The sequence below is a fragment of the Hyaena hyaena genome, unplaced genomic scaffold (genome assembly GCF_003009895.1).
Source record: "Hyaena hyaena isolate Hyena2069 unplaced genomic scaffold, ASM300989v1 scaffold_131, whole genome shotgun sequence".
Classification (NCBI taxonomy): Eukaryota; Metazoa; Chordata; class Mammalia; order Carnivora; family Hyaenidae; genus Hyaena; species Hyaena hyaena.
In genome coordinates this window covers 2,392,623-2,454,311 of record NW_024080761.1, presented here as the reverse complement: position 1 = coordinate 2,454,311, position 61,689 = coordinate 2,392,623, and the positions used below count along the sequence as shown (strand labels likewise).

Sequence of the window (61,689 nt, the reverse complement as noted above, 5' to 3'; positions counted from 1 at the left end):
GGGCTCTATCTATGCTGACAGCTCAGAGCCTGGAGCCTGCTAAGGATTCTGTGTCTCCCTCTCTCTCTTCTCCTCCCCTGCTCTCTCTCTCTCTCTCAAAAATAAATAAACATTAAAAAAAAAAAAAGAATCCAGAAACAGACCCATGTATATCAGAATTTGTTAAATGCTAACTAGAATTTCAAATCAGATGGAAACAAACAAATAATGGGGTTAGAACATTTGCTTTTTCATTTGAGGAAACTATTATGTTAGATTTTTATCCCATACCATTTACAAGGATGAATTTCAGATGAATTTTCAAAACCCTAAAGATATGAAACATTTTTAAATGTTCAAATATTTTTTTTAATGTTTTATTTATTTCTGAGAGAGAGAGAGACACAGTGTAAGCAGGAGAAGGTCAGAGAGAGAGGGAAACACAGAATCCGAAGCAGGCTCCAGGCTCTGAGCTAGCTGTCAGCACAGAGCCCGATGTGGGACTCGAACCCACAAACCGTGAGATCATGACCTGAGCTAAAGTCGGACACTTAACCGACTGAGACATCCAGGTGCCCCTTAAGTGTTTAAAACTTAAAACAATATATTTTTTGACGTTGGGGTAGGAAACTTTTAAGTAAGACAAAGGGATAAACTAAGACATAAAGGTAAAGACTGATCAAATCAACATTTTAAAATTCTGTTTGACAAAAGGAAAACAAGAAAGACTGAGAGATGAAAGATTTCCAACACATAATACAAAGAATTAGAACCCAGTGTCTCCCCCTCTCTCTCCCCTCCCATGCTCGTGCTCTGTCTCGCAATAATAAATAAACATTGAAAAAAAGGAAAAAAGGAAAAGACATGCAAAGGTGTTTGGCCTCAACTAGTAATACTGAGATTTAAAATAAATTTAAATTTAATTTAAGCAAGAAGGTACCATTTTGCACACATATCAAACATGTATGCCCTGTGACCTAGGACTTCTATTTCTAGATTTAGTTCCAAGAGATAGTCATCTACTTTCACATAGAGGTACAGAGGCCTAGTTACTACAGCATGAATTAGGCACCATTCATGTGTCAGTCACTGTACTAAATGTGGGGACAGAGTAGTGAAAAGATAGACAAAATCTCTGTCCTTGGGAACCTGACATTCTACTGGAGAAGATAGACTGTAAACAAAGTAAATAAATGAAGTAGTATATTAGGAGGCGGTAAATGCAAAGCCATCTACTTTCCAGGCTCTGAGAGCTGGATGGCAATGACAGGAGGAAGTCAGGGGCTGGACAGAGACAAATGTGGCCGCCCACTTTCAGCAGGCACGTTGCCCAACTTCAAGGGACCTGCAGGGCCACGGAGTAGCCAGGCCCAGGTTGGGGTGGAGGTAAAGGTAGCTCGTTTTCCATTAGGAGAGCAGGGGCATCAGAGCTGTGCGGCGACCAGGGCCTATCAGGCAGAAGGTGCTCAGTGGGTGAGTGAGCGAAGGAGGCGATGCCTGCAGGCCAGGATGTGTGTGAGAACTTCCCAAGTCGTTCCAAGGGCTGAGCCTGACCCAAGGGATTCATCTCCTGTCATTCCTTCTGCATTGATTACATTCTAGGCCAAGTCTCAAGTTCCCATTCTTCATGAATGGCAGACCACAAGGTCTGAAATTGCCAAAGCAGCATTTTAGAGCTGAAAGGAAGCAGGCACATCTGGCCCACTCTGTCCACAATTTCACCATCACTGTTTTGGCTTTCTCCATGCAAAGGGGTGTTTTTTTAAGGAAGGTAGTTCAGGGACATTTGGACAAAGACCTGCAGAAGGTGAAGGGCAGGCCATCTGGATATCTGAAGGAAGAGCATAGCAGGCGTGTTTTAGAAATAGCTAGGAAGTCAGGCTGGCTGAATCAACTGGACAAGGAAGAGAATGTCAAGAGATATTCTGGCAGGCGGACTGGGCTGTTGTGAAGACTTTGATTTTTACTCTGAATGAGGTGGGAGGCCTGGGAGAGTTTTGAGCATTGATTAGCTCTCTGCTTCTAATGGGATAATTCTGGCTACTGTGCTGAAAACAGAGGGAAGGAGAACAGGAATGGAAAAAGGGAAATCAATTAGTAGGCTGTTGCATTGTAGTTGTGAGAAATTGGAAACCACCTAAATGTCCATAAGTAGGAAGGCATTTTAATGAACTGTCTATAGAATGGGGGTACTTAGCATCAGTTCAAAGAGAGTTCAATTGATCCGGACTGACAGGCCAGTATCTTTGAGACACATTTTTGGTTAAAAAAACAAATTGCTGATTGATACGAATTCATTATGAAGCCGTTATGGGTTTTTAATTTTTTTTTTAAGTAAACTCTGTCCCTAACACGGAGCTCAGATTCATGACCCCAAGATCAAGAGGCACATGCTCCACAGACTGAGCCAGCCAGGGCCCCCCTGAAACCATTATGTTTTTTAAAAATATGCAAATACAGAGAACAACCTGGAGGTTGTAGACGGGAGGTGGGTGCGGGGATGGGCTAAATGGGTGATGGGCATTAAGGAGGGCACTTGTTGGCAGGAGCACTGGGTATTCTATGTAAGTGATAAATCACTGGGTTCTACTCCTGAAACCAATACTACCCTGTATGCTAACTAACTTGAATTTAAATGTAAAAATATGCAAATCAATGCTCCGCTTTTTCTGTGCATGTGTGTAAATAATGAGATCTAGCACTTATCTGGCATTTACCATATACCAGGCACTGTTTGAAGTACTTTATACATATGAACTTATTTCATCCTAATGATAACTCTATGAGGTAGGTAATGTCCTCATTTCCACCGTATAGACTGAGGAAATTGAGACTCAGAAACGGTAGACAGCTTCTCTAAGGTCACACAATTTGAATGTGACAGGGTCAGAATTTGAACACAGGAAGTCCCACTCCAGAGGCCAAACCCTTAACCATTGCCCTACATTGCCTCTTCTAAACACAGATGTATGGGCCGCCTGGGCGGCTCAGTCGGTTGAACGTCTGACTATACAGCTCAGGTCATAACCTTGCTGTTTGCGAGTTCGAGCTCCACAGAGGGCTCTCTGCTGTCAGCACTGAGCCTGCTTCGGATCCTCTGTCTCCCTCTCTCTCTGCCCCTCCCCTGCTTATTCTCTCTCTCTCTCTCTCAAAAATAAATAAAAATAAAAATAAATTAAACACAGATGTATATATGACAGAAAGGTATGAAAGAATTCATGACAAACTGACAAATGTGGGAACCTCAGAGGGAAGGAACTAAACTGGATTGTGGACAGAAAGGCTAGATAGATAATGTGGGTTTTATCTTTGCTTTAGAAAAGAATGTAGCCATGTATTATTTGTGTGATTTTAATTTATTGTTTTTTATAATGGAAGTCTGATAGGGCCGAGAAGTCTGCAAAGGAGAGAAGAGGAGGAGGAGGAGTCCGTGGGGTAGAAAGTTATCCAGGCTCTTCAAACTCTTGTTTTTTGAAAGAGAGAAAGAAAGAACCAGCTTCTACCCTTGCCCCTTCCAAATCTGCTCCTTCATTCTGTCTCCCAGTCCCTTCAATATCTAACTAGTGGTCACCAAGCCAATAATCTGTATTTACTTTCCAGCTCAATGGAGGCCTCCTACTTGATGGAGAATAGACACCAGCCAGGTATTGGCTCTGGGTGCTGACTAACTCTCAAACACTCCAGGCAGGATAGCTACAGTCACCCAAGAACACTTGCCTGGAGAAAGTTGCAAGTGTGAGCCCTTGGTGACCGCCATCAAAAGGGTCCCTGAAGAAGAGGGCACCACTCTGTCTTCCATATCTCCCATCCACCCAAGCAAAGGGAGCTCTGCAAGCGTCTCCTGGTCTCTTTCTTCATGGCTGATGTGGAATTCTTTTTGGGGACGGATTATAGAGATCTTAGGAAACTGCGGTTAAAAACAACAGACTATAGGAAACAACCCAAATGTCCACCAACTGATGAATGGATCCATAAGAGGTGGTAGGTAAATCCATACAATGGAGTGGTATTTTTTAACAAAATCGATTAAGTACTGATACATACTACAACATAGATGAACTTGAAACATACAAATAAAAGAAGCCAGACTCAAAAGGACAAATATTGTGTGACTCCATTTATAAGAAATTTCCTGAAGAAGCAAATCCATAAAGACAGAGAGTAGATTGATGGTTGCTAGTGCTGGGGGTGGGGAAGATGGAGGAGCCGCCGATGCAAGGGTTTCTTTTCAGTAAACTCATGTAAAATCAGTGGTAGTCAGGTTCAAGTGGGGCCTTTGTCTTTTGGGAGGAAGAAAGAGAATCCCTTGAAATTCCATCTTCTGCATTTGTAGTGGCCACTGGCTCGGTACATAGGCCAGGTACTTTAGTATTTGAAATCTTTTCTAAATTTTAGTTTTTAAATTACAAAAACTAAAACATGCTTATGACAGAGTGGAGGGTATATATAAGGTGCTGTACATCCAAGACTTCACTTAATCTCTGAGACAGCTTGCCAGGTAGGCACAATTATATCCAGTTTCCAGATGGAAAGAAACAGAGGCTCAAGAGAGGTGACATAAACTGCCCAAGGTCACCTGGCAGGGTCAAGATTTGCAGCCAGATCCATCTGGGTTCATAAACACACATGAAGAGGGGTGCCTGGGTGGCTCAGTCAGTTAAGCGTCTGACTTTGGCTCAGGTCATGATCTCACAGTTCGTGGGTTCGAGCCCCACGTCGGACTTTGTGCTGACAGCTAGCTCAGAGCCTGGAGCCTGCTTCAGATTGTGTCTCTCTCTCTCTGACCCTCCCCTGCTCACGCTGCCTCTCTCTCTCAGAAATAAATAAAACGTTAAAAAAAATTTTTAAATAAACACACATGAAGTAAAAGTGAAAAAGTCCTTTGCCTCCTACTCCCCTCCATCACCAATCCCTCTCCTTCAGTTAAAAAGCTAGTATTAAAAATGAGTGTATCTTTCAGAGATCTTTTCATAAAAATAGCAAATCCTCATATCTATATCCATACATGCTCATGTTTATGTATTTATATATGTGTGTTTATATATTTTAATTTCTCATTTTAAAAGTAATGCTTTCTTATTTCTAATATTTGGAAAATACAGAAAATAATGAAGAAACAAAAAATAGCTAAAGCACAGCCTTTAGAGGCAACATTTCCACTACTAGCATTTTAGTGTATTTCCTTCCAATTCTTTTTTTCTAGTTTATTTTTTACAGATTTTCTTAAAATTTTTATTTATTTATTTTGAGAGAGAAACAGACTGTGCAAGCAGGGGTGGGGCAGAGAGAGAGGGAGAGAGAATACCAGCACAGGGACTGACCTGAGCAGAAATCAAAAGTCAAATACTTAACTGACTGAGCCACCCAAGCATCCTATCCTTCCAGTCTTTTTAAAATTGATTGTATTAGATGAGGCACCTCAGTGGCTCAGTTTGTGAGTTTGAGCCCTGCATCAGGCTCTGTGCTGACAGCTCAGAGCCTGGAGCCTGCTTCAGATTCTGTGTCTCCCTCTTTCTCTGTCCCTCCCCACTTGTGCTCTGTCTCTCTCTCTCTCTCTCAAAAGTAAATAAAAACATTTAAAATTTTTAATTGATTGTATTAGATATTGAGTAGATACAAATATATATATATGTAAAATGTATGGATATGTAAAAAATGAGGCAACAAATTGTGTGTGTCTGTGTGTGTGTGTGTGCACGTGCAATTCAATTTAATAAGAACATTTCCATTATCTTTCAAACTTTGCATTATATCTGATTCCCCAGTTCATCCTGAGCCCACCTCTGTTAATGTGCAATGGTCATCTTGAATTTTGTGTTTATTATTCCTTTACATTTTTTAAATAATTTTTGCCACACAGGTATATATCCCGGTATTAGTCATCCACAGCTACAGTACAGCTTAAAATTACAATTATCTTCATACAGTTTCTGACGGTCAGAAATTCAGCATAACAGAGGGGTTCTGGCTCAGGGTCTCAAATGAGGTTGTAGTGAAGCTGTTGGCTACAATCATCCGGAGGCTGGGGCGGGAGGATCTTCACATGCCTGTTGGCAGGAAGTTTCAGTTCCTCACCTCACATGGGCCTCTCTGCAGGGCTGCTCACAACATGGCAGCGGGCTCCCCCCAGAGTGAGTGACTAGAGAGAGAGAGATAACCTAGTCTTGGAGGTGACACACCATCCCCTCTGCCTTTTGCCATCAGTAGCAAAGACTTGCTCTGATATATTGTGGGAGGGGACCCCACACGAGTATGAACACCAGGAGGAGGGGATCTTTGGGGGCCATCTTGGATGAGGCTGGCAACCACAAACCCTCCATGGTATGTAGATTAGTTGTTCCTGTTTTCAAACTATGTATAAGTGGAATCACACTTCATTATTCTCTTACAATTTTTTTCATGCAACATGTTTCTAAGATTCTTTCATGCTGTATGTAACTAAATCCACTTATTTTCTGTTTGTATCATATTACTATGTATATACCTATTACTATTTGTTTAACCACATTGCTATAATGGACACTTGAGTAGTTCCACATTTTTGCCATTATAAGTGGTACTGCTATAAACACTCCTTAAAAAAAACTTTTTTTAAATTCTCTCTATACCCAACATGGGGCTCAGACTCAGGACCTTGTGATCAAGAGTCACATGCTCCTCCAACCGAGCCAACCAGGCACCCCTGATCCCAAAAACATTCTTATACCTGAAGCAGTACATATGCAAGGGTTATTTTAGAGCATATATCAAAGAAAAGAAGTGTTTGGCATCATCAATTCTAGGTAATAATCCATTTTTCCCCCAAATTATTCCATATTCTTGGAACTTGATTTTATCAGATTTTCTCATTTTTGCCAGTCTAGTGGGTATGAAATGGCATCTCACTGAGGTCTTGATTTTCATTTTCCTTGATAACTAGTGAGGTTGAGCATCTTTTCAGATTTATTGACCACTCTGTTTCCATTTCCCTTTAGCATCTGTGTAAGGATTTTGTCTGTATCACATTGATTTCCTAACCTTTCTCCTATGCATGGTATTTAGAGTTGAGATTGTGTCACACATCTAATTTTGTGTACTTAAAATTTTTTTTAATGTTTTATTTACTTTTTAAATTTTTTTAATGTTTTATTTATTTTTGAGACAGAGATAGAGACAGCGTGAGCAGGAGAGGATCAGAGAGAGAGGGAGACACAGAATCCGAAGCAGGCTCCAGGCTCTGAGCTAGCTGTCAGCACAGAGCCCGACGCGGGGCTCAAACCCACGAACCATGAGATCATGACCTGAGCCGAAGTAGGACGCTTAACCGACTGAGCCACCCAGGCAACCCATGTTTTATTTATTTTTGAGAAACAGAGGGCACAAGCAGGGGAGGGACACAAAGAGAAGGGGACAGAAGATCTGAAGCGGGCTATGCGCTGAGAGTAGCAAGCCCCATGCGGGGCACAAACTCACAAACTGCAAGATCATGACCTGAGGTGAAGTTGGACATTCAACCGAGTGAGCCACCCAGGAGTCCCTAATTTTGTGTACTTTTCTTTTCTTTTTTTTTTAATGTTTTATTTATTTCTGAGGTGGGGGACAGCATGAGCAGGGGAGGGTTAGAGAGAGAGGGAGACAAAGAATCCGAAGCAGACTCCAGGCTCTGAGCTAGCTGTCAGCACAGAGCCCAAAGCGGGACGTGAACCCACGAACTGTGAGATCATGACCTGAGCTGAAGTTGGATGCTTAAACCGACTGAGCCACCTAGGCATCCCATGTGTGTACTTTTATTATTTTCACTTAACATTACACCACAAGCATTTCCTCATCATCTAAATCTCAGCAAACATATTTTTAAAAACATGTTTTCCAGGGCGCCTCAGTGGCTTGGTGGCTTAAGTGTGTGACTCTGGCTGAGGTTATGATTTCACAGTTCCTGGGTTCGAGTCCTACGTCTGGCTCTGTGCTGACAGCTCAGAGCCTGGAGCCTGAAGCCAGCTAAGGATTCTGTATCTCCTCTCTGTCCCTCCCCAACTCATGCTCTGTCTCTCTCTGTCTCAAAAATAAACGTTAATAAAACAGTGTTTTCCCATTGAAACAATATAGTCAGATAATACAGAAAAGCATTAAAAAACAAAAACAAAAAACAAAAAAAAAGAGAAAATCACCCATAATTTGACTACTCAGCAATAACTACCTTTTGCACTCTGGTATAATTCCTTCTTCTACATTTTGTGTGTAATGCGTATTTTTTTTTAAATATTTTTATTTATTTCTAGGAGAGAGAGAGAGACAGTGTGAGCAGGGGAGGGTCAGAGAGAGAGAGAGTCACAGACTGAAACAGGCTCCAGGCTCTGAGCTGGCAGTCAGCACAGAGCCCGACGCGGGGCTTGAACCCACGAACCGCGAGATCATGACCTAAGCGAAAGTCGGACGCTTAACCGACTAAGCCACCCAGGCGCCCCTAATGCGTATTTTTAAAAATCACAAGTTTTGTAATTTTTAAGTGTTATGTTTGGAGCATTTTTCCACTACATTAAATATTCCTCAGTTACAATTTTAATGTGGGAATTTAACCCATGCAAACCATCACCCTATTTATTGCCCATTTTAGTTTTAATTTTTCCTTCCTCTGTTATAAATAACCTTGCACAAACATCTCTGTGGATAAATCTTTGGATGCATTTCACTTCTTAAATTCAATTGCAATCAAAGACCATTTCTCAATGATCTTCCCAGCCTGGTGTTTAAGGCTTTTGGTAAATATTGCAAAATTCCCTTCCCAAAAGACTCTATCCATCTTTCCAAAATATAAATCTCTTCATATCCTTTCTGTTCAAAGAACCTGGCTGGCTCCTCTGGTCTGTAAGCAGTGTCCCAAACATGCAAATACACATTACATTCAGTCTCCACTACCACCACTCCCCTCCCAGCCATCCCAATTTATTTCTAGAACATACCATGGATTCTCAGGTTAGACCTCCATGCCTTTGCTCAGGCAGTGCCCGCCACCTAAAATACCCCTTACCTCCGTTCTCTTCCAGGCAAACCTGTTCTCCCTTTAAGGACCAGTTCAATAAAGCCCGTGTCTCTGGGCAGGGTTGATCTGCCCTCTGCTGGACCCCCAAAGCACATTATAGACTTCCCATTATGATAATTTTCATATTGAACTAATTGTGACACTTGAGGTTTCAAAAAGGAAATCAGATCATATCCTGCCGCAGTTTAAAACTCTCCCATTGAACATAATAGAAAGTTCAGAAACTGGCCCCAATACACTTGGAAATGTAGATTATGATCATAAAGACATATCAAACGAGTTGGGAAAAGATGATAGTAGTGGGGTAACTGGGTAGTTATTTGGAAAAAAAATTGTGGCTTCCTGCCTCACAGCCCATACCAAAGTGACTTTCTGACGGCACAGATTGAAATATAAAATATGAAGCTAGGTGAAAACTAGATGAATACAGAGAATTTTTTTTCTAATATTGAATTGTAGAAGGTCTTCCTAAGAATGACATAGAACTGGAAGCCACAAAGGAAAAGACTGATAAATTAAAATACATACAAAATAAAAGTGTGTCCATGGTAATCAATAAACTGGAAAAATATTTACATCTTAGATGTAGAAAAAAAGGATAAAAATTCCTATAAATCAACAAGAAAATGCTCAATGGAAAGGCCAACTGAAAAAAAGGGCAAATGAAATGAACAGAGAATGCACCAGAACAAATTCCCCCCAGAAAAAGACTTGTCACTATGAAAAATTGCTCAACTTCACTCTTTGTCAAAAGAAAGAAACAAAGAAAGAAAGAAAAGGAAAAAAAGAAAAAAAAGAAAAGTGCCACTTCATTTTTATCTGACTGGCAATACACTGCAGTTCAGGATGTGAGGAAGATGACACTCTAATATTTCACTGATGGGAAAGGACAAGCTGGTACAACTGCTGTAGACAGAACGTTGCCAATATCCATTAAAACAAAACAAAAACAAGTTCATATACTCACTTGTAGGTATTCCACTTCCAGGAATGTACCTAACATAAACTCCCACACATGCAAAATAATGAATGGACAAGTTATAGTATTCTTTGTAATAAGAAAGGAATGGAAACAACTCAAATGTACCCACATAGAATATTAGGCAAGCAAATGAAGGTACATCTTTATAAAGTTGTGTGTTGATTTTTAAAATTGAGGTAGACCCGAAAACATAGAGCTCAGCCTTAAGCACAAGATGAAGAAGTGTTTATAGCAAGCTAGCATTTGTGTAAAAAATCTGTGCACATAACTTGCTTGTGAATACGGTGAACAGCTCTGAAAGACTACAGAAGAAATAATGGATGTGGGGGGAACTGTGGATTGGAAAGCATAGGTGGGAAGATGACTTATTTTTCTCATTCTATGCTCTCTGTACTGTTTTTATTTTTTTAAAGTTTTTTTTTTTTTTTAGTTTATTTATTTTAAGAGAGAGAGAGGGAGGGGCAGAGAGAAAGGGATAGAGAGAATCCCAAGCAGGCTCTGCGCTGTTAGCACAGAGCTCGACACGGGGCTCGATCCCGCAAACCATGAGATCGCGACCTGAGCTGAAACCAAGAGTTGGATGCTTGACTAACTGAGCCACCCAGGAGCCCTTTGTATATTTTTAATATTCATTGTTCCTGTATACCCGATTTTAATTAATTAATTTAACATAAAACACCTTACAATGTTTAGAGTCAAGTCTAATTCACTTCCATGGTCAACTTTCCAACCTCCTGCCAGCCACATTTCCCCTCCCAAAACATGCTTCTCTGGTTTCTGGAACATGTTCTTCCTGCCTCAGAACATTCTGCATTAAGCTGTTTCCTCTGCCGAGGTTGCTATTCTCTAGGTTCTTACCATGGGTCAGCGTTTTCTTATATTTTAAGTCTTGGGTTCTATGTCTCTTTTCCAAGGGGCCACCCCTGGCCACCCTACACAAACAATGGTTGAATAAATGCCTCTCTCACTGGGCTGGAAGGGCAGGGTTTACATCCCTGGTACCTTGAGTACCCAGTCTAAAGCAGCACACTCCCTTCACTCTATGACAATACCCTGATTTACTTCTTTCATAGCACTCGTCACGATCTGAAATTTCTTCGTTTGTGTATTTTCTTAGTTGTTTACGGTCTCCAGATCAAGGGTTTGAGTCTTCGTGAAAGCCGGGACCAAGTCTTGTCTTGTTTCTACCTTCGGCAACCCAAATAATAAACGTTTATTGAATACATTTATGCAGCATATACTATGGACCACACACGGTGCTACAGATTTTACAAATAACTCTTTCAATCCTCACAATAACAATGAGGGAGGTTGTTTTTAGCCATTTTACAGTTAAGGAGATTGAGGCACAGAGCCGTTGAATAACTTGCCCGACTGACAGAGATGGAAACCCAGACACGAGGTTCTTAGTTACAACGCGACGCTTTTTAGATATATAAACTCACGGGTGGATGACACTGACTAAATGAACGAACGCACGAAAATGTGAATATAAACGTTGATTTTCTTTTTGTTTTTTGCGTCTCCAGATTCCCCAGATCTGCCGCAAGGGGGCGCTCCCTCCCAGGTCTTGACGACAGTCCTCAGGGCGCGCACTCCTTTTGCGTCTCGGGCTCGCGCGCGCTGCCGCGGCACCGGAAGTGACTGAGCTTGCAAGTTCCCCCGGTCTCTTCAGGGGAAACTGAGGCCGGCTCGTTCGGAAGAGACAGCGTGAGCCGTCAGCCAGGTAGGCCGGCCCAGGTCCGCAGCGCGGAACTTGGCCACGAAGAGCCCTAGCGTCTGGAAACTACCTGGCCGATGAAGGGGGGACGTGGCCCCCCACGGCTCGCGGGGCTCGCAGGTGAGAGCACCGCCTCCCCTATGCGTGGCAGGCGCCGCGCCCAATGGGAGCCCTCGCCGTCCCGCTTCCGTGCCGACAGGCCTCGCTGATTGGCTACGCCGGAGCGGGCCGCCGGGGGCGAGACCCCTCCTTCTTGAAAGGGCTAGGGGGAGCCCCTGAGGGAGAGCAGTTGCCTGGCAACGGGGCGGTGGCCCGGCGGGTACCCGGCCTAGCGCGCGGGAGAAGCCGCCAGGCCGCAGCCCACCGGCCCCGGGCTCCGGAGAGGTGCAGCCCCCGGCCCCCAAGCCCTCCCGGGGGCGCCAGGAAGCCACCTTGGGCCTGTCCTCAGGAAAACGTGGTCTCAGCTGGGGGGCGGGGGGGGGACTTCGAGCAGGCCTCAGTCCCTCTCCCTGACCCGAGGAGAGGCCCGGAGCCTCACCCTCACCCCGTCTTTGTGCAGGGCGCCGGCGGCCATTGTGTCCGTGCGGGGAATGGAGGACCCGGCAATCCCCCACCGCCGCCGCCACGTCCAGGGCCTTTGGGGAATTCAAAGAAAATCAGCGGTGTTTCTGGGGGGTCCCCGGCCGTCAGCCTCCCGGAAAGGCCCGGGGATGGCCTTTCCGAAGTCAGACCGCAGATCCGAGGCAGTTTCCCCCTCCTTCTGTCCCTTCTCGAAACCTTGAACCCCATTGAGAAGTCCCTTCAGGGTTTCGGAAGCCTTACCCCGGGCTGGTACTTAAATAGAAACGGCGACAACAACAAAAAACCTAAACCCCACACCAGCCACCTCCGGGAGAGTTCTCCTGGCTCCCAGTAGGAGGCGGAGAGCCAAGGGGCGTGCAAGAGCGAGGGGGCTGGGCTCCCGGGTGGCAGGAGGCCGCTGCCGAGTGGCCGCCCTCGATCCGGGCGATGGAGGAGGAAGCGAGCGAGGGGGCCGGTTCCTGAGCTTCGTAATTCCTGTGTCGCCTTTTGGGCTCCCAGCCTGCGGGGTCGCATGATCCCTCCGGCCGGAGCTCCTTTTTTTGCCAGCCGCCGTGAGGCCGGCTGAGTTACCGGCATCCCGGCTGCCACCTCGTCGCCCGACCTATGTTACAAAAGATCTTCCGGGGGTTGCACCTGCCTGCGGTCGCCTGAGAAGGATTTGAATGTAGGTGGTGCGGGGGTGGGGATGGGGGGCACACTGCCCGTGCGGGTGACTTTCTGAGGAAGGCATTTCGGAGAAAAGGGGGTGGCTGGGGTAAAAAAAAAAAAAAAAAAAAAAAAGCTTGTGCGATGATTCAGAAAGAGCCCACTGGTGCTGGTGCTTTCAATTTGACTTCATTGAAGTCTCCTGGAAGCCAGACCCAGACCTTCCTAAGAGCCACAAAGAAACCATTTCTGGTACCTCCAGGGGGCAATGGGATATTGTAGGGTAAATGGCATGCATATTAATTTTTTTTTTTCCTGAAGCTCTTTCTCTTCCATCAGAACCTCATCTTGGCTTTGGATCCCAGAAGAGAACCACTGAGCAGAGACCAGACTCAGTGAGTGAGCAGGTGTTTTGGACAATGGACTGGTCGAGCCCATCCCTATTATAAAAATGTCTCAGAGCAACCGGGAGCTGGTGGTTGACTTTCTCTCCTACAAGCTTTCCCAGAAAGGATACAGCTGGAGTCAGTTTAGCGATGTGGAAGAGAACAGAACTGAGGCCCCAGAAGGGACTGAATCGGAGATGGAGACCCCCAGTGCCGTCAATGGCAACCCGTCCTGGCACTTGGCGGACAGCCCTGCGGTGAATGGAGCCACTGGCCACAGCAGCAGCTTGGACGCCCGGGAGGTGATCCCCATGGCAGCGGTGAAGCAAGCGCTGAGGGAGGCCGGGGATGAGTTTGAACTGAGGTACCGGCGGGCATTCAGCGACCTGACGTCCCAGCTTCACATCACCCCAGGGACGGCATATCAGAGCTTCGAGCAGGTAGTGAACGAACTCTTCCGGGATGGGGTGAACTGGGGTCGCATCGTGGCCTTTTTCTCCTTCGGTGGGGCACTGTGCGTGGAGAGCGTGGACAAAGAGATGCAGGTACTGGTGAGTCGGATCGCAACTTGGATGGCCACTTACCTGAACGACCACCTAGAGCCTTGGATCCAGGAGAACGGCGGCTGGGTAAGGACCACGCCCCTTGTGTGTCCCTTTCCCTTGGCTTCTGGTCACAGAGATCCCTAACAGCTTCTCCCCTGCTTCTTGTTCCGTGGTGCGGGGTGATTCTCGGAGCTACTGTTTGTTAAGGAGATGTGACTGGTCTCCTTGCACCGCAAGAGGTTGGCCGTTCTCAAATACCGATGACCTAGTTCTTGAAGGACTAGGCAGCTCTCATTCCGGTCACCCTCGTGGCCCCACTCTTTCATACTTGGGTTCCCATTTCTCAGCAGAAGAAAACAGCCTGTGTGTTTATGGGGCCCCACATCTTTGCGAGTGGGAAGTCAGTCCAGTGCTCCCCTCAAATGGGTCATCACAGAAAGGGCCGATGAGCATAATGCCTGGGAGCCCCTCCATTCTCAACTCCCCCCAGGATGTCAGTCCTGTCCCGGGCTTCCCTCCCACACATCAAGTTCCCTTTATTTCAGAGTTTGCGCACATGTTCCTCTCCTCTGAGAACAGGGCACGGCCAGGCAGAAGTTCCCACTGGCTGGGATGGCTGAGGATTGTCAGATTTGAGGGCAGTGTAGGCAGTGCCAGTGGGCTGGCCGTGTTTGTGCTGCAGCCCTGTGTCCCTTTGCTCCAAAGCGTGTAACTTTCTGCATGGTTGGCCTTTTTGTGGAGCCCTTGCTGTGTCACGCATTAAGCCTGGGGACTTTGCACCTCGCTGCCCAGGGTCGGTTGGGGAGCCCCAGCTGTTCTGCCTGTTGCTTTCCGGCCAGGGCCCCAGGGCCCTTCGTGGCGCCCCGTGTGCCGGCAAAGCACGCACCCGGTCTTTGGGACGTTGAGAGTCAGTGACAGCCTTCGGGAACAAACTGACCTAGGCTTGAGCGCCAAACCCGGTCACTTCACCGGCATTGTGACCTTGGACAGGCCACTTTACCTTGAGCCTCAGTTTCTTCCACTAAAAAAATGCGCTGAGCCCTCTTTGCGTTGCAGCATATTGTAAATCTTGGAGCTGATGTGAGCAGCGACTGGCACCAGCAAGTTTCTGGAGCAGTTGTTACTGGTTCCAGATGCACTTTCTGGGCCCTGGAGTCATGCCTCATTCGTTTCTCAGGGAGGGAGAATCTCTTGCCCATCACCATGTCAGGAGGAGATCGTGGTGAGAGGTTCCTTGCCAGTGGTCATTGGAGGCAATTTTTGCTCTTCCACAGTGAGATCAGTCCTAATTTCCTTGCTTATCCTCCTGCGTAGGGGAGGTGCAGGGCTTATGAGAGGTATTTGGTCCCCTCAGGATACTCAGAAAAATTGAGCAGGCTTTGGGAAACAGGTCATCGGTTGAAGGAGCTGAGGTGGAAGGGGCCACGCACAGGAGACTCTGGAATGTCAAGCATGCAAATTATCCATAGGCTGGGCCTAGGGCGTGGCACCTTCAGTTTACCTCGGAGCAGGAGACCTCCTGGTCTGCCCTGGAACCCTTCCCCCTGTCTTATTTCCCATCTCTTTGCAACTTCATTAACTCTTCCTGCCGCTGGTTCCTGTAAAATACAAAGGGGTCAAGTCAGTAGAGGTCAGATGACTGGGGTGGGGTTGAGGGGAGGTAAAGGTGCAGGGCTCACCAGCCAAGGCTGACCAGACTTGAAAGCCATTCTGTAAATGAACTCCCTGGGGGGATAAATGATTAAATAGTTCCTGTTGGTTTGTGTGATGACCTCGCCTATTCCCTCCTGCTTTGATTCTCTTTGGGGGCAAATATTTGTTCAGCTGATTCCAGGAGGGATGGGATTCCAGCGCTTTAGACACACCCTCTGAGGCATCTCCTAGTAGACTTGGGCCTTATGCCCACCTTGTCCTATGTTGTGTCTTTGGCCAGTGGTGCTAATACCAGGTGGGCTGTTGCCAGCTGTTAACAAAAGGCAGTTTGGGAGAGGTGCCTGTTCCGTGGGCCAGCCTCTGAGGAGGGCTTCGTGGGTCAGAGACCTGCCAGTCGCCCGGTATTGTACATGGAGAGAGGTTTCAGACACAGCAGCATGGGGCAAGTTCGTCGGATGGCCCCTCGATTGAAATTACATCTTCTGTCTCTTTGCTCAAAGATTTTCAGAGCCCGTTAGATAACATACCATATGCTACTTCCTCTTGGTGGACAGAGGGCTTTGTGTGCAGAAGAGCAAGTTATGTCAGCACCATGTCTGGGCACACATGCTCTCTGAGGCCAGGAGGTAAAGAACATTCGACTGGGGATCCTATGGGTAGAAGCTAGTCGCCCATCCTGTTTGAGCTGCACAGACTGGCTACAGGCATCTCAAAACCTTCCTGGGAGCTCTGGTGAATCCAGGAGTGTAGGACTTACGGGCCATTACCACCTTGGGGTTGGCTCTAAATTTAGCATCCCTACAGGAGAGGTGAAGAAAACGAACCTTTGTGGAGTACATCTTGTTTGAGACATCGTGTTGAGTCTGTCATTTATGCAACCAAAATTTATTGAGCAGCTACCATGAAGCAGGCCCTGTGCTAGGTGCTGACCATAAGCTGCACACGATATCTTCCCTCATGGAAATGACCTGCTATTTCACCCACACAATAACTTTCCAAGGCAGGTGGGTTTATTCCCAGTTTACCTGTGAAACTCCTTGAGAGCTAAATGACTGGCTCCAGGTATCTCTCAACCAGTTAAGTGACTGAGTGAGAATTTATACCTAGGTCAGCCTGACTCCAGAGCTTGAAGCCTTTTCCATCTGTATCAGGCTGCCCTAGGTACTGTAAGAAAGTGACCCAGCCATCCTGGCACAGAAAGCCAGAGATACGGTAAGGCCAAACCAAACATGCCTGTGGAGGGACTCAGCCTGGTCGGCGACGCTGACACTGTTCAGGTAGCTGCGGGTAGAACAGTGCCTTTGTTGGCAGTAGCAGGTTCCCAAAGGCTGTGTGTAGCCTGATTCTGGCACTGGTAAAACTCAAGTGGGCATCAAGGTTTTGCCCAGCCAGAGTGACCTTCTTGTTAGTGTTTTCATTGTCCTACCCCCTCAGGCTCTGCCAGTAGATCAGTATCATGTGCTTGTGGGGAGAGGTAGCCTGCTTCAAATCCACCTACTTAATTGTGGGTGAGTTCCAAGGACTGGAATTTCAGTCTTAGCCACACCACTGCCTTACTGGAGCCCCATGACAAGGTGCTGGACCTGTTTGTCTCTTCCTTCTATCTCTCCCACCTGTAAAATAGAATAATGATAGCCCCCTGCAATAGCTTGACTCTAGTAAAGGATCTAGAACAAAAGCCCTTCCTGGACTTTAATTGTAGGGTGGGAGAAGCACCTCTTTTAACGAGTGGGCTATCAGGCTCAGAAGACTGAACTTTGGCCCTGGAGCTTCTCAAGAAACAAAGCCAGCTCCTGAGATAATCATCTAGATTGGAGCATGATGTGACCTTCCCTATAGGAACAGAGTGTTTCTGGGGCTTTCCAATGGGAATGTGGACAGTTTTAGGGTGAGGGCCCAGGTAGCCTAGACCATTTTGGGATCGCTGTCCCTGGGAAGCCCCTAAGCTTGATAGAAACACCATTGCTGAGAGCAATCAACAGTATGTGGGGAGAGGAAACAGAACTTGGCCTTTCCCAGGTTGCATGGCTCTGTGGTCTTCTAGTTTCTATAGATTTCTTCTTGCTTCTTTGGCATGGGTACACGTGTAGCTGAAGCACCTCAGTGACCTTTGCAGATCTCGGCAGCTGCTGGCAGTTCTGCGGTTTTCTTGGGGAAACCCCATTAGAAACCCCAAACGTGGAAATTTTTAGTAATCTCATTCAGGTCCCAAAGTGAGGTCGAAATGTCTCAGGGACTCCACCTCAAAGCACCCAGTTCTTCTGGACGTACATTTGAGGTTGCTTTTAATTCTGTCACTGTCACAGAATTTTCCAGACTTCCTGGGACTAATTTCCCCCGTGGCCCCACAGAGCACTTCAGCTTCTGCTAGAAAATTACCCAGGTGTTTTTTCAGGGGGTCTCGACAAAACCCAGAGGATTTTCTTGTCTTTTGTGGGGGCAGTCAACCACATTTGTTTGGGCTGCCGGAAGCAGGGGTTGTCAGCTGTCAGTTCCCCAACAGGGATCAGTCCTAAGGTCAGTGGGCTTCAGCATTTTCGAGTACCCACAGCCTTCCGTCATGGGGCTTTCTTTCAGCAACCGTGGTCTTGTCTGGGTTTAGCATGGATAGATTTAGGGGTAATTCCCATTGAGCTGCTCTCTGACAGAAGCATAATCTCCTACTACCTTAATTAGCAGGGCCCCGTCCCCTCCCCCAACCTCCAACCTAATTCCACAGAGTCCTCCCTCGGGACTCCCTCTCTTTTCTTTGAAGGAGTCACTCTGCTCCTGGAGCCACTTCTCTTCTGTCCCTCTAGCCGACAGTCTGTCTTCCCCATTCCCAGTTGGCAGACCTGAGTCAGACAGTCCCACGGGGTCTTTTTGTTTAGCCTGGGGAAGAGAAGACTCAGGAGAATATGATCACCAGTTTCAAATATCTGGGAAGAGGGGCTGACCTTTTTTATTGGTAAAGTACGCAGCAGAATTCAAATAAATGAAGAATAACAGTGGTAGTACTAAATGAGTGTAAAGAAGACATTTCTAACACGATCATATCGCTGCCAGATTTAGGTGTTTCCTGAAGGTCAAGCCTGCATCTCGTCCATACTCGTTTCCTCAGCACTGAGCAGAGGCCCTGGCCATAGCAGGTACCTAATGAAAGAGATGCCCACCACATTTCTGAAGAAACAGGCAGTTAGCAGACCGGAAACCAGAATAATAGTAATGGGAACTCCTTTAGCTGATAGTTCAGTCATTGATTCAGACGGTATTTATTGAGCTTCTATGCACAGGCTGTCCTAGGTACTCGGGATACTGCCTTAAGTAAAACAAAGTTTCTGTCCTTGTTAAGCTCACATTCTATTGGGGAGAAACAGACGACAAATATGTAGCTATACATCTATATATGTAATATATCAAATGAGAGGAAGCGCTATGAAGAAAATAAAGCAGGTTGAGGTATAGGGCATGCCTAGCAAGGGAGGTGGGGCTGCAGTTTTAAGAGTGGTTAGGGAAGGCCTCACCAACGTAATATTTGAGCCAAAACCTGAAGAATGTGGTGGGAGAAGAAATAGCAAGGAGGAGAGTGGTTGGGATCGAGGTGGGGAGAGGTGGCCAAAGGCCAGGTTGCACAGGGCATTACAGGCCAGGGTGAGGACTTGGCCGTGGTTGAATGCGTGAGAGGCCAGGCAGTAGTTTGGAGCAGGGTTAAAGTGATCTGAATTCTGCAAGAGCTGTAGCCAGGAACCCAGTGATGAGGGTGGTGCAACTGCCAGATTAGAAAGAACAGTGGTTTGGATCGGGAGATGGAGGTGAAAGTTGTAATCAGGGACTAAGATTACGGCCAACCTTGCACACAGCCTATTGATGGAAGCCACATTTCTTAACCACTAGGAGGTCATTAAATCAAGGCTAAATAAGCAAGATGTTCTTTAGGGATAGTTCTCTCCAAATGGGGTATCCTGAATGGTCCTCCTCCATTCTAGCAATATTTCTGTCTGAAACATTGTCTGAGCTTGGGTCCCAGCTCACCCACGTCTAGCTGTGTGACCTTGGGCAAGCTCTTTGAATTCTCTGAACCTTGGGGAAAGTATTACCTGCTTCATCAAGTTATGACAAAGATCTCAGAGAAGCATATGCCCAAGATGTGTAGAGCCTGGCACGCGTTGTTATCATAATTCTCATCATCTTCGCCTCAGAACTCAAGTCAGAAACCCATTCAGCATCCATTCTCCTGTTTTGGACTCCATACCCCTCCAGCCCGTCCTCAGGGCAGGGTCCTAGCCATCTCGTTCTGCTCTGACTCTCTGTCTTACCTTGGCCATCTCACTTCACCCCCAGGCTCCAGTTCCCCCCCTCATCTGCAGGATGGAGGGTTGAGGTGGACAGTCTAGGAATCCTGGTTGTCCCTTAAGCCTTGTGGCCAGTTCCACCATTAAAGCCTTTGAGTTACATTGGAGGATAGCTCTTGCCTGTCAACAGCTGCAGCACTTGAACTGCAAAAATTAAGTAATTCCGGTGTTGATATAGGGTAATTTCTCATGACCTCGTGATACTAACATTCTACATTTATGTAGCACTTTGCAACTCCAAAAGCGCTTTCACGTCCACCTTGCCTTTTTGATGCCTAGAGCTGCCCAGGGAGGTGAGCAGGAGGGAAATCAGGCTGAGGAAGGTGAAATGGCTTGCCCCAGGTTACACATCAGGAGGAAGATGGAGGGTTTGGGTTTTTGGATCACTGGACCACTTAACTTGCTGCGTGACCGTGGACAAGTCTTGTAACTTGTAAGTGGCCGTAATAACAATGCCTTGTCCTGAAGACTCAGTGAGTTAATCCGCTTCTTAACATTCTCAGAGTAGTGACTATGAGTGTCCACAGCACACAGCAGCCTCATCCTAGGGCTCCTTCTGGCTTCCCATTTATTACATATTGATTTTTGTAAATAGTGTTTTTGCAGAAAGAAACTGCCTCTGGGACCTTCTGGTACTTGGTTTCATCCCTGATGAGACTCTCAGGCCAAGCCGGAGCCTTACAGCTAGCTCTAAGCTACAGGGCTTTTTGGGCAGACTCCAGAGCTCCCCTCGGAACTAGAGGTTTTTCTCTCGCTCTTCAGGAAATGCCTTTGCAATGACTTCCACAGACTGCTTCCTGTCCCAGCCCTGCAGCCGATTCCTGCTGGTGAGAGTGTAGAAACTGGAAAGTAATGTCCCTAAAGACTTCCCCCTCCCCACAAACGACTGTTTTTGGACGTGTCCCTCCCTTTCCTCTTGTCAGTTACTTTCTGTGCTCCTTTCCCCTTCACCTGGATTCTCTCTACAACCCTTGGTCAACTCTTTTAAGACTTGAACATCCATTTCCACCTAGTTCTGTCAGGCTGTCCCCCCACCTCCCCATCCTGGAGGCTGCCCGGAACTCCATCTCTCTCTCCCAGGCTCCATCACTCAGTAGCAGTTTCAGTCTGGGTCTCCCCCTAGAGGGACATTAAGCCTGTCACTTTCGGTGCCTTGTATCATCCATTAACCCTGAGTTCCCCCCAGAGGTCCCTGCCCCACCCCCGCACGGGATGGAGACTGCTGAGAGATCTCAGAGGTGTGGCACATAGAAACCCTGCCTCTTGGAGACTGATGGCAGAGGGTAGAGTGAGGTGGAGCCAGCCCCTCCCCCTTCACCTTTCAGGAGGGAGCTAGAAGGTTGAAAACCTTGTTGGACAACCATCTGAGGAATGGGAGCTAGCTTGGGAGGGGATTGGAACGCACTCAACTATGCCTCAGATCCTTTGTTCCGCTCTTGAAAGGGAAACATTCCCCTCCCTCCTCCCAGGCCACACACACGTGCCTTTGTTCCCCCGGTCAGGCCAGGCAGAGCCAGGAACACAGTGTCCCTTCCAAGGAGCCTGACTTGTCTCCCCAGAGATTGGCTTCCTGGTCAGCAGGATTGAGATTTTTGCTCAGGAACACCCCCCCCCCCCAATCTCCTGTCCTTTCCATGGAAGAGTCTTTCTCTCAGAGGCTGAAAACTTGCCTACAGAGCTGTCCAGGGACTTCCCTGGAATTACTCCCCGGGATGCCCACATCCCAGAATTACACAGTCCCTCCCTCTTATTCCACTTGGTGATTAGTATTATTGTTAACATTACTATTAATAGCACCTGACATTTATCAAGTGCTTGCTCGATGCCAGGCATTGTTCAAAGCGCTGTATATGTATTTATTCCACTTGCCTCGCAGCACTTTGAAGTTGGTACTATTATTAACCCCATTTTACAAATGAGGAAACTGAGGTACAGAGAAGTTAAGCAACTTATGCAAGGTAGCACAGTTAGTAAAGTGGCAAAGCCTGGGACCGTAGCTTTCAAGCTCCCACTTTTAAATATTCTGCCCCCCCCCCACACACACACACACTGTGCCAGTGTTAGATGATGGTGGCCACTCATGTGACAGGCCTTTTACCAACATCATCTCTGTGCTACTGTCCCAACAACTTTACAGGACACTGAGATTTGGAGGGTTTAATTAGCAGGAGGCAGAGTCGGGATTTGAAACCAAGACTGTCTTACTCCAAAGCCTGTGTTCTTTATCTCTGCCCTCCTTAAACCCTACAAGGTTATCTTCGTTCCATGGCTGAGAACACTGAGGCTCAGAGAGAAGTGACGTGTCCTGGGCCTCATAAGCTAATACCAGGGCAACCTGGGCTCAAGCTCGAGGTGACACTTTCAACACTTTACTGCCTTAGTAGTCTGTAGCATGATGATAGTAGCTTTTTATTTTTATTTTTTTTAATTTTTGAGACAGACAGAGACAGAATGTGAGTGGGTTAGTGGCAGAGAGAGAGGGAGACACAGGATCCGAAGCAGGCTTTAGTCTCCGAGCTGTCAGCACAGAGCCCGACGCGGGGCTCGAACCCACGAACTACAAGATCATGACCTGAGCTGAAGTCGGATGCTCATCCGACTGAGCCACCTGGGCGCCCCTATGATAGTAGCTTTTGTGTGCATGCAAACGCTGTATAATTTACCTGCCCCCTTGTATATATCATTTCACAGTGAGGTAAGTGAGGTGGGTATGTTTAGTCCCGTTTCAGGAAAGAAACTAAGGCAAGGTTTATCCCACAGTAAATGGCAGAGTCAAACTTACAGGCCTTTCTGGCTTTTAATGCCTGAATGTTATCTATGATGCCCGCCTTCCCTAACTCTGTTCATCTCTTTGAGCTGTCCTTAGAGTTTTGTTGCATTTGTTGAGGCAGCAAATACTGATGAATGCTTTATACGTGCTAAGTGCTGGGGATACTGTGGGTATTGGGGTGAGTGGACCTGGGTCCCATCCTTCTGCCACCTCAGTCGGGCTATATGTGCCATCCGTCTACCCCCTCCATTGTGCCTCCACCAGGCAAGGTTCATTATAGTTAGCATGTACTGATCACATGCCACACACCCATAGGTAAAACTCTGGACTCAGATTTGAAGCTTAGATTGATCTCTTGCTCTACTACCTAAGTACTAGGCATATCAATTTTCAAATTCTCACCCTTGAATCTGAGAGAATAGCACCAACCCATCAGAGTAAGGGAGGCTTAAGCAAGAAAGTGAAATGTAAAAGTGCTTTTTAATAATAATAACAGATGGTATGTATTGAGTGTTTACTCTGTGCCAAGTGCTGCATTGATGCCCTTGACATAATCATCTTGTTTGATCCTCACAACCGTGTCACGACAGAGAATCCAGAGCTTCTAGAGGCTCTGTAACATGTCCACACTGACATACCTTGTAGGAGGCAGGTCTGGGGCTCACACTCAGACGTATCTGGTGCCAAAGCCTACCCTCAAGCCACTGTGTCATTGCTTCTTTGCAGGTCTGGACTGGCTTATTTCACCCTGCGTTCCTGGCACAGGGCCTGAGGTTGGGTAAGGGCTTGGGCAGCATCTGCTCAACGAACATGGAGGGTTATTATTAGATGCAGGTTAGGTGACAAGAATGCCTCTGTTCCTAAGGAAGCAAACTCATTTGCAGCAGGAGGAATGGACCCGAACCACTTGGTGAAGGGCTCTGGGCAAACTGTGCCAAATCTGTGGTGTCGTTTCCAGAAGCAGAAGAGGACAGACCCACTGGCTGCATCCCACAGATGCCCTGGAACTCTGCCAACCCAGTCCACTTCCACCATCAGCTATTCAGTGGATGACTCGGTCCAGAGGTCTCCACTCTTGGGCTGCATTATCAACATGCGCCTTCTCCTTTGCCAGCTGCTCTGCCAAGCCAGACCCTCTCCTGTGCCACTAGTGGAAAGTGTCAGGAAGGGGAACGAGCACTAAAGGCTTGAACGATAGCTTTCTCAGCAGTGTAGCTTTGTGCAGTGCACTTCACACTGAGCCCTCAGTTTCTCCGTCTGTAAGGTGAAGATAAGAGTCATCCCTCGATGAAGATAATAGTAGTAATCTCTTTTTCATAGGCTTTCTGGGTTTCTTTAGCCTGGATCACTCTTCTCCTAGATCTGATCAGGACTGTCATCTTACCATTTAAGTCTCAGCTGAAATGATCACCTCTTGAGAAGCCACCTATGTTTACATGTTTACTGTCTGTCTCCTCCAGTAAAATCCCCTAGAGTGTGCAGGAGTTTTGCCTCATTTTTTCCTTCATCCCCAGCCTCCAGCAGAGTGCTTGGCATGTAGGAGACATTCAGCACATATTTGTTAAATGAGTGAGAGATCTTGTAGCCCACCTAGCACAGAGCCCGACATAGTATTAGGCATCATTATTACCTGTTAGGAAGATGTGGACCATGAAGGCGTATGGCAGGTGGAAGGAATGTGACAGGGACAGCCTCGGTAGGTAAGAACTACTCGGGCGGATCTAGAGGATCGAAAGTGTATGATGTGTTTGGGAGGCAGTGAGCAGGCAGACTGGCTGAAGAGGGTCTGGGCTGTCCAGTAGAGCTGGTCGGGGAGGAGGGAGCAGTGACTGATGGCAGAAGCCCCTGGGCAGAGGGATGGGGATGGTTGACAGTACAGGTGGCCCAACGGGGAGAGGCCTAGCACTGGAGGGATGCAGCCAGGTCTCCAGAAACCCCTGGGAAAGAGAGTCTTGCCAGCTGGGGCACAGCAGGGAAAACTGCAGGGAGATAAAAGCCAGAGGCACCTGCGACCTGTGGATCAGGTAGACTGCCCTGGTTGTTATTTTGGGGCTCGGGGCAGGTGCAGATTCAAAGGCTTGATTGAAGCCTTTTGGCAACTCTTGTCTCAGTAGGGTAAACGTCACCTGTCTCCTGCCACCTGTGGCAACAATGCCAGGAAGGTACCCTCGGAAGGCCCGAAGGGGCCCAACTTTCCTGCTGCCCTCATGGAGCAAGAACTACCCACCAGGAGAGGCCACTCCTTCCCTGTCGTACAAGCCCCTTTCTGAAGGGCTCAGGTGGCTTGTAAGATACCTTGTGCCCAGGAGGCCCCCATGGTTCTGGCCCGTGGAAGGCAGGGGCAGGGCTTTGGAAGCCGTTGACAGCTGGGCCCAGCTGGGGGAAGGGATCAGTTTGGGAGCAGGTGCAGATTTCAGGGAGGGCGGGGCCTGAAGGGAAGTAGGGATCTTGGTAGACTACAGAATTTCCCTCCCCATCCCCCCACCACAGCTGGCTTCTCTAGGAACCTGATGACCTAGTTACAGTGCTTAGAAATTGGTAGCTTAGCTTGCAATTTAAGGCCATACCAGTCTCTCCTTTCTGGGGCTTCTTGGGTCCAAAAGGTGCCTGGCATTCCCCCAAGGGGGCTCCGTGCGAAGGACATGCACCGTATCACATGTCCAGGCTTCTTGTCCAAGAAAGGAAAGAACCAATCAGGCTTCTCCCTTCTTTCCTGATGGGCCCTCCACCCACCCAAGGGAGAAAAGACTTCCCCCGCCCTTATCCTTGCCCACTTCTTTCTCTCTCCAGGGGGTTAAATGGGTGGCAAACAAAGGTCATGCACTTCTTCCCTGGAGGTTCAGTGGAGAGGGAGAGACAGCTTGAGCATACCTGACCATTTCCTCCTTACCTCCTCATCCATGTGATGTTCAGACTGGATGCAAGGGGGTGAAGAAGAATCTTCTGGGGGCTCTGGAGGCTCCAGCCCTCCCAGGCAATAGCTACTCCTGGTATTCCTGGTGTCTGCCTCCTTCAGACAGATTCCATCCCTGTTAAGAGGCACAAAATTTGGCAAACCAGTACCGAAGCCTCCTTGCTCTGTAGTTATCCTTGGACAAATTACTTAATCTCCCCTAGCCTTAGTTTCCTCATCCATAAAAAGGAGATAATAATACACAGTGCTTTTCTTGAAAGACTCTTAGGAGCATGAAAATAACTGGTAAGACACCTGGAACACTGAGCATGGAGGCTAGCATACAGTCATTACTCAGTGTGACAGCTGCTGTGAGTGCTGTTATTGTCCGAGTGTCTTCCCAGGTAATCAGGTTGCTGTGATCACCATTGGCGCTACTCTCCAATAGCAAACTTTTAGTCTGAGAGAGTGCATGTGTATCCTTTGAACCAATAGCTTGGAGATTTTAAGATTCCTGAAGCTGAGACCAGTGGTCCATAACCTTGTCCTCCACCTCCTCCACAAGTGCCCCAGGTCATGCTCTGTTCACAGGAATCGTGCGGGCATTTGGCAATAGGGCATATTTTCTTCGATCTTTGCTGAATACCTCCAAGAAGGCCGGGCCCTCCTTCTCTGCTTTATTTACTGCTGTATCCCTAGAACCCGCTATAGAACCTGGAACACAGAAGACACTCAGTCATTATTTGTCGACTGAGCGGAAGGCTTTGTGAGTTGAATATTTAAAGTATATAGGAGCTGGGGCACCTGGCTGGCTCCATCTGGAGCATGTGACTCTTGATCTTGAGGTTGGAAGTTTGAGCCCCACGTTGGGTGTAGAGAGTACTTAAAAATAAAGTCGTTTAAATAAAATAAAAATATAAGTACAGAGAAGCACAGCTAACATACGGTAGGTGCGTGACATGTGTTCGGATGATTAAACAAGGTGTTGTGAGGCCTCTGAGTTTTTCCAGGACGGCTTTGCTCCTTGTTTGCTGTGTGGCCATAAGCCTCTTGCCCAAGCTCTGCCTGTTGCCTCATCTGTTGCAGAAAGATAACACTGGCCTTGCCTCCCTCATGGGCTAGCTGTGAGGCCCAGGGAGATGATAGATGAAAAAGCACTTTGAGAACTATAAATATTTGGTCTTGTTGCTGCTCCCTGACGAGGTCACCGCCATAGCTACGTCATGTGTTCGTTCAACCAACAGGCCTGTTTCGAGTGGAAGAATAGCTGGCTCTCTCGCTTCTCCCGCTTCACAAGTTTGGACCAGTTACTTTACTTCTTTAAGTTTGGACATCTTTTTTTTTTTTTTTAATTTTTTAATGTTTTATTTATTTCTGAGAGAGAGAGAGACAGTGTGAGCAGGGGAGGAGCAGAGAGAGAGGGAGACACAGAATCTGAAACAGGCTCCAGGCTCTGAGCTGTCAGCACAGAGCCTGACGCGGGACTCGAACCCACGAACCGCAAGATCATGACCTGAGCCAAAGTCGGACGCTTAACTGACTGAGCCACCCAGGAGCCCCTAAGTCTGGACATCTATAAAATGGAGATAATATTCTTTCCACAGGATTGTTGGGAGTTAGCCGAAAGCAAGGTCCTCTGAACATATTGAGGCTGCAAACTGTCTCTCTTGCTGTCGTCAACTAAGATTAGGCCAGCCTTTGGTGGCTGAGGGTTTAGTGACATAGGCCATTACATGCCTTCTGTAGTCAAATTACCAAGAAAGGCCAGAAGTCTTGAGTGTGACTCAAATGGGAAGTAGAAATGAGTGTTCCCTCCTAACCCCAGGATGTCCACGCCTGCTGGACAGGATGAGCTGGACTGCTGAGTGGGAGAGCTGACCCAGCCAGGATCAGTGCTGCTTAAACATAAATCCATGAGGCCCAGTGGGCCTCACCCCATACTCTCCTCTGATTCAGAACAAGAACAACCACCCCTTGTTCTACCCACTCTCCGTCTGCTACTCACCCAGAAAAATTTCCCTTTGCTCATAGCACCCATGTTCATATGAAGCCCCAGGGGCTACCGTATCAAGGAAATCTTCAAGGAGTCCTCAGAAACAGCCCTTTGGGGCAGGGTCTAGTGAGGGAGCCCAAGTCTCAGCTCAGGGTCTCCTGGGACTGGGTCAAGCAGCAGGTGCAGGCGTGAGGCCCCAGGCTGGTGGCTAAGTGACGAAACTGAGAGATGCATAGGGCCAGACAAGAGCCAACCTAGAGGAAACTGCCTGCCTGTCCAGGCAGGTGTGTGGGCACCTGGGGGCAGTTTCTGGTCTGAGTTAGTGGTGGAAGTTGGCCTTCCAAATGAGTACTCCAAACCTCAGTGAGGGAAGCCCATGGAACTCAGGGCAGAGCCTGCAGTTGGCACCCAAGTCAGTACCTTTGAACCCCTGTCCACCTCTTCTGGTTGAAAGAAGCCCTTACTCTGGGCTCCATGGCACTCCTTCTAGAAAGTCTCTAGGGACAATGAAGTAATAATCATAGCTCCCTTTATGGGGCCCCTGCTGTGGGTTGAGCACTACAGCGGGGGCTTTTTAAGAAAATGAGATCATATTGTTATTGGGCTATGGAGTCAGACACAGCTGAATTTGAATCCAGGCTCCATCAAGTACCAGCTCCTTGACGTTGGGCACATTCCTCCCCTTCTCTGAGCCTCTGAAAAATGGAGATAATAATACCTGCCTCAGTTTTTTGTAAGGATGAAATGAGATCATATGTATCAAGCTCCACACAGATGTTAGAGTAATTTTAACAATAATATTTATTGTGTAATCGCATGTAAGTGTTCATATGTATTCTCTGAATTCTCAAAGTAGTACCATTGAGGTAGGTACTTTTCTTATTCTCATTTTACAGAGAAAAGTGAGGCATAGGGAATTTTAAGGGATTTGCCCAAAGATGCACAGCTACTGAGTGGTGAAGTCATGATTTGAACCCAAGCCTGTTGGTTCCAAAGCCCACATGTTCTACCTCTGGATAAGGAGGGCCCAGTAAATGTTGCTGCTGTTACTCTTGCATCCAGCATCGTAACTGCCTGTGGTTTTGGCCTATCTGCTGAATTCTGAGCTCAGTGAAGGCTCGAAACCCATCTTAATCACCTTGCATCCCCAAAGACCAACATAGTACTCATAGTACTCATTAATATTTGCTTAATGGCTGAGAATATTCCCCATCTTCATTAATCAATCAGTAGCTCTTTATCGACCATTTCCTGTAGGCTAGATTTGAACTAAATCCTGGGAGGAATGCAAAGTACAAGTCTGCCTCTGTAAACGGAAGATTGGGTGTGTGTATGGTTGGGTGGGGGGAGCATTCCAGAGCGCTGTGTCATTGGCAGAAACTTCCACACAGGAGGCAGAAACAATACAGGTGGCTTGGGGATGTTTTCCAAGCTGGAATTCCCACCCCTCCCTGACTAGGCCACTCCCTCCATCTTCTGCAGAACAAGGTGGCACAGATTCCCTATTCCTGCCTTAGGCAGAAGACACTCCTCCTCTCTGCACCCTCTCCAGCAAGGAGGGTGCATCCTTCTTGCTCCTGCAACCAATTCATGGAAGCCTGGAATGACAGGGAAAGAATCAGAAGTTTGGAGCTGGGAAGGGACCTTAAGAAAATCACTACTGCCTGGGCACTGCAGCCGGAGCCGTCTTTTAAAAACCAGGCACAGGGGCGCCTGGGAAGCTCAGCTGGTTAAGTGTCTGACTCTTGGTTTCAGCTCAGGTCTGATCTCACAGTTTGTGAGTTCGAGTGGAATCTGCCTCTGTACTGACAGTGAGGCGCCTGCTTGGGATTCTCTCTTTCTTTGCCCCTCTGCCACTGATGTGGGGGGGGGGGTGGGTGCACACATGCTCACTTTCTCTCAAAATAAATAAACTGGAAAAACTTTTTAAAAACCAAGTTCAGATCTTATCATATTCTTGCTTACAAACCTCCACCCACTTGGAATAAAACCCAGAGTCCTTACCAAGTCCGCTAAAGCCTGCATGATCTGGTCCTGGCTGCCTCTCCCATCCTCCCTCCACGCCTCCACTCCCTCTCTGTACCCAGACCTCAGAGGCTCCTGCTGTTCCTGGTTCCCACCACACATGTCCCTGCCTTAGGGCTTTTGTAGTTGCTGTTGCCACTCCCTAGAATGCTCTGCCCTGGTGTATGGCTTACCGGTTCTTTCCATTGACTCAGCTCCCAGGTCACTACCTCCAAGAGGTTCTCTTTGACCTTTCATCTAAAGTAGCTGAGCTACTTGATTTTAGTCTTTCACCTACTATATTATCTAGTCTTTTACCTGCTTATATTTTTGTCATAGCACTGATCTCTGACATTTTTCTTTTGTGTGTTTACTTGGTTTTTGTCTGTTTCTTCTACTGGAATACAAGCCTCATGATTATAAAGACTTTGGTTTGTTCATTAGTTTATCTGTAGTTCCTAAAACTGGTCCTTGCAGGTAGTAAACATTCAGTGAATGATTTTGGGACAAATGACTGAGCAGATGAGCAAACCTGAGGTGGTGTTTTCGTTTTATACATGAGAAAACTGAGGTCCAGAGAAGTGAAGCCAATAAGAAATGAGAGTGGTGTTTCAACTCCTCTGGAATGCTAAGCACCGAGCCACTGTGTTCAGTGATTTACTTGCATTATCTTTGTTACTTCTCTTTCTTATAATAAGTTGTTTGGAACATCATTTTTTTGTATACCATTAGAGCATTTAAAAGAAAATTAGAAGGGCAGCTCAGTCGGTTGAGTATCAGACTCTTGATTTCAGCTCAGGTCATGATCCCAGAGTTGTGGGATCAAGACCCACGATGGGCTCCTCACTGAGTGTGGAGCCTGCTTAAGATTCTTTCTCCCTCTGATCTTTTTTCTCTCTCTCTTTCTCTCTCTCTCTCCAAAAAAAAAAAAGAAAGAAAGAAAAAAGAAAACTAGACCAACTCTTATTTTTTATTGGAACCTCATTCTGTTTTACAAAGAGTTGGAGGCAACTTAGGAAAATTCATGTAACTAGAAGGATTTAGACATCAGGTGAAAGAAAAGTATGGGTAAGAAAACAAGAGCCAGAACTAAAATAGGTTCCACAGAAATGGATACATGAGTCCCTTTGAACTGAGCAAAGTTTTCCTACTGTTGTTACAATTGATAACTAAATTATGCCTATATTCTTAAAAATGCTTTTTTATTTTTTATTCCAGTCATGGGGCACTTAGCTGGCTCAGTTGGTGGAGCATGCAGCTCTTGATCTTGGGGTTATGAGTTTGAACCCCACGTTGGACATGAAGCCTACTTTAAAAATAAAATTCAGTCACACACATGACCTTGAGATTGTCCCAGACTGCATATAATAGTCCAAGAATTGTTGGCTTCCTCACCACCTCATCAGCTGGGCTCCTGGACTAAGGCAGCAGTCTCTTCCTTCTCATTTACCAGAAGAGCCGGTCCAGCAGGGAGGAGCCTGGCCCTTGCCCCAACCCCAGCTTTGTCTCAAAGAGAGCCTTTTCCCCAGAAGATTAATTGAGATCTCACCGTTGAAGTCTCCATTCTTAAGACAGTTTGAACTGAATTAAAGAGAGAAGACTTAATTACATGAAAAGAGATGTGAAAGCCACAAATAAATGCTAAACGCCAAGTAAGAGAAGCGCATCACAGCAGAGGGGCCATTAGAACTGGAGCTTACCATAGAGAGGGAGGAGGAGGACTGGTGCTCCCAGCAGGGGGTCATGCGAGCTAAGATGTGCCAGCCGGGATGGACTCTTGAGAAGAGACCCATAAGCAGCAGAGATCCAGTTTGGAGTATGTGTGGAATGGCCCCTCTTATTAGGTGATAAAGCCAGAAAGGTCAGTGGGAGCTAGATTTGTGGAAGCCTCAAGTGCCAAGGAAAGATTCCGAGGCCCGCCTCGGCAGCCCTGGTATCCCAAGAAATGAGTCATTGCCAAGCATAGATGCCCATCCTGGCTGCCTGTCAGGCCGCTGATTCCCAGGTAGCAGTGCCAGCATCTGAAATGGGAGCCAGGACCTTGAACTGACAGTGACCAGAAGAACAAGCATGGGGCATTTGTCAGTTGAGACTTTGGCCATCCTGGGTGCGTTCCCTCATTTTGGTGATTCAGCAAATGTTTATTGGGCACCATTTACGTGCCAGGCTTTGTGTTAAGTGCCGGGGGTGCTTGGCGAACAGGACAGTCAAGGACGCTGCTGTCACAGAACTCTTATATTAGTGGGGAAGACAACTAGCCTATAAAACAAATAAGATGATTTCAAACAGAATATTAAGCGATGTAAAGAAAATGAAACTGAGTAATGGAGTATCTAGGGAAACAACTTTTTGCAGGGAGATCAAGGAAAGCTTCTTCAAGGAGGTGACAGTTGACCTGAGACTAGGTTAAGGGGAAAGAGCCCGCCTGGGAAGAGTTGAAATAAAGATTTTGCAAGCAGAAAAGCAAGACAGGGTTGAACTTGGCTCATCCAAGCTTTGGGCCAGTGCAGATACTCAGCTCTGCCACTGACATGCCCACTCTGGGCCTTTGTTTCCCTTTGAAGTGTTATAGATGAAACTGATCCTCACACCTCCCTCACAGAGGTCCAAAGGGAATAAGCCAAAGGTGACTGCCATTTATTGAGCTCCTGTCCCATGCCGGGTGTTCTGTGCATTTCCTCATTTAATTCTGCCACCCAGCCTGTATGGTACATGGTCTGTTGGCCCCAGCTTCTCTTCCAGTGGGGAAACTGAGGCCTGGAATGGTAAAGTTCCATGCCCAGGATCCTGCAGCGTGTGCACAGTAGAACCTGGATTCACATCCATTTTGGTCTCACTCTGAAACCAGAATGCTTTCCGTTGCCCCACCTTTGGAATAAATGAAGCATTGTTAGTTCAGCATGTGCAGAAACCCACGTAGCAAAAGCAGAGTGGAGGAGGAATCATGGGATAAGGGTTTGGAAGGATACCTACTATCCTTGCCCACTGTGAGGACTCTTTTTGCTCATCTTCAGGAGGATGTCCCCAGAGCCTGGGGTTACTGTTGGCCTTTGCCAGAGGCATGTTCGGACTTAACCAGCTGAGTATCCCCCAGTTTCCTGCTTTTACCATCTCAGCTGCTGGTCAGGAGGTTTGGGAAGGTGACATCATCTAGCTGAATCAGCTGCTGCTTCTAGACACTTTAACAGGAACTGAAAGTCCTTGCTCCTTCCTTTCTGCTCCGCAAGTCTCTCCGGAATGAGTTTGGGTGACAGGTATTCCACCTGTCTGCAGGGGGTTGGATAGAGCAGTACTCCCACTTATAGAGAGCTGGAAGTTTCATTTTCTTGGAAAAAGCTGTCCTCAAGGCTTCCCAAGCTAAAGGATCAGTGTCCTTGGGAGATAGAAGGATTCACAGGAGGACCCTGGTGACTCTGTTCCACTTTATTTATTTATTATTTATTTATTTATTTGTCAATGTGGAATTTTTTTAATTTTATTTTTTATTTTATTTTTTTTTTTTGAGAGCAAGAGAGAGCCACAGATGCATGTGAACTGGGGAGGGGCAGAGGGAGAGAGAGAGAGAATCTTAAGCAGGCTCCACACCCAGTGTGGAGCCCAAGCGGGGCTCAATCTCATGATTCTGAGATCATGACCTGAGCCAGAATCAAGAATCTGGATGCTTAACCAACTGAGCCACCCAGGTGCCCCCTCTTCTACCTTCATTGAGCCCTGTGACCTCGGCAAGAGCTTCTGACTCTTTTGATCTCTTTCACCTAAGTCCAAGGTCCAGGCCCAGCACTGTAGGATGGGCAAATAAAATGTTATTTGTGGTCTTTAGACTTGTGACAAGTCTGGGCAAGAGGACCAAAAACTTAGATTTCAGAGCAGAGCAGCCACAGCACTATGATCTATTGAATACCTGCCCTTGCCTCTTGACCCAGTGACCATAAAGGAAAAAAAAAATAAGTGAAGTAGATTTAAAAAAAGAAAAAAAATCAAAAGAAAGTAATAAAAAAGATGGCTCAGTGCCAGGTAAGTAGGACAACAGATGGCTTATTTGTGCTGTGACTTTGCTTCTCTCAGCTTCACTGTTTTCACATGCAAAATGGATTTCACCACGGTTTTGGCTCCTTGGGTCATTAGAATATTACGTAACACATGGAAAGCTTTCAGCCGTTCACCTAGCACCCAGGGAGTGTTCATTAAACGGTAACCCTGTAGATAGGTTCTCAAAAGAGGGCCAGCCCATCGGGTAAGGTCAGGGAAAAGGTGGGCTTAGAACTGGCTTTGGAGCTAGGATACACTTGTGGCTGGATGGATGCTGATAATCTGCTGTATAGTCTTTGACAATTGACTTGTTACCTCTCGGAGCCTCTGTTTTCTCTGTAAAACATGGGCCCTGTTAGAACTCACTTCACAGGGTTATGGAAGGGGTTATTAAGGTGCTATATTAATAATGGAAACCACTGACTAGAGTCTCTCTCCAGCATGTGCTATTGCTGTTTCTTATTTGGCAGGGGAACTAGCCTGGGTAAAGACTGGAAACGGGATGTGGGAAGACCCAGCTATTGCTCATTCCCTCTCTCACCTGGGTAACTGGATCTGCTGTCTCCCTGCTTGTGCTCTTGCCTGCCCCCACCCCCAGTCTGTTATCTATATAACAACCAGTGATCTTTCTTTTTTTTTTTTTTTTTAACTTTTTAAATGTTTATTTCAGAGAGAGAGCTCTGGTGCTAGTGGGGGAGGGGCAGAGAAAGAGGGAGACACAGAATCCAAAGCAGGCTCCAGGCTCTGAGCTGTCAGCACAGAGCCAGATGTAGGGCTTGAACTCATGAACCGTGAGATCATGACCTGAGCTGAAGTCAGACACCTAACTGACTAAGCCATCCAGGTGCCCCATAACCAGTGATCTTTCTAAAATAGAAATCACATCCAGTCATTCTTCAGTTCAAGACCCTCCAATGACTTGCCATTCATGAGAATAAAAACCGAAGTGTATACAGTGCAGGGACAGATGGAGGACAATCCCCTAGAAATAAGTGCCCTGGGCTTATTCCTTCTCAGAAGCAGCCCTGCTCCTGTGTCCCTGTGTGTGTGCGTGTGTGCAGGCACAAGTGAATAAAACAGTGATGATGCTATGCACTCAGGACATTTCATAATAGGTTAGGACATTCACCACTGCCTTGGGGCTCTTGAAGGTCATCACGGCTGAGAAAGCCAAAGCACTCAGGCAGGCCTCCTCCCCTCTGCATCTGAGTCATTTCCTGAGACATGTTGGTCATTCATTCACTTGCTCATTAACAAGTATTTACTGAGTGCCTGCCGTGCATTAGGCACTGAGCTGTAGGTTGGGTATGCAGTGTGGACAAACCAAGTCTCTGTTTCACTGTACAAGCAATGGCAGAAGCAGGAGGCTCTTGGGCGGGGGAGCATGGACCAGAGCAAGAGACCAGTAAGAAGCTGGGCTGGTGACAATGGTAGCTTGTCTCAAGGTGGAGGTGTGGCAGAAGCAGTGAGTAGTGAAGTCAGAGCTTCAGTATAGTTTGAAGGTCGGGTGAACTGTGTTTGCTGATGATTGGATAAGAGGCGTGAGAGATGAGTCCCAAGTTTTTGGCCTGAGCCACTGGAAGGAGCTTGCTGCCATTTAATGAGAAGAGGAAGATGTCATGGCCAGTAGTAGGTTCCCAAAAGGACTGTGGAGTTAGGCTGCCTGCACTCAAGTCCTAGTTTGCTTCCTCTTTGACTTTTGGCAAGTGTTTGACTTCACTAAGCCTCAGTTTCCTCAAATGTAAACCTCTTTAGGCTTTAGGCAGCTGGGTGCTGTGAAAACTAAAAGCGGGTACTATTTCTTAAGGGCTAGGGCAACGCTGGTATACACTAAGTCCTCAGTAAGGTTTAGCTCTGATTATTATTATTATTGTGGAAGGCAGGGAATCCCGTGACCAAGCAGGCAGCAGGTCCCACCCCACCTCCACCACCCCCTCAAGGAGCCCACCCTCCAATAGGCAGCTCAGACACCATCTGTCCAGCAGAGAAAAGCCACAGGGAGACAGCTTTCAGGGAGCATTAGATAGATGAGCCCTTCCCAAGAAACTTAATCTCATTCTCAGCAGGTGCTAATCCCAGCAGCCTCCCTTGGTATCTGAGCCCAGCCCACCCAGTTCCTTTTCCACCCCCACCATGAGTCCCAGACCTCTTCCCCTTCTCACCAGCCCCAACTGCCACCAGCACACTTCCTTACCAGATGGAGAGGCTCCAGCAGGAGGAAACTGCCATCTATCTGACTGAACCGAGTCCCTCACATGTATCAGGTCACCCAAGGCTTCAGGTGCCACCTGTCCAGGGCCCCCGTTTGCCTCCCTCCCCAGGTGCCAGTTCCTGGGCGTGGAGCTTGATCCAGGCGGAGCCAGCCTGGAGCCAGCTGGAGCGGGGACTCCCATTGTGCCCCAGCTGCCGCCTGCCCTCCCACCCTCAGGCCACGAAACAGGCTTAACCCTTTGGATACCACACATGTAGCCGGAGTTAGTGGTTGCCATTCTGAGTATTGCACTGTTTTCCAGCACACCATTTTTGTTTGTTTAAGAAAGTTATTATAAATACAACAGTGTACGTAATGTGTACATAAAGTTTCAAGAATAAGAAAACTGATCATCTGTAAACGTATCACCCAGTTTAAGAACTCAAACACGGGGGCACCTGGGTGGCTCTGTTGGTTAAGCATCTCTTGATTTCAGCTCAGGGCATGATTTCATGGGTGTTGAGTTCAAGCCCCATGTCGGGCTCTGCGCTAACAGTGCGGAGTCTGCTTGGAATTCTCTCTGTCTGCCCCTCCCCGCCTTCACATGCACGTGCTCTCTCTCAAAAAACAAATAAACTTAATTTAATGTTTTATTTAATGTTTTAATTTATTTTTAAATAAATTTAAAAAAATAATGTTTTATTTATTTTTGAGAGAGAGAGAGAGACAGCTTGAGCAGGGGAGGGTCAGAGAGAGAGGGAGACACAGAATCCAAAGCAGTCTCCAGGCTCTGAGCTAGCTGTTAGCGCAGAGCCCGACACGGGGCTTGAACCCACCAACCGTCAGATTATGACCTGGGCCGAAGTTGGACACTTCACTGACTGAGCCACCTAGGCGCCTCTTTTTTAATTTTTTAAGTAATGAAAAAAACTTGAGCATTTATGAACACCTTGGAGCTCCCTTGTGTGTGTCTCTCTCTAGTCACAGCCATCCCTTCCCATTCTCCTGAGATTTGTGTTTATCATTCCCTTGCCTTTAAAAAAAAATTAGTTTTGGGGCGCCTGGGTGGCTTAGTCGGTTAAGCGTCCGACTTTCGCTTAGGTCATGATCTCGCGGTTCGTGGGTTCGAGCCCCGCGTCGGGCTCTGTGCTAACTGCCAGCTCAGAGCCTGGAGCCTGTTTCAGTCTGTGACTCCCTCTCTCTCTGACCCTCCCCTGCTCACGCTCTCTCTCTCTCTCTCTCTCCTAGAAATAAATAAAACATTTAAAAAAATTAAAAATAAATAAATTAAAATTAAAATTAAAAAATTAGTTTTACTATACAGAGAGTATTCTGCCTGCGATCAAGTATCATTTAAATATCATACTGTGTGTGTATTCATCCACAGTTTGCTTTTTTTAATTCAGCATTGTGAGATCTATCGGTGTTAAGTGTATAGCTGTAGTTGGCTCATTTTCATATCCCCTTGTATGATCATGTGTCTGTGTATCCATTCTCCGGTCAGTGGTTATTTGGGCTGTTCCCTTGTCTTTGCTATTTCAATGCGGTTTTCAGCCCTGTGTATGTCCCCTCCACGTGCACACGTTCTCCGGGGCGGTGGTTCAGAGACCAGATCGCCCATCAGAGTCACCTGGAGGGCTCGTCAGACCACAGATTGCTGGGTTCCACCCCCACAGTGTTGGCTCTGTATGTCTGGGTGGGGATCCTGGGACCACACTTTGAGAATCATTTCTGTAGCATATGCACCCAACAGCAGAATTGCTTGATGGAAGGGCATGCCTGGATTGCTCTCCTATGTGTTTGGGAGAGTTTCCGCTGCCCCCAGCAGCATATGAGTTTCCATTGCTTTAGGTCTTTGTTCATACTTGATATGGTCAGGCTTTAAAATTTTTATAGAGCTGGTAGGTATGAGATGGTATCTTGTGGTTTTAATTTGCATTTCTCAGATTACAAGTGGGGTGGAGGATCTTCCTTACTTCTATTGACCATTCATGTAAAATAGTCAGTTTACATTTATTTTGTAAAATACCTGTGTAGGTCTTTGCTCTATTTCTTTTGATTGGCTTTTTTTAGGGAGTTAATAGGAATTCTCTATATATTCTGAATACTAATCTCTTGCCTACATGTGTTACGAACCTAGGCTCTCAGTTTATAGTTTGCATTTTCAGTTTCTATATGTGTCTTTTAATTGTTATTAGACTTTCTTAATTTAATGCAGTTTAGTCTTTTCTTTTATGATTTATACCTTTTATGTTTCGTTGAAGAAATCTTCCCTTACCCTGTGGTCCTAAAGACATGTGCTTCTATCTTCTTCTAAAAGTTTTAAAGTTTTGCTTTTCACATTTAAGTCCTTAATAAGTCTAGAATGGACTCTCTTGTCACCTGAAAGTTTTTGTTGGTGGGATACCTTTATTTCTGTGGGTTTTCAATGTCTACAGATCTGAATTATTTATAACTGGAGTTGTACCTGGAGCTTATTATGTACACTGCATTAAAATTTCATATTGAACAAAGGTGCCCTCTTTAGAAAAGAGTTTTGATCACATTTAAAGCCCTTCCAAGATGTTTTTGATTTTTTTTCAGATTTTAGATATGATAATGGTATTGTGGTTATGGGTTTTTTTTTTCTCTTTAATATTCCTTATATTTTAGAAACACATACTAACCTATGTCTGGAATTTGCTACAATATAATAAAGGGGTGAGAGAGAGCTTTTGGGAACAGATGCAGTCATGTTGATATTGAGTTGATCATTGTTGAAGCTGAGTGATGAGTACATGGTGGTTCGTTTTATTCTGTCTACTTTTGTACATGTTTAAATATTCTCATAATAAGATGTAAAATATCCAAGGGCTATTTCCAGAGTTACTTATCAGGTAAAGCATCTTTTCTCATACTTTATTAGCCATTTGTATTTCTTCCAGAGCCAGTTGGGTCTCCGGTCTACTTCCTGGAGTCCCCGGTAGTGTCCTCAGCAGGAAAGCAGGAGATTAATTGTTAAGGAAAACAGGAGGGACTGGGGGATAAAGATGTGTGCACCAAGAGCCTGACCACCCCCCACTCCCTCCAGGACTAGGTTGTTTTCCTTCCTTTTTTTCCCTTCCAGAGCGATTAGAGATAATTTTTATTTTAATCAGAGCCTTCTTCCCCTGTTACTCTACCTGAGTAGAGGTAACCCAGAGGGTAAAGGAGCCTCCTCTTGGATCCTGGTCCTCCCCCACATCAACAGGACCCTGGGACAAAGGGTCAAAGATGGTGGCAACCCTATTGCAGTTAGTCACATAGTAGTGGTGGTGTTTGGCATCACAGGATGCAAATACCCGAGTTGTCATTTTTCTTCAGTGTAATAACTGGCCAAAGTGTCAGTCTCTGGGGAGTCCCAAATGCATCTTGTGGGAGAATCAAATTCTTTGTCTCCCACTCTTTAATTTTGACGTATTTTCTTGAAATAGGTAATATAGTCAAGGGGTTTAAAATTCAAAAGGAACATGGGGTGCCTGGGTGGCTTAGTCGGTTAAGTGTCCGACTTTCGCTTAGGTCATAATCTCGCAGTAGTGGGTTCAAGCCCCGCGTCGGGCTCTGTGCTGACTGCCAGCTCAGAGCCTAGAGCCTATTTCAGAGTCTGTGTCTCCCTCTCTCTCTGACCCTCCCCTGCTCACGCTCTCTCTCTCTCCTAGAAACAAATAAAAATATTTTTTAAAAAATAAATTAATTAATTAAAAATAAATAAATAAAATTCAAAAGGAACAAATATCTCCCTCTCGCCCTTGTTTCCTAGCTGCCCAGTTCCCTTCCTGGAGAATAGACTTGGTAGACACAAGGAAACACACATAGGTTTCACCCATTTTTACACAGATAGTTGTGTGCTGTGCACACAGTTTGGGACCTTGATTTTCTCACTTAGCATCTTAGAGGTCATTCCTTATCAGTCTATCAAGAGCTTTCTTGTTCTTGCTAATAGCTGTATAGTATTCAGTACCTGGTACTATCCTCAACTTTATTTATTTAATGTTCATTTATTTCTGAGAGAGAGAATCCATGTCCATGAGCAGGGTAGGTTGTGGGGGGTGCAGCAGATCCGCGCTGAGAGCAGCGAGCAGTTGAGTTTGAGGGGGTCAAACTCAACGAACTTTAGAGATCATGACCTGAGCCAAAGTCGAGGGGCCCCTCTACTCTGTTTAACTAGTTCCCATCAGTGGGCACTTTTTTGCAGTGTCTTGTAGTTTTAATAGTGATACTCAGTGAGTAGCCCTGTCATATTTGTCATTTGGCCCATGTGTGAATATGGGGTGTCTGTGGGGAATAAATTCCTAGAAGTGGAATTGCAGGGTCAAAGGATACGTGCACCTATGATTTTGAGAGATACTGCCAGCCTGGGAGTGTGGCAGTGGTGCCGGTTTGCAGGCGCACCTTTTCTCTGTGCACCCCTTCCCCTGGGGCTGGGGTTTGATTCTACACATTGAGTGCCTTCCATTGAAAGGTCCTGGATACAAAGATAACACTTTGGTGTATCAAGTAAAATGGTTACTCTGTGCCAAGCACAGGCAAATACAGCCACAAGGAAGCCAACAAGGAAGGTTTTTAGATGAGAAAACTAAATAAAGCTCAGAAAGGTTAAATAATGTGCCATGGCCACTGGCCCAAGCTAGTAAGTAGTAGAGCAGGACTTAACCCCGGATTTAAATCCTCTAACACCTGTGCTCTTAAAGCACACCCTTGACTGCCTCTCAGGAGGAATGGCCCATCTTAGAGTCTAACACAGGTGAAGAATCAGGCTCAGAGGGAATAACTGGCCAAAAGAACACACAGCCAGGAAGCTGTGGCATCCCCAAGGGGGAACCCCCATCTGTGGTCTGTCTATACTGAGCTACGTCCCTTCCTTCCATGCAAAGAATGTCCAATCGCATCAGGATTCCATGAAGAGAACTTTGTGCACATGTGTTGACCATTAGAGGTGTCTATAGACAAAACCCATCCATGATTAATACACTAGTGACAGTATAGTTGCTGCTATTTATTAAGTACCTACCATGTGTAATATGCTATATAAAAGGTCCCCTTTGTGATATTTTTAACTTGCACAATAATCTTGTTTGGGGAACATGTTATTGTTCCCATTGTCCAGATTGGAAAACTGAGAATAAGACAAGTACTAGTCCCAAGGTCAAATGCTAATAAGAACAGAACACAGATTCAATCTGTTAGACTCAGAATCACTCACTCTGGTGTCCATGGTCTTCCCTTGGCTCTCTCTTCCTCTTCCACTTGTCCATATCATTTGGTGCTCTCTCTGGAGGGTGAGTCTGGCTCACACCGAATGCTTTAAGGGTCCTTTAGCTTCCATTTACACCCCTCCCCTCCTACCCCCGGTGCTTAGCATAGGGTAGTCAAAGAGCAGTCTGCCACGTGACACCTGAGGACTGGCAATGGCCCCCACTGGAACTGGCTCAGCAAGGACCCATTTCCCAACTGTTTAGCAGGTGTTCTTTGAACACCTGTCATATACTGCCCCAGTGGGAGAGGAGTATCAAGTACAGGCTAGTTCTCAATAACTTAAATTATGAGACTGCTAGTACCAAAGTAAATGGAACAGACTAAAAGTATCAGAAGAGTTTATAGGAGAGAGGAAGCATAACATAATTATAATAGTAGCAAGCAGTCATAAAAGACTATAGGGTAGGGCTTCTGCCCATTTTATAAACACTCAGAGTTTGAGTGATGAGCCCAGAGTTGCACAGCAAATAAGTGTTAGAGCTAGGACTCTGAATGTTCCACGGCTTCTGAGGGGAGGGGACTGTGGGCTCTGTGCTGGGTGGCCTTGGGGCTCCAGGTTATGGGAGTCCAGAACGATGGGCCTGATATGGATGAGAAGGGAGGTCAAGATGTAGAATGAAAGACTGAGAAATAGAGCTGTTATATTCCTAAGATATTATGGCTTGCACTTTAAGCTCTCCTTTTGAATGTGGGGAAACCCAGGCTTGAGGCATAAAGTAATGACACAGCCAAGGTTTGTCTAGTGCTTCTACATTATCTCATTGAGCCTCTGACTATGCTAGTAAGTGAGGAAGGTCTTCTTACCATGGAGGGAACTGGGGTCTTCTGACTTTAAATCCCAAGTCCTTTACACCATCCATGTCACCTCCACATTTCTATAGTGAGAGAACGTAGTCTCTGCACTCAGACACACCTGGGTTTGAATCCCTACCTCCTCCATTGTCTCTAGGATCTTAAAGTTTGCAAATTGGGGCAATTCCAAGTAAAGAACAAGCCTCTAGGGAGACAGGCAGATGCCAAGGGATGAATGACACAAGGGAAACACATTAATGCTAAATCTTATAGTGCTTTTTTTCAGTGCACTTTTAAGTATTTGGTTTACATAAGAAGAAAGTGAAATGACTTGCCAAAGATCACATGGGAAGTTAATAAAAGGCAACCCTGGGATTAGAACTCAGCTCTCTTGTCTCCTAAGAGAGCTTTTTCCTTATACAACACTGCACCTCTGAGGGGGCTCAAGGGGAAGACCTAGGAATAGAATCATAGCCTTAAAACTACTGGAGCCAGAGAGATCATCTGGTCCATTGTCTACACTTGACAGATGATGGAAGTGAGGCCTGGGGTGCCCAACTGACATGTCTGCAGCCAGATGGAGCCACCACAGAGCAGGAGTAAACCTGTGTGTCCTGAGTCTCAAGGCCCAGGGCCTTTTACATTACCACGCAGAACTTCCAAACTGCTGCTTTCCTGTGCAGAGCTAAAAGCCTCATTGCAATGCCAGTAACACAATTGGAACATTGGGGAGTTATTTTCCAAATAGAATCTCATTCTCCCTCTCTCTCTGTCTCCCTCTGTCTCTGTCTCTCTCTCTCTCTCAATTCTTAGCGTAATATACTAGAAGAGAAGGGGGAGAAAGCCTCAGTGGAAGACCTTGGTAGAAAAAGGATGAACATTTGGTAGAGTCTCTGAAATCTAGGGAGGTCCTCAAAGCCAGGAAATAACTTAGAGGCCAGCCCCCTCGTCTTTCCCAGCCAGCTTACCACTTGCCCTGCCCTCCTCACAGCAACTTCCCTTGGCATCTGCATCTGGTGAACACCAACGGAAATCCCTGGTATTTTTCTTTGCATGCAACCAACCATGGAGATGTAGGTCAGGCATTGCTGGCCTGGCAGTTACAACAGCAGTAGCTTTGCTCCCTGCACCTGCAACCATGCTCACTATGCCCCATGAGGATGGGAAAAGGATGTTCCCCCCCAAACAGCGAATCCTCAAGGGCCCGTGTGGGTGGAGCTGGCTGGGACTTAGCAGGGTGCTGGAGAGACCATCTGGAATGTGGGGACTAGGAGGGTAGCTCTCTGTGTCTCTTTCCCCCTGAACGTCTGCTGTGTGTGACTAGTAGCAGGACTGGTGGTGCCTCTGCTCTGCTCAGCTTATCATCACTGGTGGAGGAGGCTGGGAAGATCCCATCCAACCCCCTGAGCTCAGCTGGGCCCCAGGCCTGCACCTGAACCCCCATGCCTGTCTGGTGTTTACAGGATTGAAGCTGCCACCCTTTGGGACCCAGCCTGTTTTCATTTCTGCTCTCAGCTGTCTGGTCTCCATGGACCTCACCTACAGGTTTGTGCGTGCCCGTCCCCCACAGTGCAGCCCCATGAGATTGCTGTAGCCTGGCACGCTTCTCTTTGGTCTTTGTTCTCTCCGGCAGAGCCTCCGGTTCTGTCCTGGCCCAGAGGACGGCTTTCCTGGCCCCTCACACAGGCTCTGTTGGTTGGTTCGACCCAGCTGTACCCCTCCATCGCTTTGTGTACATTCGGGGGATGGGGCTGCGGTTTTAAGGCACTGAGGGGTTTACCTGTGTGGTTCTTCTGGACTGACCTCCAACTGGCTGCCTCTGTCCTGAGCTTTCTCCTGCCTGGACCTCATGTGTCTCTTTTGTAAAGGTGTGAGCCCAAGATCGATAGACACATATACCATTGACCTTCAAGGTAACTTCTAGGTGATATGCAAATGGACATTCTTTTAGTAATACTTTTCTTTTACGTTGATTTCCAGTGTGGTAAATGATATTTGTGTTCTAGTTATAGTAGTAATAACCCAAGTTGCCTTTTCATTTCATTTATTCATTTAGCAAATATTTACTGAGTATCTGTTCTGTGCCAAGCACCGGTCCAGCTACTGGGAATATCTGCCTTCATGGGGTTTATATTCTAAACAAAGTGATGGTGGGGAATGGAGGGTGACGAGGAAGCACTGGGGTTTTTGTTTGTTTGTTTGTTTTGTTTTTGTTTCTTTTAAATAAAGAGTGATCGGGAAGGGCTTTTCTGAGGAGGAGGCATGGGGGCAGATATTGACATGATTTGAGGGAATAAACCGTGTATCAGTCTGTGATACACTGAATTGCATCCAGTCTGTGGTAAAAACATTCCAGACAAAGCAAACAAGTACAGAGGCCCCAAGTTGAGAAGGGTGTGCTTCGCACGATTGAGGAAGAGCAGAGGAGGTTGAGTGTAGCTAGAACAGAGTGAGCAGAGGTAGAAGGTAAAGGATCGCACGAGCCATGACGGGACCTCTGGCTCCTGGTCTAAGTGAGATGGGAAGGCAGTGGAGTGTTTTGACCAGACAGAACCAGACAGAATGTGCCTGCTCTGGTAAAGGACCACAAGGGGAGGCAGGAAGCTGGGAGGCCAGTAAGGAGGTTGTTACAACAATACAGGCAGAACATGTATTGGACCAAATGATGGTGGCCGAGGTAATGAAAAGTGGTAGCATTCTGGATAAATTCGAAGTATAGATTCAAAGGGATTGGCTGACAGATCAGAACTAAGGAGAATATTTAGGAGTGACTCCAAGGTGGTCCAGGCTTCAGCCCCTGGAAGGATGAATCTGCTGTCATTTACTACAAAGGGGAAAGATTGCAGGGCCACCTGGCTTGAGTATACAGTCGGTGGAGCATACAGCTCTTGATCTCAGGATTGTGAGTTTGAGCCCCACGTTGGGTGTAGAGGTTACTTTTAAAAACATCTTTAAATAATAAATAGAAATAAAAAGGGAAAAGATTGCAGAAAGAACAGGGTGAAGAGTAGTAGGGACTGAGGGTTTTCAGTACTTAAAGTTTTCAAAAGTGAGTCACTCAACAGGAAAATGTTAATAATAACAATGATACATGGAGAAAGCCAAAACAGTGATGGTGAAATTGTGGACAGAGTGGGCCAGATGTGTCTGCTTCCTTTCAGCTCTAAAATGCTGCTTTGGCAATTTCAGACCTTGTGGTCTGCCATTCATGAAGAATGGGAACTTGAGACTTGGCCTAGAATGTAATCAATGCAGAAGGAATGACAGGAGATGAATCCCTTGGGTCAGGCTCAGCCCTTGGAACGACTTGGGAAGTTCTCACACACATCCTGGCCTGCAGGCATCGCCTCCTTCGCTCACTCACCCACTGAGCACCTTCTGCCTGATAGGCCCTGGTCGCCGCACAGCTCTGATGCCCCTGCTCTCCTAATGGAAAACGAGCTACCTTTACCTCCACCCCAACCTGGGCCTGGCTACTCCGTGGCCCTGCAGGTCCCTTGAAGTTGGGCAACGTGCCTGCTGAAAGTGGGCGGCCACAGAGTAGGCAGACCCTGTCCTTCATTTATCTCTGTCCAGCCCCTGACTTCCTCCTGTCATTGCCACCCAGCTCTCAGAGCCTGGAGAGCAAACTGCTTGCCTCCATGAGGGCAGAAATGATTTTGTCTTTCCTCATCCCATAGGGTTCCCAGAGTTACCGGCCTGGAAAAACATCTTCAAAGGCCTCTTTCCTGCCTGTTGTAGGTGAGGAACAAGGACAGAGAGACTAGTAACTCCCCTAACCCACAGCCAATCCACCAGCAAATCCTTTGAGCTCTTTTTTTTTCCCCCAAGTAAGCTCTCCATCCAACATGGGGCTTGAACTCATGACCTTGAGATCAAGAGTTGCATGCTCTACCAACGAAGCCAGCCAAATGCCCATCAGTTCTACTTTTAAAAATAAATTCTGAATCTGACTGCTTCTCACCAGCTTCCTTGGCACCATCCTGGCCAAACCACTATCGCATTTCTCTTGGATGACTGCATCACCTTCTCACCAGATCTCTTAACGTCTACCCTTGCCCGTTGAGGTCTTTACCTAGCAGCCAGCGGGACTCTATTAAAACCAAAGTTAGATCGTGTCCCTCCAGTGTTCCCATGTCGCTCAAACAACAAGACCAAGTTCTTGAATTGCATTCAAGGCCCTGCACAGTCTGACTCTTGCCTACTGCCAGACCCCATTGTTACCATTCTCTCTTCATTCATTTTCCTTTAGCCATACTGGTGTCTCCTGTTTCAAGAGTGCCCAAGTATGTTCCTGCCTCGGGGCCTTTGCATTTGCTCTTCCCATTGCTTTCCTCAGATCCTTGTGATGCTGTACCCTCACTTCGTTCAGGAGGGCTCTGTTCAGATGTCACTTCCTCAAGAAGCTTTCCCTGACTACGGGTTCTAACTGCTGTCTTCCATGTTTCAGTCTAACCTTTTTCTCTCATTTGTTTTTCTTTTAGCACTTACTACTATCTGACACATTTATTCATTGCCTGTCTCTTCGCATTAAATTGTAAACTCACGCAGGTAGGAATTTTCATCTGATTTAGTCACTGCTTCATCCCCAATACTTAGCATAGTGCCTGGCATTCAGTGAGTACTTAATAAAGATTTATGGAGTGAATGAGTATCCAGGACCAGCAGGACAGCTTGTCTGGTCCTCCCCGCAGCCTCACAGCTCAGCCCACGAATGGCTCATGATCCGTCATAGAAAACTCAGGTAAGGGGTGCTTGGATGGCTTAGTCGGTTAAGGGGCCGACTCTTGATTTTGGTTCAGTTCATGATCTCAAACCCTGCATCGGGCTCTTTTGGCTCTGCACTCAGAGCACAGAGCCTGCTTCAAATCTTCTGTCTCCCTCTCTCTGCCCCTCCCCTGCTCATAGTCAGTCTCTCTCTCTCAAAAAAAAAAAAAATAATAATAATAAATAAGCATTAAATGAAAAAGAACACTCAGGTAAGAGTTCTGCCAGAGCTACTTGGCATCACTTTTGTTTCCAAGATAATGGCCAGATAAAGGGAGGGACTGGCCTTGCAGGGGATGGTTGATGGTGTGGGGGCGGAGCTCTAAGCAGCCGCAGCACACACCTCCTTTTCTCACCCACGAGGCACCAGGGAGCATGCCACTTCTCTTCCCTGTCCTCAAAATCATTTCTGACTCACAGGGCCTAAGAGTAGAAGATCATCACTAAATAGTAGGTAGGCAGCTGTGTGGGTGAAAGGGGGAAGGAAGGAAGAGCTTATAGTAAGTAACAACCCTGTGCATCTGTCATATTGCACGAGCAGATGTAACACGCTTTGGAGTCAGACGTCTCCTTCAGTAGCTGGTGATCTCAGGCAAAGCCTCATCACCTCTCTGAGTCTTAGCTGCCTTGTTAGCAAAATGGGGACAACACCTACTTGGCAAGGTTTTGAGGATTCAAGCAGGAGCTCAGTAAATATTAGCTGTTTTTGTGCATTTGTTTGTGGCTGTAAATAATGAGATGCACCATGAGAAGCACAAATGAAACCACTCTTTTTTAGCTATAAAAACATGACAGCAGCTAACATTTATTGAGTTCTGTGGACCATTTAGTTCTTGCTGCCAAGCCTGTGATGCAAGTACAGTGCTCTCAGGCAGGAATGCTGCCTTGAGAAGGTAATGAGTCTTGCCTTGGGTCCCTCAAGTAGGCAGTCCCAGAGCTGGAGCCAAAACCCACACTGTCCAACTCCAAGGGTCAGGAGGCCTTGCAGGGGAGTCTGTACCTCCTCTGGGTCTCAGTCTCCCATCTGTTTAGGGAGGGAGTTGAACTACAGTAAACCACAGATCATGACACATAAATTCTTGAGTGATCCACAGGTCACATCAGGTGGGACAGCGAGCTGCTTTGGGGCCTCCTGGTGGTGGTGATCTTCTGCAGTTTATGGTGCCCTGGGTGTTGACTGAACAGCAGACCTCCTGGTGGCCCCCTGCCCCATGTCACCTGGCAGCAGGCAGAAGTCCAGCTCTCCTGGGACTGTCTCAGGCATCTTTCTATTCTGTATCTTGATGGATTGGGGTGAGAATGAACTGAGGAGAAGACCAGAAGGAACCAGAATGTAGGAAATGCAACCCAGCCAGAGCCTTCAGCTCTGAGTTTTTGGTGTCGAGGGGTGTGGACGTGAGCATTCATATGTATAGGGGGGAGGGAAGGGTGTTGCAGGGATTTGCTCCCATCCTCAAATCCTCCGAGGCTGTGGAATTCCAAACATTTCCGATCAGATAAAGGCTGAAAATACCCGGACTTGTCTGGACTAGTTAGAGGTGGTGCTAGGGTGAAGAAAGAGGTGGAGGCCACCGGGACAGAGCCCGGCCAGAGCTGGCCTCTCTGAGGAGCTTGCCCCGGGTCACAGATGTGCCCATTGCCCTTTTCCCCTGGAATCCTACAAGGTAGAGAGCGAGACTCAGCAGGCTCTGCGGTGAAGGAAGATCAGACTCTTTCATGGCAACAAGTCCTCCTGCTGCAGAATGTTGCCTCTGCCCTTCCGCACTAATTATTGGGTCTTCTGAATACCCATCAGAGAGAGCTCGAGTAGCTACTGATCTATCCATATGTGAGCTTCTTTCATTCTCTTCCTGCTGTAGCACTAGGAGGAGGCCTCGAGGATGACCCCCTTCATTTTACAGATGGGGAAAGTCCCAGACTTTCCCAGTATCCCAGACAGGGGAAGAGACTCAACCCAAGCAAGCCAGTGATAGAGCTGGAACACAAAACCCACATCTGTCAGCTCTTGGCCTGGTGTCTCCTCACAGCACACAGCGTCAATCGGCACCAGACACGGTGGTGGGGATAGCTTTGGGTGGAAATAAGAAGGGGGTGGCTGCTTTGGACTGTGGAGTACTTTGAGGCATAGACCCCCGAAGAAAGAGTTTTAGGGAAAGGGGTGGCCCCAGAGACCAAGCCCCTATTCTTTGTAGATTGCTAACCCCAGTCCCTCCTACCTGTTGCCTCAACACAATGCAGATGATGTCTTTTCCAGAACCTTCCCATGAACTTCCTATCACCCTTCCTGAGCCTGGAAGAACTTGGTGTCTGGGGAGTCCTGGCCACCCTGCCCAATTACCTGGTGTCCCGGGGCTCCCTCCTGGTTTTGCCAGGCAGTGAGGATGGGGATAAAGAGGGAAGCTGGCCTTTCTTCCCTACCCTCTTCACTGTCTACCAGTCGGCCTACCCCTTAGCACCTTCTCTGGGCCCAGACTGGGCTAGGCCTGAAAGACAGAGCTCATGGTGGAAAATGAACAGCTCAAAGCAAAATAAGTCCATCAAAGAGAGACAAATACCATATGATTTGACTCATATGTGGAATTTAAGGAACAAAACAAACAATTAGAGGGGAAAATAAGAGAGAGGCAAACTAGGAAATAGGCTCTTAACTATAGAGAACACGCTGATGGCTATGGAGGGGGCAATGGGGGAAGTAGGCGATGGGAGTGCACTTGTTGTGATGGGCACTTGGGTGCTGTATACAGGCATTGAATCACTAAATTGTAAGCCTGAAGCTAACATTGCACTATATGTTAACTAACTGGAATTTAAATTACAACTTAAAAAAAGAACAGTACAACAAACTGGTAAGGGAGCTGAAGGAGACTTAGAGGCAGAAAGCAGGAGGCCTCCTTGAAGAAGTCACCTGTAGGTGAAGACTTAAGAGATAAGTAGGAGGGACCTTGGCAGAGGGACGAGCATAGGCAAAGGTCTTGAGGCTGAAGAGAGCATGGTATGTGAAGAATGAAGCAGCCTAGCCCTAGACAAAGCTGAGGAAATCCTTGCAGGGTCTTGCAGACCACAGAGAAGGCTATAAGACACCAGCTGAGCTCTGGTCCAGCAATAAGAACAGTAATAATAGCCAACATGTACTCAAAGTCTGCTCTGCACCATACAGAATTCTAAGAGCCTTATGTGTATTACTGTTGGATCTTCACAGTGTTCTTGTGAAATAAGCACATCTTTAATCTCCATTTTATAGACGATGTCCGCGGCTAACACCTCTCAAGTCTAATTGCAAGACTTAGTGGGTACCTGCCTACTCTTTGCGCTGGCAGCTCAGCTTGGTAGAGAAATAGAAGAAATAGAAATAGAGCCTTGGCCTTATCCAGGTAGCACTGCCACTTTACCAATGAGGAAATTCTACTTGGAGAGGAGCACAACCTGGTCCAGAGCCCAGAGCAAGGCTTCCTCTGCCAGCCCCTGTGATTTCTTGGGCAGAGTCCTTGAGACAGAGTTGGAGAGAGCAGCTGAGGAGAGAGGACCAAATCTGATGCCAGCCAGTGGGGGGAGATAGAGGGAAAGAGGCAAACGCTTTCCAAGAGAGCTTTCCTAAAGTGAAGTGCTCTGTGAGTGTATAAGCAGAGCTGCCCTAGGGATGACTGAACTCCCACGAGTATGGACCATCAGGGGTGAAACAGACCTACCACGTGACCCTGATGCTCCACCTTTCCGAACCTGTCTGGGAAATAAGGATGTTAGGGGTGAGCTTCATCATCACATAAGAGGTTGGGTAGGTATGTTACTAGCTCACTTTTGAGTCTCTGACCCTTTTTCAAGGGTGAGCCTGGTCTCTTCTCTCTTCTGGGAGAAGAATGAAAGGCTGTAGCCATCTCTGGTCATGAGATGACAGAGGGTTAGCAGGGATGGGAGGGGAGCCGGTGAGGTGAGGGCAGTCTTGGAATTCCAGGGAGTAAACGCCTATGAGCGCGCAGCGGCCTCCCGGGGGCCATTCAGTGCTTGGGCTCTAGAGCCATTCTGCCGCACACAGATCCTAACTCTGCCATTTATTAATCAGATGTCCTTGGCAGGGTCCTTTGACCTCTGAGCCTGTTTCCTCATCGGTAACATGGAAAGCAACAATAGCACTTCATGGGGTTATTGCCAGGATTAAGTGAATTCATATACATGATGAAGCCCTCAGCACCATGCCCGGAATGTGGTAAGTTCTCAGTCAGTATCAGCCGTTCCAGGGAAGGAGGTTGTCAGCCCCTAAATGAGCATCTGTGCCCCGCAGGAAACGCTTTTCTGAACCATCTCTGCCTCTAAGACTAGCATCCTGGTTCTGAACTGAGGAGGTGGAGAGCCCACGCTTGCACTGCTGGGCCCGATAGCTTTCTCAATTCCCCAGCGGAGGTGTTATCTCCTCCCGGCACAACCACTTCCTTTTCTGAGAAATGAGCACATCTGTCAGGCTTAGCTTCTGAGAACTAATGGTGAGGGAGGAGGCGGGGGAGGAGAGGCTGGCAGCTGACGGGGGCAGAATCGGAGAAAGATTAACATGAAGTTTGCTGCGAGGATGCCTCCAAATACTCCCTGAAGCCCAGATGGCCTGAGCCTCTCCCCGCCCCCCCCCCATGACACACTGTTCAGCCAGGAACACCGAAGTCACCTTGCTTCTTACTAAGTGGTTTCATCCCCTGATCTCACCACCACTGTCTTGGGAGGTCGAAACAGGAGAAACTGAGGCTCCGAGGTACAGAGGCTTGCTATGGTGCCCACGGCAAGGCTGGCTTGCCTGGGGTCACGGTGGCACAGGCTGGTCACCCGTCTCCGCCTCTGCCCTGAGCTGCCCCTCTGAATTGCCCACTCCTGGTAGAGGGGAGAGGCTGTGTTCCTGTCACGTTGCTGAGCCCAACAGCTCCCCCGGGAAAGCCAAGGGAAGTGGATTCTAACCACAAACCTCCCTTCTTCCGAGTCTCTGCCTGCAGCTCCCTGCCAAGAGAATGATAAGGCCTCTCCTTTTGCCCCATCCCCCCCTTCCTGCCATCTCCCTGGGATTGCCTGACAAGGCCTCATTCATCTCTTCAGCAGGCCTGTATCAGCCTCTCCCCCAGGGAAACTGAGGCTAGCAGCAAAAAGTGACTCTGCAGGTGACTCGTGGCCTGCCCATGCTGGGCCGTAACGAGGCCAAGGGAAGGAATGGTGCTGATGTCTCTGGCACTTTCCCTGGGCTGCTAGGAGCCCCTTCCTCTTCTCCACCTACCTCTTTCCCAAAATAACCAAGCAGGAAGGAAGTGGTGGGCCTAGGCCTTCCAGAGTCACCCCAGAGGAAGGAAGGGCCCGTCTGGCACAAGCACTTGTTCCCCACTGAAGCCAGGACGGAAGGGTTTCACTTTCCCTCCTGGTCTTCGTCACATCCTTTTCCTGTGGCACCCAGTTCCCCTCAGCTGGCTGGGGGCCAGAGCTCATTCATTCAGCTGGTGGCCTCGGGCAACCTTCCCCCTACAAGAGGGACTAGGGACCATAGCCCTGGCCGAGAAACGGGTTTTGCTGCTGCACATGCGGGAGCTTGCAGCTAACTCCCCACATACCCACTTTGGGCAGATCTCTTGGTATCTCGGAGCCTCAGTTTACCTGGGTGAAGATCGAGGTCCTCCTTCAGTAGTACAAGTGCAGGCACCTGGCCCATGATGGGGCCTGAAAAGTATTGTCCTTTTGAAAGGACGCACAGTCCTCTACGGAGGTTGGGAGCAAAGATACTGGAGACACACTGCTAGTGCAGGCAGGCAGCCACTGTGTGACCTTGAGCAAGTCACAGATCATCTGCGGGCTACAGGGCCATCAGCTATGGGATGAATTAACCACAGGACCCACTGCCTGCCAGCATGGGGACAATTCGGTGAACTGATCCACCAAAAGTACCAAGAAGAGTGCTCAGGAAGCATCTACCGCCACTGCCACTATGCAGGTCAGGTTCTCTGCGGGCAGGGGCGGCAGGGACCGAGAGGGCAGGATCAGATATCAGAATGAGCAAGAGGCCAGAACTCCAACAAATCCCAGTCCCACTACTTCCTCGATAGAGAGGATGGGTGAAGCCTCCATTTTCACATCCATAGAATGAGGCTATTGATAAGTAGTATGAGGATTAAATAAAAGTAATCCTTCATTTGTTCACCTAAAATAGATTCTCTCAGGGGTGCCTGAGTGGCTCAGTCAGTTAAGCGTCCGTCTTTGGCTCAGGTCATGATCTCATAGTTCATGGGTTCGAGCCCTGCATCGGGTTCTGTGCTGACAGCTCAGAGCCTGGAGCCTGTTTCAGATTCTGTGTCTCCGTCTCTCTCTGCTCCTCCCTCACTCGTGCTCTGTCTCTCTGTGTGTCAAAAATAAATAAAACAAACAAACAAATTTTTTAAATGGAAGAAAAAAATAAAATAGATACTCTCAGAGAGTGCCCAGTTGGCTCCGTCGGTAGAGCCTGCGACTCTTGATCTCAGGGTGGTGAGTTCAGGCTCCACGTTGAGCATAGAGTTCACTTGGAAAAAGAAAATTTTTAAATAGGTCCATTTAGAATAGTAGCTGCCGTGTTTCAGGTACAGCATCAGGTTCCAGAGACACAAGGGATGAAACCACAGGCAGTCTAGTGGAGGAGACAGGACAAAACATAATCACTCAACTGAATGTGATTGTGCATGTAATCAGCGAGTACGTCCTGGTCAAGGTGCTTTAGCTCAGTGCCTGGCACAGCCAGCATTCGAACACATAAGAAAAGTCAGCTGCCGTGTTGGCAGTTGTTCCTGTTTTCTTGTGATTTAACAAGTGAGGACACTGGGCTGCTCAAAGTCACACGGCTGTGAAGAAGGCTGGGAACGTGGGAAGTGAGAGAGAAGCGTGGGCATCGGAGGACTGATCAGTCTCAGCTAGGTGCTGCGCTTCGGGCCCCGGCAGGGTGGATGGGCCGCCGCCTGAGGGGCACCGCCGTGCCAGCCTTTTTTCCTGACTTCCCCAGGGTTGCAGACGGCTGCAGGGCGACCCCTGGGCAGAGATCTAGCCGTAGTCCGTCCATCCCCTGCCTGGATGGGCCTGGCTTCAGACAGCTGTCAGACTTGAGCCTGCAGACTGAGGTGGGGAGCCAACACGCAAAAGGGGCTCAGCCCAGGGACGGCCACCTTGCCTCTCATTCTTGCCTCAGGGCCTTTGCATTTGTTGCTTCTGCTGAAACTCGCTTTTTTTTTGACCCGAGATTTTTGATCCTCTTTTGGCCACTTCCACCTTGCCATTCAGCTCTCGGCTCAAACCTCACTTCCCCAGGGAGACCTTCTCTCACCACTCCACCTGTGTCAGTCCCCCAGGTATTCTCTGTCACCTCCCCGTGACTTACTGCCTTCAAAACCCCATCATCTCTGGAATTGTCTTGTCCCTTGTCCTCTCTGCTTTACACCAGGACAGGTTACTCAACCTGTTTTCCTTACTGCCACTCACCTAAGGCGTCATTTTCAGCATTCTTGTCCTAATTGCCTTCTCATGACATCTGAATGCCACAGCTGCACTCCAGGTCTCTCTATGTGCTGTGGCCACGTGGAAAGCCCCGGACCACTGTAGTATCCAAGAATGTTTGCCTCGGCCCCCTGGAGGTGATAACCCTCCCATTGAGAACACAGACTGGAACAGAAGCTCCATAAAAGCAGAGATCTTTGTCTTGTTCACACCCCACTGCTGCATCTCCCGTACCGGGCTTGGAGCATGGTTAGCACGCAAGAAACAGGCACGGTGCAGGTGCCTGGCTGGCTCAGTGGGTAGAGAGGGCATGCACTCTTGATCTCAGGATCAGGAGTCAGTGGAGAGCTTACTTTAAAAAAAGAAAAAAAAGAAAGAAAAGAAGACATATTTACGGTATGAATGAAAATCCAAAAACCCTAGAAGCACAAAGATCTTTTTCATGGGGTCTTACAAGCCGCATAGCAGTTGGCTAACCAAGGAGGATGATATGGGGAGGGTGACCAGTCAAGAGGACACAGAGGGGTGAGGAGCACCCTTCAGTGTGTTGGGTGGGGCCCTTCCATGTATGTGGCCAGGACTGTTGGAGGCAGGATCTTTAAAGTGGTCCCAGCTTTGGCTTCTCCTGGGGACCCTGGTTCTTGGCTCACCACCCTGAAGGGCCCTGATGCCAAGTCAGGGGACACCGGTTCCTAGTCAGGCCCTACCACACCCCAACTGTGTGAAACCTTAGAATGAGCAGGTTCATTGGTCCTTCTAACTTGTGAGGGTCTGGCTGGCTGGGGAGTCCATGAATCCCATGGCACCGGTCACAGCTACAAAGACCTACCCCACTTTGCTGCCACCTAAGCTGAGAACGCAGACAGCCCCGTGCCTGGGTCCCTTGAAAGCCTCTGGGATATCAGAGACTTCCTTGCACCCCAGATTTCCATCTCACCCTCTGGCCCACCATGCCAGCTCTGGCTGAAAGTAGTGGGAGCCATTGAGGAGCACCAGGGCTTATCTCTGCTTTTCCAGAACCAGGCTGCGCAGCAGTGCTGTTTGTTTATCCAGGGCAACCGCCCACTGAGAAAATGGCTGTGTTTGTTTCCAAGTGTGTCGTGTGAACCTTGAGCTAAATATACCCACGCCACTGCCTCCCCAGCACCGCCCTGCAGTAGCACACCCCATTTTGCTCGTGTTCTGTCTACAAAAGCAGTCCCCAGAATCCCGGGCCCCTGGAAATCCTACTCCGCCTCCCCAGGAGAAGGATCTCCTAATGAAGGTCATCCTGTCCAGGAATGCATGGGGGTGGGGGAGGGGTTGTGCATGTCAGAGTCTTGTTCTCTATGGCACTGAAATGAGAATGTACCCTCCACCCTGGAATGACTGTTCCTGGACAGTGAGTGCTTTGTGCCCTTGCAGGGACAGGGCCTGTTTACTCCAACACAGCCCCAGAGAGGAAAGTTTCCCGCGGCTGCCAGCCCTCTAATTTAGGAAAGTTCCCATCGAGAGAGCCAGGCCTCTCCCACTTTGGCTGCAACCCCAGTGTCCCTGGTTTCTTATGAGACATTGGGCCCCTTGGGATAGCCAGTCCTTCTGGCCTTGGCCTCACTCCTCCCATGCCCCCGACAGCCCAGGAGTCTTTCCCCCATCACAAATCCATCTTTTTTTGTGACTCCACTTGGGCCTCCTTCATCTAGGACACGTAGGACCAGAAAAATTACAACTCTGGTAAGAATTTCCTTGTCCGCCAGCACCCATGAGGCTAGCCAGGATGAGGGACAAGACGAAAGCATGTCCACACCAGCGATGCCTGGGCAGTGAGCAGGCCAGAGAGTGAGGAGCCTGGCTGCTGCCACACCACTGCCCTTCTCTCTCCAGACCCAAGGCTCCTCCTCAGCTCCACCCCGTCTTTCTAGAATCCCATCTTAGTGCTACTGACAGGACAGATCATCCTAGCCCCCCCCGCACAGAGAAGTGTCCTGCTACAGTGCACTTCCTTTGGAGCTGAGTATCCCTGTGTTCTGCCACCGTTACATAAGCTGGGTGACCCCAGGCAAGGTCCTCCCTCTCCAGTGTGAAATGGGGCTCAGATCTACCTGATGAAGGTGAAGTGGGTAACTGCCTGGCACTTCGTAGACTTGTAGTACCTTCATTCTGCTCATGTATTTATTGAGCACCAACATGTACCAGACACTGTCCCGGGCACTGGGTCTATGGAGACAAGACAGGATCTCTGCCCTCCTCAAGCCGCCCCTCATGCAGGAGACAAAGTGTTGAATCTGTCCATTATGAACAGTTATGAAAAGTGCTGGGGAGAAAAACAAAGCAGGGTCAGTGAGAGGACAGGTAGAGATGACAATGGGTACCATTTTAGATGAGGTGGCCAAGGCAGGCCTCTCTGAGGAGATGACATTTGAGCAGAGTCGGGGGCAAGGTGGATGGTGAACCGGGGTCAAGTGCTCCAGGCAGTGAGAACAAGCCCCCAAGCAGATGATGGAGGAAAAGCAAGGAGGCCCCTGTGGTGAGTGTGCAGCAGGGAAGGGCAGGTCCTACGAGACCTAGAGGACCGAGGACTTGATTCCAGGTGTGATGGAAGCCTTGGGAAGGCCGAGAGCTTGGGATGAGATGGGGAGGAGTGAGCTGGCCTGAACGGAGGGGCTTTTTCTGGTGGGTTTCCACCCATCTGTGGTGAACTTTCTGCTAAGGGCTGCAGCTCCTGTGACACCGCTGCTTCCCTAAGGGCTTAATGAACACAGAGTCTTTGCGTCATTTTGGCCATTCAGTGCGCAGGGTGCTCTGCTGGTACCAGGACATGAGCAAAAATGACACTGGCTTTCCAAGAGCAAGGGATGGCTGCTGGAGGACTTGAAGCCCAGGCATGCCATGATCTGATCCGTGTTCTTAAAGATCCTCGATGTGGAGCATGGACTGAGGGGGTTGTCAAGACCAGAAGTAGGGCCAGGCACACGTCACAGTGAGCAAACTGTGGTGGAACCTGGAACCAGCTAGTCTGAGGGAGCAGCCACCACTCAGCCAGTTGGGAGCAGGTGGAAACGAGGGCCGGCCATGTGAGTTCTTGGTGGAGAGGAGGAACAGGGGGCCTGGACAGCAGGCGATCCATTCACACTCCAGACACACACCTCCCTGGGCCCAGAGGCCCCTGGTCTGTAAATGGGAAGAGGGGGTCTGCACTGCAGCATTGTTGGGAGGATTGGGGGACAGACAAATCAGGAGCAAAGCTTACTCAGAGGGTCCTGCAAGCCCCCTCTCCCTGCCCCACAGGCTGGCTCCACCCTGGGCTGGATAACTTAACCCACAGCCCTACCTTCCCCGTATCATGTGCTTCCCTCCTGACTGGCCTCAGGGCTGAAGGCTGTTGCTCACCTCCTCTGGGGCCCAGAGTCACGCCCCCTGGGGGCAGGCCGGAGGACATGGACAGGGCCTCAGAGATCCCATCCCAGTCCTGCATGGTCATTGCTACCCCTCTCCTCTGCCCTCCTCTGTCTAACCGTCACTCACCCTGGCCAGAGACTCCCTCCAGAGGGAGAGGGGGCCTCTGACTCATAATCCCCAGACTTGACGCCGGGAATTTAGCCCCATCTCTCCTTCCCCGCTCCCTCCCTCTGTCCCAGCAGTGGGAAGGCTACTCACAGACTCAGCTCTGTGCTCCTCCTCCTCGTCTGCTTCCAGTCTGTGCTGGGGCCGGGTCTCACTCACCACTTTACCCTCCTCTCCCCTGTCCCCTTCTTTCCTGCCCTCTGCTCCAGCCACCTAGCTTCCTGTCACTTCCCTGCCCCTGCCTGTCTCTTTCCCGCATGCTCTCCAGTACCACTTTTCAGCCAGCTCGCCTCCCGAGGCTCATTCCCAGCTTTGCACCCGTCATCTCAGCAATAATGTGTGTTGGCCATCCCCAGCTGGGCACCAGCAAAGAGGGCAGCCCTTAACCCTTTATCTCCTCTCCCAGAGGAGGCACGGATGGCTCTAGTTTTTCAAATCACCATTGCAGCAGATGGCCCCCTTCTGCCAGCTACCCATGTTACTGTCAGAGGACTCAAACAGCACCTTCCTTTCTCTTCTCTCTCCCTGCAGGACACTTTTGTGGAACTCTACGGGAACAACGCAGCGGCCGAGAGCCGGAAGGGCCAGGAGCGCTTCAACCGCTGGTTCCTGACAGGCATGACTGTGGCTGGCGTGGTTCTGCTGGGCTCGCTCTTCAGTCGGAAATGACCAGACACTGACCACCCACTTACCCTCCCACCTCTGCCCTGCCCCCACCACATCCCTTTATCCAGCAACCATTGCCACCAGGAGAACCACTACATGCAACCTGTGGCCACCTACCCATCACAGGGTGGGGCCTAGACCTGGTCCCCCGCAATTAGTTTTCTAGACTCTACCATGCTTCTGTGAAAGCCGCCTTCCCCACACCTCCGTTCTCCTGGCCTCAGAACCCACAGAGTTTCCCCAAAATCTGCCCATGGAAGCTGGCAGGTGTGGGGGTGTATGCGGTCGGGGGCTGGGGGGCCCTGCCTGATTGGTGGAACCCACGCCCACCCCACCCCGACCTCAGCCTCCCTGAGAATGCTTTGCTGCCGGGGAGCTGGAAAGTCTTCTGACCCTTTTCCCCAGGAGAGACTAGATTGCCTTCGTTTTGATGTTTGTGGCCTCAGAATTGATCATTCCCTCTCCCTTCCAGGATCTAGATCCCCTTCCTATCATCCCCACCTTCCCAAGAGCCACTTAGGGGCCACTTTTGACTAATTAGGGATTCAAGCTGCTTGGGATAAAGAAACAAGGACCAGGACCCCCTCCCCGCCTCTGGCCTGGCCAGAGTCCCTGACCCCAATCCCAGTGTCCTCCAGAGGCCTCTGGCTAGAGGCCAGCCCCACCCAGGAGGGAGGGGGCTGTAGCTGCAGGAAGCACCCCATGCCAAAGCTAAGGTGGCCCTTGCAGTTTAGCACCACCCTAGTTCCTTTCCCCTTCCCTTCCCCTGGCTCCCATGACCATGACTAAGGGACCAACTGGGCCCAAGGCAGGTGCCCCAGAGCTGTTTATGGCCTCCGCTGCCTCACTTCCTGCGAGAAGATCAGCCTGGGGCATCTTTGCTTTGGGCTTCTGCCTACGGAGTCCAGGGGTTCAGGGGCCTTGGCCCAGAGGTGAAGGGGAGCTACAGGGAGCAGCTGTGGGAGCCCTAGAGTCTTCCCTACCTCAGGCAGGAAGGGCAGGAAGGAGACCCTGATGCACGAGGTGTCGGTGGGGGTGGCTAGAAGGGCCAGTCCTACCTGGTCAACGTAGGTGTGCCCCACCCCCGTTCAGCCTGGGTCGCCAGGCTGCCAAGGTCGGAGTGGCCTGGCCAGGAGTCCTTCAGGCCTCCCTCTTCTCTACTCCACCCAAGGTCTGTCTCATCCCTGGGGGTCCCGGCCTACCCCTAGCCATCCCGGGCTCTCTGCTGTACATATTCGAGACTAGTTTTTATTCCTTGTGAAGATGATATACTATTTTTGTTAAGCGTGTCTGTATTTATGTGTGAGGAGCTGCTGGCTTGCTGTGCGCGTGCACGTGGAGAGCTGGTGCCCGGAGACTGAACGGCCTGATGCTCCCTCCCCCGCCCTGGTCTGGGGAAGCCAGCTGGGGGTCCTGGCTCCTGAGGGGCACTTGTCCCCCCCACCCCCCACTCAGCCCCCACCCCACACTTGTTCCAGCTCTTTGAAATAGTCTGTGTGAAGGTGAAAGTGCAGTTCAGTAATAAACTGTGTTGATTCAGTGAGCAAAGGGCCTGGGCTCTTGTGCGCCCCGGGCTGGGGGAGGAGGGGCTTTGCGGCTGGCTGCGGGGCAGTGGTGCAGTAGGGGTGCTCCCTCTGGGCCTGAGTTTCTCCGCCTGCACATCGATGGGGTTTTTATTGAGTGCCTGCTGTGTGCCAAGCGCTGGGGCTGTGTGTGAACAGGACGGACACAATCCCTGCCCCCAGGAACCGACATTGGGGGGGGCGGGGGGAAGAAACTGCCACTTGGCAGGTATTCCCTGAGGCACAGGCACCGACCTAGAGCCCTGGGGATTCTGCAGTGAACGCAGCCGCCCGTTACGGAACTCCCATTCTCTGGAAGACACATGCAAGGATGCGTCTGGTGCTGGAGGGCAAAGGGGCAATCTGGGTGACCGTGAGGAAGGACGGCAAGACTCACAAAGGAACTAGCGGGGAAGGAGGCAGGAAGAAGTCAGACTTGAGGTAACATTTCAATAGATCCCACAGGATTTACTGATGGATTAGAGATCAGTCAAGAAAGAAGAGTCAGGGTGATCTGGAGTTTTTGGAAAAGTGACACCATTATAATTACCAAAGTGAAGCCCGTTTCTGAGGCCAGTGCAACTTAAGAGGCTCAGAGTGAGTGCCCCGACAGTGTTTCCTATGGGCCCTGAGCCTGTCTGGGAGTCAGGAGTCCAGGAAGGCTCCCGAGAGGAAGTAATGAGAGCGAGGGCCGGAAGAATGTACGAGTTAACTAAAAGAATGTGGGGGAGCAAGAAGAGTGGTCCTGGTGGAGAAGAAGCAGGTGCTTCAGGCTGATGAGTAAGTTTTCTTCAGGCTGAAGGAAGAGTGATGTGTCCAGGTGAGGAAGCTTCCTGGGCCAAGGTGATGCCAGAGAGGTGGCATGAGGGGACTGAACTTGATCCTGAGGGGAGTGAGAGCCAGACGGAAGTTGTGAGGGGATGATATGCCCACTTAGAGCTCCAAAACACCCTCTAGCAGCTGTGTGGAGAAGGTTCTGGAGGGGAGCAGAGTAGGAACCTGGAGACCAGTGAAGGAGGCATGGTTTGATCAAGGCTCTGGTTCTCAGGGTGGACCAGTCAGGTGTGTTTCCTGGGTCACCCTTCCTGGGTTTGTGACTTTGGGCAAGTTACCTGCCTTCTCTGGGCTCCAACTTTCCCCTCCGTAAATGGGATTGATGGCAGTACCCATCTCACACGATTGTGGTCGAGATTGAATGAAACAACCCAACAGCGCTTGCGGGAGTCTGGTTGGGGGGGGGGGGGTGCGCGGCAGCGATGACCCCGCCGTCGGGCGGTCTCTCCAGGAGGAGAAAGGAGGTGCTCGCTAGAGAGGTCCACTTTTAGTATCCGCGGGAGGTCCAGGAGAGGTCTGGGAAAGCGAGGACTCCGTGGGCGGGCGCTCCAGCCAGGGACGGAGCTGGAGGTGGGAACCTGCCTCGGACGCCCCGCCCCTCACGCACGCCTTCAGGAGCAGGCTTGGCTGCCCCCTGGTGGTCGAGGCGGGTGAGACCTGAAGCCACGCCCACTGCCGCTGCCCTCCGCTGCGCCCATGACTTCTGTTTCCCAGCTGGCCAGCTTCCCCCGTTGTTCTCCGTCCGCCGTCCTGCTCCCCAGAAGAACCCCTACACTTGCAGTCGTTGGGTACTGGGTTCAGAGCTTGCCACGGCTGTCCCAGTGCTCAGGGTCGTCATTCGGCTTAGTTCAACACCAAAACCTCCAGCCTTTCCCCCTGCCCCCAACAATGTGTCCCTTGCCGCTTAGCCACTCAGCCCCCTCTCCAGATTGTTGATCCTTCTGGAAACATCTTTTCACGCACAAATACATAGACATAAACGTATTTTTATCCCCTCTCCCTGCCTTTTTTACACAAATGGAAACAGACACACTGCCTTGCATTTCCCCCCTA

At 48.5% G+C, this 61,689-nt stretch overlaps 1 protein-coding gene and 1 long non-coding RNA gene across 7 annotated transcripts; one reads left to right on the top strand and one right to left on the bottom strand.

The window, feature by feature from the left end:
- Positions 1-11,724: 11,724 nt before the first annotated feature.
- BCL2L1 (BCL2 like 1) lies at positions 11,725-59,783 on the top strand. Of its 5 annotated transcripts, none has more exons than XM_039237692.1 (3): positions 11,725-11,820; positions 13,267-13,942; positions 58,106-59,783. In XM_039237692.1, the coding sequence occupies exons 2-3, from the start codon at positions 13,379-13,381 to the stop codon at positions 58,241-58,243; spliced, it is 702 nt and encodes a 233-aa protein (XP_039093623.1). In that variant the 5' UTR covers positions 11,725-11,820; positions 13,267-13,378; the 3' UTR covers positions 58,244-59,783. The 5 variants fall into 5 exon arrangements, 3 of the variants coding, with proteins under 3 accessions (XP_039093623.1, XP_039093622.1, XP_039093621.1); XM_039237691.1 differs by having other exon boundaries at positions 11,727-11,820; positions 13,249-13,942; XM_039237690.1 differs by lacking the exon at positions 11,725-11,820 and adding an exon at positions 12,026-12,946 and having other exon boundaries at positions 13,249-13,942.
- On the bottom strand, positions 23,074-26,259 carry LOC120235383. Of its 2 annotated transcripts, XR_005529398.1 has the most exons (3): positions 25,821-26,259; positions 25,503-25,641; positions 23,074-23,869 (listed from the first exon to the last, which is right to left on the bottom strand). It is a non-coding gene; the product is annotated as an uncharacterized LOC120235383 (long non-coding RNA). The 2 variants fall into 2 exon arrangements; XR_005529397.1 differs by having other exon boundaries at positions 25,503-26,259.
- Positions 59,784-61,689: the final 1,906 nt, after the last annotated feature.

Coding starts and splice junctions, on each gene's coding strand:
- BCL2L1 (XM_039237692.1), top strand. CDS start 13,379: ATGTCTCAGAGCAACCGGGAGCTGGTGGTTGACTTTCTCTCCTACAAG. Junction 13,943..58,105: donor TCCAGGAGAACGGCGGCTGG/GTAAGGACCACG, acceptor CTCTCCCTGCAG/GACACTTTTGTGGAACTCTA.